Consider the following 72,089-nt stretch of genomic DNA (forward strand, 5'->3'; position numbering starts at 1 on the left):
AGTCTCAACAGCCCTAGAAGGCTGACTGCAAAGATTTGTTTTGTTTAAGCAGATAAGGGAATTATCCTATTGTGATTATTTTATCTTTTGTAGTTAAATAATTTTAACTTTGCCAAGTACAGCTTTTATTCTTCAACTCTTTTGCTATCTTCAACTCTTTTAAACTATGGAACAGTTTTATGCTTGAAATTTCTGAGCTAGGCACAGAAGACTCAAAGGTAATGTTTCTCTTTAGAGGCTCATATTGCAGAAACTGGTGACCCTCAGTTGTTCACCAGTTCAGTGTGATCTGTTAAAGTTCCTTGATCCTCTGTCAACGTGAAACTTTGATGGTGCAGGGCAGTGAGCCCCATGCTATCATGTTAAACAGTAATAGCCGTCTTTCCTTTACTGATTTGTGATTCTTCATTTTAAATTTAAAGCATAAAAACAAATGAATTTTTAGAACGCCTTTTTGACGTAGTGGTTTACTGGGCAAAGTTTGTCTTGCTGCTACCACATTACATTCTAATTCATGATGAAGTAACACAAAAAAAAGGAAAGTAAAAGAAAGGCAAAAGAGCTGCAGTGGTTTTCTTTATAATTTCCAAATTTTGTGGTTTTCTTGTCTCTGACTTCAACTTTTCTAGAAAGTAATACTTGACAGTTGTTTGTAGGCAGCAAAAAAACAGAAGCCATTCTGATTGTCATGAAAGTGAAAGAAGGGAAGTGACTTTCCCCTTACCAACTACAAAGTGTAAGTTAGCAAAATTCAATGCAGCAAAAATTGGGGACGAGAGCCTCTGGCAGAGTGAAATCATGATGCCAGTGTTGAGGTGCACAAAGACAGAAAAATGGCTGCATCTGCCAGAGGTTCTAAGAAAAGCAATTCCTGGGTCAATGGACTGAATTCAGCTTTCGAAGACAAATTACCTGCCTTTCTTTCATATAATTCACATGTGATCAGCACTGTAGAGAAGGGAGAAGTCACACCAATCAATTCCCAAAAGACTGGTAACCAGGCTGCAGTTGCTAGACAACCAACAAAGCTCTCTGGCAGGATAATGCATATTAGCCTTGCCTAAAGACTCCACCTAGTTAATAAATTTACTTAGGCAATGGAAAAATAGCCTTGAGAAACCAGGAATTAATAGAAGAGAATTGGATAATCCCAAAAGATTCTACTTTAATCTGGATGATAATATCAAAAATGATAACACGAACATTTATTGCAGGCGGAATATGGACCATCCACTGTTTTGCGATTTTCTTTTTTGAGACAGGGTCTCACTCTGTCACCCAGGCTGGAGTGCAGTAGTGTGATCCCTGCTCACTGCAGCCTGACTTCCTGGGCTCAAGCAATACTTCTACCCTAGCCTCCTGAGTAACTGGGACCACAAGCAGGCATGACCACACATGGCTAATTTTTTGTAGAGACCAGGTTTCACCATGTTGTCTAGATTGGTCTTGAGCTCCTGGGCTCAAGCAATCCTCCTGCCTTAGCCTCCAAATATGCTGGGATTACAGGTGTCAGCCACTGTGCCAGGTCATTTTATGATGTTTTGAAAATACTATCTCTGTCCTCTCAATAATACTATTTGGATTACACCCTTTTATAAAACTATTGAGAGAGAAATATAAATCTGCAGGATGAACTATTCTGACCACACCAATCATGCAAGGTCAAAACCTTAGGGAGAATCATTATAATGGCTTGACTGGAAGGACCCATTAAAGAAAGGGGGGGGGTAGATGTGAATTTATCAACCAAGGAGAGACAAGAGCATAAAATCGATAGAGCAGAGAGGGTGAGATGACAAAGATTCTGAGATCCATTTTGAATGTCAAACATTTGCTCTTGCTTCATAGAGCAACAAGAGGTGTGGTGTAAGTGAACTGAACTAACTACATTTAAGTTCTAAGGAAAAGTAGACTAAATATATTCCTTTTTTTTTTTTTCTTTCCTGAGGTGGAGTCTCACTCTGTCGCCCAGGCAATGGTGACATCTTGGCTCACTGCAACCTCCGCACCCTGGGTTCAAGCGACTCTCATGCCTCAGCCTCCTAAGTAGCTGGGATCACAGGCACCTGCCACCACGCCCAGCTAATTTTTGTATTTTTAGTAGAGACAGGATTTCACCATGTTGGCCAGGCTGGTCTTGTCTTCTGGCCTCTAGTGATCCACCTCAGCCTCCCAAAATGCTGGGATTACAGGAATGAGCCATCATCTATTGAAAAAAATAAATCATAAAATTTAATTACTAATTTCTTCAAAAATATACTAAAACAACTCTGTTAACCCATCAACTACAAACTCCTGGAAGCCAATTTATTTTTTACTCTTGAGTTTTCTTATGTATTTAAGAATAAAGAAAAAGCAGTGAAGAATTTCCAGGACAACCCAATGATACAGGCTCTGAGTTTTTCCTCCTTCAGGACTCAACTGGTCAGCCTCCCCATTAAACATGTGAACTATAGAGATGTAAGATGTCCCCACCAAACATCTAAACTGTATAGCATCTAAGCAGCCTGAGGCTTTCACCAGTGGCCCAGCACTTTGGGAGGCAGAGGCAGGTGGACCACTTGAGCTCAGGAGTTCAAGACCAGCCTGGCCAACATGGTGAAACCCTGTCTCTACTAAAAATAAAAATAAAATAAAATAAATAGCCAAGTGTGGTGGGGCATGTCTGTAATCCCAGCTACTTGGGAGGCTGAAGAATGAGAATAGCTTGAACCCGAGAGACAGAGGTTACAGTGAGCCAAGATTGTGCCACTGCACTCTAGCCAGGGCGAGCGACAGAACAAGACTCTGTCTCCAAAAATAAAATAAATTAATGAAAGAAAGAGCCTTGTCCATATTAATTGAATCTTGAGTCCCCAGGGAAGCATAACCACATGAACCTGAACAAATATATCCTAGAAGAAGAAAAGCACTAGAGAAGCTCATTCACTAATAACTACCAAACTTTGCTTACTATGTAAACTATAGAGATCTAAGTTGTCCCCAACAAACATCTAAACTATATAGCATCTAAGCAGCCTGAGGCTTTCACCAGTTGCCCAGTCTTCCAGGTAGAAGAATTGTGGGCCAAATAAACATTTTTTTCTTTATAAATTACGCAGCTTCAGGTATTCCTGGACAGTGTAACTGAACCCAGGTGCAGCTGCTCACCCTTTGAAAACCAAACTCAAGAGATGATAGTTGCTGGGATCAGGGAAGCAGGTTCATTAGGAAAGCCAGCAAACTGAGAAGATGGTGGACTAGCATCTTAAAATACCATCTTAAGAGAGTACAAATTTCAGGCTCTTTTTATGTTAAGGGCAGGCAGAAGAGGAAGGTGTCAGGATTTAAAGGAGACCTTCAACAGCAGACATCTGGGCATCAGCGAGGGTCCAAGGAGGTTGGAAAATTCTTTGTTCTTGGTCAGGTCACAATGCTCCTACAGTCTTTAATGAAACATAGTTAGTTGTTTACATCTTTCTTCTTGAATACCAGAGTTAGTTTTTAAAACTACATGACTGTTGTTTTTGCACATTATCTCGGTGCTCTAAAATAATCCCAACCTATGTGCAGGAATGGGCATAGGCCCCATAAACAAAATGGAGTTCGTTATGTTAGGCATTTTGCTGTCTCACTGCTACAACTGCAACACACAATGAATGCTTTTAGAGGGCTGCTTGCCAATGAAAGTCTGGCTTTAACTACAGGCTCGGTCACATTGCTGAGTATGGTTGTCTTTGGCTGTGTATTGTTGTCTACGGTTGGCATTACAATAAATGATATTTTCCCATCATAGTAATAGGAAGATATATTTAAAAAAAAGTTTACAAAGTGAAAATTGTAAGGAACACCTATTACAATGAAGCAGTTCCAAAACAAACAGGAACAAATATGATGGGCTCGCTGAGCACTTTCATACATCGTTGTGCATCTGTATAAGTGTCATATGCTTTGTGAATTTTTGTTTTGCAATCATTTGTATTCATTCATTCATTTATTCATTTTCAAATCCACTTATTCTGTTTCAGGGTCAAGGGGGGCAGGAACCTATCCTCACAGATCAGGTGTAAGGAGGAAACCCCCACTGGACAGGAAGCTATTTAATCACAGGGCACATTCAAACACACACACACACACACACACACACACACACGCACTCACTGAGACTGGAGAAATTTAGACAAACCAATTAACTTAACATGCACATATTTGGGATACAGGAGGAAACTGAAGTACCTGGAGAAAACTCATGCAGGCATGGGGAGAACATGCAAACTCCACACAGAAAAGGCCCTGGTGGGGAGTCAGTTTCTTCTCTCATCAATGTTACAAGGATATGACATCGAATGAAATGATGTTATTGGAGGGTCTTCCTGTGACCCTTCTGTTCAAGAACTGTCTTCGTATTGTTGGTCTTTAAAGGAAGCTGCATTGTGAGCAGAACTTAAGAGATCCCTTGGACTGCATTGGTTCCATGAATAATTTTCCCTGCACTGTGATGACATGCTAGGTTCTAGGGAGAAAATAGAAGTTTGCATCTGGAAGTGGGTTAACCCCTATCTCTCCCTGTACTCTGCAGGCTGCTGTGGTGTCCGTGTTACCCATGCCATGGACACGATGCTGGCCACAGCTCAATAGAACTCTGTGTTCTCAGCATCCACTTCAATCTTCCCTCCTGATAGGAATGATCTGAACAGTTGACTTAATGCTGCTCGTTGGTATTGTTCCATCTCCTGAGTACCTGACACTGATGTCTATGACTTAAACATCTCCGTCCTCCTTCCAAGTTCTCAGGCTACTGCTGGCTCTTTCAGCTTATTCCAGTGCATTACGTGCGCTACAAGTGGTGGAGGAGGAAAGGCAAAATGGTTTAACATGTAAATTAGGACCCTCTAACTCAGGAACAGAAGAGAAATAATGTAATGGTTGGGTCTCCAACCTGAGTCACACAACTGACAGATCCGTGCTAAACTGAACCCCTGCCCTGCTAGCTGAGCAATGGACATGTGCACAATTCACACATATTTCCTTATTACGTCCTTAATTGCGATGTTGTCAGGATGCCTCTCTGGTCTACCCTGTTGACACCTGTGGCAATCACTGCATTCTCTGAAGTTTCTTAATTTACGTCAGTGCTCTCTCTAACTATTGAATCGAGGTGGAATTGATGCAAGCTCATTCCTTATTCAAAGGGAGAGTAAAAATTTTCTCAATTATAAAGTTGAAAGGAATGATCTGATAGGAGGAATAAATTTGTAAAACTGTCAACTTACTCTAAAGAGTTAATGTACCTTCAAACAGGAGAGTTTTCTGGATTTCCCTTGAAGTGCCACAGTCAGATGGGATGGCTCTCACCTCCATGTGACCTGCAGTAAGCAGAGGGAGGGACGAGTCAGGAGGTCCTGGGAGGCTGCACAGGCTGGAAGCAGCGTACACATCCTGACCTTTTCTCTCCCCAGAACTGCCCGTTGTCCAAAGAGGACGTGTCCTGCCTGAAGCGGGGAGAATTTTCCCTCTCTAAGATATGAAAATTAAAGAAATGGGTTCCTTCCAGAATTTGGGTCAGTTGTTTCCAGGAAAGTGCCGCTTTTTAGCTCTGAAGAAAAAGGTGCTGGAAGGAGACAGACTTATACAGAGAACAAACTTGGCCACTGTCTCTGGTCTTGGCAGGTAGGTGGCTCTCTCACAGTGTGAAGTTACCCTTGATACCCACAAAAGCCAAAGAGATCAGGGAACTCAAGGCAAGGGAGAGCAGAGCTCCAGACATGAGAAGAACCTACCCATGACTCTTGGGGCTTCATGAGAAAGACAGGAGACTCTATGTAATGGGGCGTCTGTGGCAACAGTTTTGTTTTTTCATTCTTCGAGGAATAGCGGGCTTTCTAGAAGTCTTCTCTACATCCCTATATGTGGTTGACAGAACTCTGACATTTTTGCTTAGTAGTTTTCCATCCACTGACCACCAAATGCAGAGGCAGGGGCTTGTCGATGATAAGAGAGACCTAGATGGAAGATTGAAAGTGGCAGAAGGAAGGAGGGGCAGAAGTAAATGGAAGAACAAGTCTTAGAGGGGCCAGACTGGGGAGGTCTTAAGCTTCTACAAAAGGCCAATGAAGTTATACATTTTTTTTCCAGCAAAAATCCTGCCTACAAGAAAGGAAGCAAACAGAGGATTCAAATATATAATTTTAAAAGACTTGAGTTTACAGAAAAAAAGTTTACATGGGATATACAAGATCACAAGGAGAAAATCAGAAAGACCTTTAAAAAATGGTAGCCTTGATATCAGCTTTAAATTAAGCTAATAATTGAATACAGAGGTCTTAAAATTACTTTAAACTCACTTATCGGATTTCAGCAAGAACAAACAATCAATATTTCTAATGTTTGAAACTTTCTTTTTTTTTCTCTTTTCTTTTAAAACAAAGACACCTAAGAAGTGCCTCAGAACAAAAACCAAGCCTTTTATGACTTCACCAAGGATGCATGAGACATCTTCAAAGAAATGCCAAGATGCAGTCCTCTCAAAATTCAGAGCCACCTCTAAAGATAGCCACAAGAAAGAAAAATTTAGACGTCTTGAGAGGTAGCAATAGTCAATATGTAAGCTTCCAATGGGAGCCTCCAACTTTTGGATTGGCCCCCTGCACAGACTGAAGAGTGTCCTGACAGGCAGCAAGCCAAGTCAGGTTCTCAGGACACAAAACAACAAAACGACAGCTGTCTTTTGAAGGGATAGGATCAATAACAAATGGGTCCCATAAGTCCAAATTTACACAAGAGAACAATTCCAACAAATGATCTCCTGATGACCTGCATTTGGAAAGGAAGAAATAAAGAGAAATTTTGACCTTTAGTTCTTGACCAGACACTACAAGCAGAAATTCAGAACTGACCTTGGTAAAAATTCTTACCTTTATTAGCAAGTTCTTTATCAGTCTTTTACCAGGACCTCATCAGTACGTGAGTCAGGTGCTTCAGGCATCCCATCTTCATCACCAAAACTATAGGGGCAGAAATAGTGTGATCTCTTTCCTTCCTATCAAAAGGGTCACAGCTGACATGCCTATAACAAAAGACAGGTTAACAAGAGAGAAGCATAACACATGTATTGAATCATAGATTTGTATAACTATGGAAGCCTTCAAAATGAAGACCCAAAGTACAGGAAAAAACTATCCCTTTTTGTGCTTATGTTCCATGAAGAATGGACAGCTGAGTAGAAATGTGATTAGATAAAAAGGGCATCATCTAATGCTAATATTCTGAGTAGGGGAACCCAGCAAGGCCCTTCTGGTCAGATACTTCTTGGTCTCTCCATGCACCATTCTTTCCTCTTGGGTATGTGGCCGAGCTCTTTTTGGAATGGGGGTCTTAATATCTGCAATCAAACAAGGTAGGTTAGAGAATTTCTTTATGGCCCATTCAGTTCTTACACACAAAGGTGAGGGAAAGTTAGAGTCATATTTTCAAATTTTATGGCTGGCTTTGGGGAAAAGGGGCTCCGTCAGGAGATGAGGGGTGACAAACAGCAGAGCAGGAGAAGGCCAGAGAGAAACTTTGCTTCTGAGGCTGCTTCTGAGACCTTCACTTTGGGGTATTATTTCTGAGCCTCAGTAGGAGTGAAAATGAGATCCAGAAAAGCTAGAGAAGAAGTAAGGAACTGTGCTGGGTATCGGAATCAGCAAGTGAATGATATGTATATTTCACTTAGGTTTAAGAAAATAAACTCTTCCAGATTTTCCTGTAAGATACTGTATCCTGACTGAATATACAAATCAGACTTATCTTCAGTATGAAGGGTGACTATTCTCCAGTTTTCTCCTGAATACTCCAAGAATTCTGCTCTTTAGATTATTATGTGTTATGGAGATTAAGGAGAGAGCATTCCCTTTTCCATTTTCTCTTTTTCTTTTTCTATTTCTTTTTTTTCTTTTTGAGACGGAGTCTTGGTCTGTCACCCAGGGGCTGTAGTGCAGAGGCGCCATCTCTATCTCCAGGGTTCAAGTGATTCTCCACCTCAGCCTCCCGAATAGATGGGATTACAGGCACCCAACACCACGCCTGGCCAAATTTTGTATTTTTAGTAGAGACAGAGTTTCACCATATTGTCCAGGCTGGTCTTGAACTCCTGAACTCAAGTGATCCACCCCCCTCGGCTCCCAAAGTGCTGAGATTACAAACATGAGCCACTGCACCCAGTCCCTTTTCTGATATATATGTAGTAATTAAGAAAATGATAACCATATATTTATAAAATAAGAAAAGCACATGTATACATATATGTTTTATATATACACACTATATATATAGTGTGTGTGTGTGTGTGTATATATATATATATTCTAGAGGCTGGTCTGCCTGAGATTTGGGCAGGGACACAGATCCAGACCATATTAATCACCATTCTCTCTTTTTGTCAATCCCTCTGCTTCCTCTGTGGCTTTTCTCTTCCCTCCCTTTAAAGGTAGAAGGTCCTCAGAATCATGCTTAAGTCTTTTTCTCCCTCTACACTCTCTCCACACATGAGCACTTCCATTTCTGGGATTTTGCTTGCCACATATGAAACCACAGCAATTGCATTCCTTATAATTTGAAAACTCATGTATCCAACTGGCAACAGACGGTTTCTACCACATGTTATACCAGTCAACTTACAGAGGATATCTCTATTTTTATTTCCTGACATGTTTCAGTTTACATGCTGCCAAAAGAAATCGTCGTTTGTTCTTTTTTCTCCTTAGAGTACTTAGCATAACTGATATTAAATATTATTACTATTTTTAGTTTGATTCCCTACAAAAATCAAATATGCAAGAGAGTAGAAAATAGATTTATTGTATTTACCTTTACATATTGAGTACAACATGCAACCTGGTTTAGAGAAAGGTCATTTTTACTTACATCTCTCATATAATAATGATGAGTAAATAAATTTTACCCTTTATTCTCTAATCAGGTTGCAGTCAGGATAAGAATTTCATGTTAAAGGATGAACACATACAAGAAGTTCCTATAGTAAAAGTTTAATGAACAACATAAAATAAAGAATTGAGTAGATACAAGGAAAATGTTTTATTACACTAGCCACAGTGTAAACGTGCACCTGACGTTATACGAACAAAAATAATTTAAATCTTATAAATAGTTAAATAAATATTTAAATAGATAAATCAATTTATCAGCATGATCATAGTTATAGCAGGAGTGAGAGTCTTTGAAATGGCAGAATTCATGAAAGTGTGAGCTGGTGTATGAGTCAATAAGAATTGTTTTCATGTTGGACCAGGTGTTATTCCTTCCTCCTTAATCTTTCTTGCAAGTTTGTTGATAAAGAGAAGGATCTCATGATTTCTGCTCTGATAACCTCCCAGGCACAAGGGCTGTATTTCTTCTCTGTCAGATAGAGAGTGATTCTTCGGAAGTATTTCTTCACAGCCAAGGTGGAGTCCGCATTCATCAGGGGAGTTTCTCCCACCCTCTCCTGCTGCATGACACAGGCTTCCAAGTCATTCAGCTGCTGGTAGAGTTCAGCGCAGAATTTGTCTAGGAGGTCCTCATCCCAAGCAGCAGATGAGTCTTTTGTGGTAAAGAGGTTGAAGGTCTGCTGGATCAGCTCATGGAGGACAGAGATGGCTGGAGCCTTCTGGAACTGGTTGCCATCAAACTCCTGCTGGGGAAATCCAAAGTCATGTCTGTCCATCAGACAGGAGGAAGGAGAGATTCTGCTCATTTGTTTCAGGAGCATCATGGTCCTTCTGTTATCCAGGCTGTGGGTCTCAGGCAGATCACAGCCCAGAGAGCAGCTTGACTTGCAGCTGAGCACCACCAGGGCCATCAGTAAAGCAAAGGGCAATGCCATCGTAGATATTGCAGATGCTTCTGGGCTTGCTGAGATGGGTGACTCTGAACCTTGGGCTCTAGGTTTTCTGAAGGCCTTGCTTCGAGCCGATGACTTAAATAGGGAACATACTGATTTCCACTTTCTTAATGCTCCTGGGCCACTTTCCATTTCTGTTTTTGCTTTCCTTCATGCACTCTTTACATGAGTTGAGAGCAGTGTTTCTCAACCATTTGGTTTTTCATTATTGCCTCCCCCATCTTGTTCCCAGAGACTTTTAAAATATTTTTTTCCTAATTGAACCCACTGTGAAAATTTAATAACACAGATATAGTATGTATCTATTTGTGTACTATGTGTATATCTCTATACTCAAAAAGCACAAAGTTTAATCTTTTAATTCAATGCAGGTTTAAAAATAACCAAATGAAAATTTTAAGCTAAAAATTAGATTTAAATTCTATTCAAATTTAACTGAACTTTATAACTAAATTTGCTTATGGGCTTCAATGTAATTTATTTACTGATATAAATTGTAATGTATTAAATTACATAAGCAAATTAACAAATTATAAATATTATCTAATATTTATAGATAGACATTATACATCTAAGTAGTGAATGCTTACAAATTATTTGAAACTGATAAAGCCTTAAAATTTTTTAATATTTTTATTGTTTATTTTTATTATACTTAACTTTAAATTTTGCTGCATGTGAGAAAATTTTTAACTTCACTAGCTGCTAGATACTCACCTAGATATTGTCAAGAGTTTTTTCTTCAATGCTTGACCTAAATATTGATGGGTTGAACAACTTCAGTAGAATTTTTAAAATATAAATTATTTATATTTCATTTCAAAGCCCATAACACAGACAGAAATACTAAGGATCAAACAGAAGCAATAGCTATATGATGGCCAGTGACAAACCATATGTATGCAGAGAACACCTCTCATGATATAACTTTTAGTTCTAATAAATCTTGGGAAGTACTCCAATCACAGCTACCCATTATTCACAGGTTTGTAATGCTGAACTTTTATACCTCCTATGTATCGTCCATGAACTCAAGGTCAGTAAACCCAATGGAGAAAGAAAATAAAACTAAGGAATAAGATTTTGTTAAATAGGGTTGAGCTTTGAAGACCCACAAACCATTTAATTATGTAAGATTTGTTCCCATTCCCAAGAACTAACTTCTACACCCTTGAGAGTAGTGTCATACGCAATGAGAATACACAATTGAAAAAACATTCTCAATTTGATTAAAAAAATTTTTTGGCATGAAAGTTCAAATTTCCAAAGTACCTTCAGAGGTTCTTTGTTGATTCCTAGTAAACCAAAGGAAACCATCTTTGTCCTAAATGCACATAATAGGATGTAAATGTAGTAACATAAATAAGTTGACAGTTTGTTTTCCATAGCATGCCAGACACCAGATACCTTTCTTTCTCATTTCATTTCTGTAGAAAGCAAAAGTTGTCACTTTTTGCATCCTAACGAATGGGGACAAAAAGACAACGCAAGTGGCCGGGTGCAGTGGCTCACACCTGTAATCTCAGCACTTTGACAGGCCAAAGCGGACAGATCACCTGAGGTCGGGAGTTTGAGACCAGCCTGACAAACATGGTGCAGGTTAAGGGGTGGGAAAGTGCAGAAGCAAAATGGTAGAAGGGATGTAGGTCAAAGGTAGCAAATAAGTATCGGCTGGAAGAAAAGTAATTACTCCTGGTCCACAAGTTGTTTTCAGATTTACTGAACCCCGACTTGCAAATATACCAACAGCAAGAATTTATACACAAGAAAGACACATTGTTGAGAGTACAATATTCTCTCTGGAAAACGGGTCAGTGTTCACTGCACCAAACTCTCCACTATTAGATAAGTAAACTGAGAAGGCCTATTTGTTTTCTTCTTATATTTCTAGTAAGAAACAAGAGAATTGATACTTTCAAAGGACACTTCCCTAACTTAATAGAGTTATATAATAAAGATAATGTTAATAAGAGAAATGAAATATCAGGCTGGGCGTGGTGGTTTACGCCTGTAATCCCAGCACTTTGTGAGGCTGAGACGGGCAGATCACCTGAGGTCAGGAGTTCGAGACTAGCCAGACCAACATTTTGAAACACCATCTCTACTAAAAATACAAAATTAGCCTGGTGTGGTGGCGCATGCCTGTAATCCCAGCTGAAGCAGGAGAATTGCTTAAACTGGGGAGGCGGGGGTTGCAGTAGGCCGTGCCATTGCACTCCACTTGCACCCCAGTCCAGGCAACAAGCGTGAAACTCTGTCTCAAAAAAAAAAGACAAAAAAGGAATGAAATATCTAAATTGTGAAAAGTCTTTATTTATTCAGACAGTGTTTTTAGAACTTGCATAATGAATGCTCACTTAACCAAAAAAGAATACCCTCGTTTTCCACATTTACTGAATGCGTACCACGTACCTAGTCCCATTTATTCACTGGAGATATCACTGATGAAAGCACACAATGATAGATTTTACTATTGTCCCCATTTACAAAAGAAAAAAAAAAAAGAAATACCAGAGAGCTATTAAGTTATGAAGCTAAGCTATTAAGTTGTGCAGCTACAGTTTGGATGCAGAAAATTCAGCTCTGAAGTCTTACCTCTTACCTCTTACATGCTCTCTGGGAATATTTCTGGACATAAGAACCGGAGCTGATTTCTAGACCAATCAATGTTTTGCTAGTAGAGTCCTGTGTACATAACAGCAGGGTCTTTCTCTTCAGTTTCCATTTGTCTCCTTCACTGAAATCTCCCATTTGTCCATGCCAACATGTTACATTACAATTAAATTGGGCCCCACTTTACTTACACATTATATTCTAGTTTTGTCTTCTTGAGGATACGCCATCATAAGCACGAACATATTTGTAAAACACGTTGTTCACCCGGTGAATATATTCATCAACCCTGTATATTTCTGTCAATTTAAAATTCTACACAGTACTATTCTTTTAATCAAATATCCACAATACTTTAGATTTACACCTGTATAGCAGAAATTTAAGAAAGAACAAGTCATTGTCAGGCTAGAGACATGAACTAAATCAGAACTAAACCAATGAGCTAAGGCTCCGAGCTCAGGGAGAGCACACCTGGACAGGTTAACTAAAGGGGTTATTAAAGGTGTGGAAATCGAAACACTTCTGGAGAAATGAGGAGAGTCCATGGCATTAGAGGATGAGGACTGAGATGACAAAAGACCCTGAGTCATCTGACTTGCCAACTGGTTGATGCCTTTTACGTTGTAGGCCACCAGAGTGTGCTGCAGTGTTGATTGTACTGCCTTAATTTAAGGATCTGGTGAAGAAAAATTTATGCTGACACTTATGGTATAACAGTAAGGAAGGCTTTATTTAGAAGTATTGCAACAGGTGTTGAAACTATCACGATAGGTGTATTAGTTCTTGCATTACTATATAGAAAAACCTGAGACTGGGTAATTTAGAAAGAAAAGAGGTTTAATTGGCTCACGATTCTGCAGACAATATAGGGAGCATGGCTGGGGAGGCCTCAGGACACTAATAAACATGGCAGAAGGCTAAGGGGAAGCAGGCATGTCCTGCATGACCGGAGCAGGAGGAGAGAAGCAGGGGAGGTGCTGCATAATTTTAAACAACCAGATCTTGCAATAACTCACTCTTACCATGACACTACCAGGGGGTGGTGTTAAACTATGAGTAACCACCCCGTGATCCAATCACCTCCCACCAGGCCCTGCCTCCAACACTGGGGATTACAATTCCATGTGAGATTTGGATGGGGATGCCGACCCAAACCATATCAAGAGGGGAGAGAAACCAACTGGTGCTCAGCTCAAAAATCAGCAAAGACAACCTGGGGTTTATACCCAACAAGCAGAATGAGGGGGTCAGATAGAAAGTCACTAAAAGGAGACATCAAAGGCAGGGGGATCATTGCTAAACTGAACATAATTCTTTCTAAAGGCAAGCCAGGGTAATTATATATTGAGAGTGTGTGAGATGAGGAATTTGATCAGATATCAATGGTAAATCAGCTATCAAGCGTGGAAGGATTCTCATAAAACTGAATTAGTAAGATTCTTGCTACAACTGGACTTGGCAAACCTAAGAATGGACCCAAAGGCACGACCTAGTCAGCAGGAGAGTTTGTAGGAGACTGACTAAAGTTTGGTGAAGGACAGAGTCTTTGTCAGAACCTTAAGGGGTAAGAGACAGAACTATCTGCTAAACAGTTACAAAGGAGATTAAATTTTATGTCTTTTGAAAACAATACCATTTAATGAAAGATTTTAATCAATGAAACATATATTTTTAAAATTTTAATCAGTAATGTTAGGAATTTTGGAAGCCTATTCATTTTTAACTTGTATTTCAAAATAATTCTTGACCTATACAGAGGTGCAAAGATTGTACAGCGAGTTCTCTTCCCTTCACTCAGCTTCTCCTAATGTTAACAACTTACATAGCCATGAAACAATGATCAAAACTAAGAAATTAAAACTGGTGCATTAATATTTGCTAAACTAACCAAGGATAGGTAAATCTCTAACTGAATACAGAAACCCATAGGACCTAGGTATCCTGACTTCCTATGCAAAGTATGGAGAGTAAAACTGGAGGCTAGAATCAGGGCTAAAAATATATCTTCTAACTTTAGCACAAAGATGTTTCTCATCTGATTAATAAATATCCATTTGGATTGATATTTCTAAAGTTTACTGGGAATATTAAACTTCTAATGCAAAAATCAAGAGGGTAGAGTGATATCATTTTAGGTTATATGGAAAATACATAAATGAAAACATAAGTGGAAGTAAAAATTTAGAGAAATGCTCAGAAAAATGAAAACTATTTATGCCCCGTGAAAGCCATGCATAGAAAGATGATCTTCAGAGAACCTATGGTCCAAGGTTCACTCAGACCCCAGCTCAGCCAAGTCAGCAGCACTCTCATTTCCCAATCGTCCTCCTCCTCCCTTTACTGGTGTCCCTGGTGGTGCGCAGCTGTGGCCCTGTTGGATCCCCGGGCTGTGACCTGCCTCCAAACCATGGCCTGTTACTCAGGAAGACCTTAGAGATTCTGGGCCAAATGAGGAGAATCTCCCCTTTCTTATGTCTCAAGGACAGAAGAGTCTTGAGATTCCCCCAGGAGATGGTGGATGGCAGCCAGTTGCAGAAGGTCCATACCGTGTCTGTCCTCCATGAGATGCTGCAGCAGATCTTCAACTTCTTCCCCACAGAGCACTCCTCTGCTGCCTGGAACATGACCCTCCTGGACCAGCTCCACACTGGACTTCATCAGCAGCTGGAATACCTGGAGACCTGCTTGGTGAAGGTGATGGTAGAGGAAGAATTTGCTGGGGTGTTTGGGAGCCCTACACTGGGCTTGAGGAAGGTACTTCCGGGGAATCTGTGTCTACCTGAAATAGAAGAAATATGGTAACTGTGCCTAGGAAGTTGCCAAAGTGGAAATCATGAGATCCTTCTCCACCTCAACAAATTTGCTAGAAAAATAGAGAAGTAAGATTAAAGACCTGGGCTCATCTTGAAATGATTCTCATTGACTGATCTGCCATATCACACTTGTACGTGTGACTTTGGATATTAAAACAGCTCATTTCTGCTTTAGTCAGAATTAACTGAATTAGTTTTAGCGAATACTTTAGTAATAGCATAAAGCAAGTGTATGTAAAAAATATTCAGCTCCTGGAGCATCCGTACCTCAGAGATGACTACCCTGATGCTATTTACATATCTTCCTTCTGTTTTACATGCCTTATTTTTATGATATTTATAAAATTTACATGTTCATCTTTACATTGTATTAAAATTTACAAACATTCACTTTTTCATGTCATTAACTTTGTATTTTGTTTTATTAAATTATTATCAAAGAAAACTCTGTAAATGTTTCTATCCTAAAAATAAAATCTACATTCTATTTTTGTAAACCAAATTGAAGAAAATATGAAAAAATGTATCAACTCATTCATTCCATTCCTATTATATGTGTGAACTGAATAAATGGCAAACTGTGACATTTCCTTAAAGAAATACAGGTGAATAAGGCAAACACAGTTTCTCTCAGTCTAAGAGGGAAAGAGACATAAAAACAGGACTAATATTTATATTATTTCAAATGTGTTAAATGCTACAAAGAGAAGTAAAGAAAAGTGATTTTCTCACACCAGAAGGAGAAATGGGAGTGAAGATAAAGACCCTGTCATTACTTGAACAGGAATTTACTGGGAAAATGTTGATCAGTCTAGAATTTAGGTTCTTATGGTCAGAAACATTCCCAGAAAGCACATAAAAGCTCTGGACTCAGGGTCAGACTTTCTGGGATCCAACAGTGGCTCCACAATTCAATAGCTTTCTGTGTTTCCATTTTTTTCTTCTGTAAATGGGGATAATAATAGAATTTCTCACTATCTGCTTCAGTCACTGATATTTCCAGTGACATAATGAAGCTGGGCTCATAGTAGATGTTCAATAAATGTGAAAAATGAGCATATTCCTCACTGGATAAAGTGAGGATTGACTTGTAACTGCTAAGAACATGGCTGACAATAAACACCGTCTGCAATTTACCTATTTTATTCTTCTCATTAACATTATCCTAATTGTCTAACTCTATTAAGTGGGGAGACATATTCTTTGAAATAATCTGTTCCTGACTTTTATTACAAACATGATGAAAAAATTATTCATATTTTGAACATATTTATTTACTAGGGGAGAATTTTGTGCAGTTAACATACCATTATCCAGAAAAAAAAAATTGTACTCTCAGAAATTGGTCATTCTTGTGTATAAACATTTGTGAGTGCTTTGTGTGTCTCCTTCGACTCTCTGTGAAGGCTGGATTCAATAAAGCTGAAAATACCTCCTGAGCCAGAAATGATTACGTTTTTCAAGCACAGAATTGCTTGCTACCTCCAATCTACATCCCTTCTACTATTTTGCTTCGTCTTTTCTTCATCCCTTAATCTCACTCTTTTTCCAAAGGGATGTTTCCCTTTGTACATACTTTTTAAATTATGGTAAAATATACGTAATATAAAATTTACCATTTTAACTGTTTTTAAGCATACAGTTCAGTAGTATGTTCATTTTGTTGTGCAACTAACTTCTGGGACTTTTCTATCTTGCAAAACTGAAACTCTGTACCCATTAAACAATAACTCCCCATTTTTTTCTCCCTTCTGTGAGCCCCTGGCAACCACCATCCTACCTTTTGTTTATATGAATTGTTCTATTCTAGATATCTCACATATGTGGAATCATACAGTACAGTAGGCCCTCCATATCCATGGATCAGCATCCATACATTCGACCAACCTCAGGTCAAAAATATTGAATAAACCATAAAAATAACAATACAAGAAAAACAATACAAATAAAAATACTGTATAATATATATTTGCATAGCATTTTATTTTATTAGATATTATTAATAATCCAGAGATTATTTAAAGTATACAGGAGGATATTCATAGGTTATATGTGAATACTATGCCAATTTATATAGTGAACTTGAGCATCGTGGATTTTGGTATCTGAAGGAGGTCCTGCAACCAATCTCCTTGCAGATACTGAGGGAAGACTGTATTTGTCTTTTTGTGACTGGCTTATTTCATTTGGCATAAAGTCGTCAAGGTCCCTTCATGCTGTAGCATGTGTTAGAATGAAGCTGAATAATACTTCATTGCATGGATATGCCACATTTTGCTGAATAATATAACAAGGCAGAACAATATTCCATTGTATAAGGCCGAATACTAATCCATTGTAAGCATAATGGAATATACATAAGGCTGAACAATATTCCATTATATGTATATCCCATATTTTGTTTAACCATTCATTCATCCATCAATGAACACTTGGGCTGCTTTTACCTTTTGGCTACTGTGAGTAATGCTGCTATAAACATAGTGTATAAATATATCTTCAAAATCCTGCTTCTAATTATTTTTTATATATACTCAGAAGTGTAATTGCTGAATTATATGGTACTTCTATTTTTGACTTTCTGAGGAACCATAATACTGCTTCCCATAGTGCTGAGCTGTACCGCTTTATAATCGCACCAACACTGCACAAGGGTTTCCATTTTTCCTCATCCTTGCCAACATCTTTTTTTTACAATAAACATCCTGATAGGTGTGAGTGATATCTTCTTGTTGTTTTAATTTGCATTTCCCTAATGGTTGGTTATGTTGAGAACCTTTTCACCTGTGTCTTAGTCCATTGGAGATGCTATGACAAAATGCCAAAAACTGGATGGCTTATAAACAACAGAAATTTATTTCTCACATTCCTGGAAGGAAGCTGGGAAGTCCAAGATCAGTGTACCAGCAAATTTGATGTCTGGCAAGGGCCCCTTTCCTGTTTTAATAGATAGCACCTGCTTATGTTATCATATGGTGGAAGGAAAGCTAGCTCTCTGGGTTCTCTTTTATAAGAGCACTAATCCCATTCAGCCACAGAGGGATCCACCGTGATGACTTAATCATATCCCAGAAGTTCCCATCTCTTAATACCATCACCTTAGGAGTTAAGATTCTAATATATGAATTTTGGAGGGCCACAAACATTCAGATCATAGTAATGTTCATGTTGGCTCTTTACGTGTATTTTTTGGAGAAATGCCTATTCAAGTTATTTGCCCATTCTTTAAATTAAACTTATTAATTGTTGAGTTGAAGGAGTTACTTATATGGTTTGGATATTAACCCTTTATCAGATCTACTATTTGCAAATATTTTCCTGCATTCCATAGGTGGCCTTTTAAATCTGTTAATTATGTTCTTTGATGCATAGAAATTTTACATTTTAATGTGGTCCAGTTAATCTATTTTTACTTTATTCACCTGTGCTTCTGGTGTCATATCCAAGAATTCATTGTCAAATCCATTGTCATGAAACTTGCCATGTAAGTTTCCTCAATTGATTTTACAGTTTTATATCTTATATTTGGATCATTATCCATTTTGAGTTCATTTTTGCTTACAGTGTAGTGTAAGAGATCCAATTTCATTCTTTTGCATGTGAATATTCAGTTTTCCCAAACCATTTGTCAAAGGGATTTTTTTCCATTGTGTAGTCTTGGCACACTTGTCAAAGATTATTTGACCATGCAGGTTAGAGTTTACTTCTGGGCTCCCATTCCATTCCATTAGTCTATATGTCTGTTTTTATTCAAGTGCCATGCTGCCTTAATTATTGTAGCGTCATAATATGTTTCAAAATTAGGAAACATGAGGCCTCTTGCTTTGTTTTTCTTTCTCAAGATTGTTTTGGCAATCCAGAGACCATGACGTTTAGGATATATATTTTTCTATGTCTGTTAAAAATGCCTCTGTGATTTTGATAGAGATTGCATTGAATCTGTATATCACTTTGGAGGGTATGAAGATTTTAACAATATTAAGTCTTCCAACCCATGATGGATACAAGTAAATGTCTTTCCACTTATTTTAGTCATCTTTAATTTTTTCAGCAGTATTTGGTAGTTTCCAGTGTACATGTCTTTCACATCCTGGGTTAAGTTTATTCCTAAATATTTTATGTTTTTTGATGCTATTGTAAATGAGAGCATTTTCTTAATTTCCTATTAAGATTATCCACTGTTAGTATATAGAAATGCTGCTGATTTTTATTGATTTTGTATACTGCAACTTTGCTCAATTCATTTATAAGTTCTCTGTGTGTGTGTGTGTGTGTGTGTGTGTGTGTGTGTGTGTAATCTTTAGGTTTTTCTACATATAAGAATATGTCATCTGCCAACAGAGATAATTTCACTTTTTCCTTTACAATTTGGATGCTTGTTATTTCTTTTTGTTGCCTAAATACTCTGGCTAGGATTTGAAATATTAGTTGTAAGAGCACATTTTTGCCTTTTTCCTGAACTTAGAAGAAAAACATGTAGTTTTTCACAGTTGAGTATGATGTTTACTATAGAATTTTCATATAATAGGCCATATCATGTTGAGGTAATTTCCTTCTAATCCTAGTTTGTTGTGTGTCTTTTTTAATCATGAAAGGATATTGAATTTTATCAAATGGTTTTTCAGCATCAACTGAGGTGATCATGGTTTTTCCTCCATTCTGTTCATGTAGTTTACTACATTGATTTATTTCTATGTGTTGAACCATTCTTACATTCCAGGAATAAATTGCGTGTAGCCATGTTCTATAATCGTTTTAATGTGCTGTTAAATTTGATTTGCAAGTATTATGCTGAGGGTTTTTGCATCAATATTCATCAGAGATATTGGTTTGTAGTAGTTTTCATATCATGTCCTTCACTGAATTTTATGTCAAGTTAATGCAAGATTCATAAAATTAGTTTGGAAGTGTTCCCTCCTCTTCAATCTTATGGAATAGTTTGAGAAAGATCCTGTTAATTTTTTGAATTTTTGGTAGAATTTTCTAGTGAAGCCATCTGGCCCAGGGCTTGTCTTTTTTCAGGGGTTTTTAATTATTTATTCAATCTCCTTATAGGTCTATTGCAAATTTTTATTTCTTTATGATTCAGTCTTGGTAAGTTGTACATTTCTAGGAATTCAACCATTTTTTCTAGGTTATACAATTTGCTGAAGTATAATTGTTCATAGTTTTATGATCTTTTTTTCCTGTGGCGTCAGCTGTAGTGTCCCCTCTTATATTCCTGATTTTGTGATATGAGTATTCTCTTTTTTAAAAAGTAATCTAGTAAGAGTTTGTTGATTTTGCTGAACTTTTCAAAAAACTAACCCTCAGTTTTACTGATTTTTTTTTTTTATAATTGCTCGTCTATTCTCTGTTTTATTTATCTTTGCTCCAGCTTTATTATTCCCTTCCTTCTGCTAGATTAGGGGTTTATTTATTTATTTGCACTTCTTTTCTTAGTTACTTAAGGTGCACAATAAGGTTGTTGTATTAGTCTGTTTTCATGCTGCTGATAAAGACATACCCGAGACTGGGAAATTTACAAAAGAAAGAGGTTTATTGGACTTTCAGTTCCAAATGGCTGGGGAAGCCTCACAATCATGGTGGAAGGCAAGGAAAAGCAAGTCACATCTTACACGAATGGCAGCAGGCAAAGAGAGAGATTGTGCAGAGAAACTCCCATTTTTAAAACTATCAGATCCCATGAGACTCGATCACTATCAGATCACATCTTGTGAGGACCATTTAAAACTATCAAATCTTGTGAGACCCATTCATCTATCAGATCAGATCTTGTGAGACTCATTTAAAACTATCAGATCTTGGGAGACCCATTCACTATCACGAGAACAGCATGGGCAAGACCAGCCCCCATAATTTGATTATCTCCCACCAGGTCCCTCCCACAACATGTGGGAACTATGGGAGCTACAAGATGAGATTTGGGTGGGGACACAGAATTAAACTATATCAGTTGTTGATTTGAACTCTCTTCTTCTTTATAAGTTTTTATGGCTGGAAATTTCTCACTTAGCACTGCTTTCACTTCATTGCATAAGTTTTGGTATATTTTGTTTTTTTAGTTTCATTTATTGTTTTCTAATTTCTATTGTGTTCCTTCTTAAATTTTTCTCATTTAGACATACATATGTTTTATTTTTTTCTCTGTGCATTTGTATGTGAAATCAGACCACTTTTACTTTCTAGGAAAGTGAAATGAGATAGAAAGACATCTGGTGTTGTGAGGACTATATAGAAACATTGTACATTTCAGTTCTTTTTGTCATATTTACATACTTTTATTGACATAAAATGAAGATGAAAACCCAGGAGTAGCAAAACAAATTTGCATAGCAAAATATCACAATAAAAGGGAATATACATTAAGTCCCCAACACAATCCAGGGAAACAAACAAAAATGTTCCAGCAGGGCATGGTGGCTCAAGCCTGTAATCCCAGCACTTTGGGAGGCCAAGGCAGGCACCGCACTTGAGTTCAGGAGTTTGAGAACAGCCTGGCCAACATGGTGAAACCCTATCTCTACCAAAATTAGCCAGGTGTGGTAGCAAACGCCTGTATTAGCTACTTGAGAGGCTGAGTCACGATAATTGCTTGAACTCAGGAGGCAGACGTTGCTGTAAGCTGAGCTCTTGCCACTGCACTCCAGCCTGGGAGACACAGCAAGAATCCATCTTTAAAAAAAAAAAAAAAAAAGGTTCCTTTTCCAGTGTTGAATAGACTAAGAATAACAGCTTAAGCAGGATTATCCTGCATTCAAAAGCTATGATGATTAGGTTAAACTCTAAAATCCAATTAAAATGTGTTGACTGGATTATTGTATAAAAGTTATTAATTTTTGCAAAATACATTTTTAGAAAGAAAGTTCATTTACTGTGGAAACTCCTGTACCCATTTCAGAACTCTGAGCATTTTAATGATAAAAAGAGTTTAAGTTAATTAATGACATAAATAGTTTAAGTAAATTGTTAAAAATAATAAATACTAAAATGCATTTGGTTTATTTAAAAAAACTGATCCTATCTGATCTCTATCCTCATATAGACATGTTGATTTTATACTGTTGTCATCTAAATATCATCAAATGATTTAAAGCCTAGATTTCTGGGTGATGGAACAATGAAGTCCCAACAATTTATAGTTCACACACACATTCTGGGAAGTTGGCCTTACTTAACAATGGCAGGAAAGGTAGAAGATTGATGACTTGGGGATTACAGGGATACTACCCACAAAATGTAGTGTGATTTGTTGTCTGCTTGCTGTAAGCTGTGTGAATCAGGGAGAGTTTGAGTTTGGACATTTGGCTCGATATTGTGACACCAGGCTGGTTAATTTCTATTATAAAATGTAGAGGGCAATTTAAAGATGAGGTCATAATATAGTTTAATATAGTGCTATGCAAAGGCTGAAAATTATGTTTCTCTTGCATTTGAATTCCCAGTGCAATATATACCTTAAAGGAATTAGATATCCAGTGGGTTTGGCAATACATTCTAAAATCATTATTGACACTTAGTAAGAGTAGAGTAGAAATATTAGCCATTGTCTATTATAATCCTAACAAATACAGCCATGATGAAACAAAATAGCTTGGTCATCCATGAATGCCTTTTAGTATAAAGAGAAAGTCTGATAAATTGCTTCAGCAAAAATTATTTCTTGAATAAGTACAGTAGGCCTGGTACTGAGGATAAGGCAGTTAATAGGACAGAGTCCAGTTACTAAAGAGATGATTTGCCAAAGATGATCCCACACTTACCATTTTAAGAAAGGGAATCTAGAGGAATGAGGCAACTTAACTTGCTATGAAAAAAAAAAATCCCAACGCTTAGGATTGGAGTTGTAAGTTAATGCTTAACATGATAATATTTATCCAGTTATGAATTTAGGACAAAGATGGTTTCTTTTTGTTTAATAGAATTGACTTGGTTTAGAAACTATAAACATTTTTTCATGTGTCTGTTGGCTGTATGAATGTCTTCTTTTGAGAACTGTCTGTTCATATCCTTTGCCCACTTTTCGATGGGGTTGTTTGTTTTTTTCTTGTAAATTTGTTTGAGTTCTTTGTAGGTTCTGGATATTAGCCCTTTGTCAGATGAGTAGATTGCAAAAATTTTCTCCCATTCTGTAGGTTGCCTGTTCACTCTGATGGTAGTTTCTTTTGCTGTGCAGAAGCTCTTTAGTGTAATTAGATCCCATTTGTCAATTTTGGCTTTTGTTGCCGTTGCTTTTGGTGTTTTAGACATGAAGTCCTTGCCCATGCCTATGTCCTGAATGGTATTACCTAGGTTTTCTTCTAGGGTTTTTATGGTATTAGGTCTAACATTTAAGTCTCTAATCCATCTTGAATTAATTTTCGTGTAAGGAATAAGGAAAGGATCCAGTTTTAGCTTTCTACTTATGGCTAGCCAATTTTCCCAGCACCATTTATTAAATAGGGAATCCTTTCCCCATTTCTTGTTTTTCTCAGGTTTGTCAAAGATCAGATGGCTGTAGATGTGTGCAGACACATGAAAAAATGCTCATCATCACTGGCCATCAGAGAAATGCAAATCAAAACCACAATGAGATACCATCTCACACCAGTTAGAATGGCAATCATTAAAAAGTCAGGAAACAACAGATGCTGCAGAGGATGTGGAGAAATAGGAACACTTTTACACTGTTGGTGGGATTGTAAACTAGTTCAACCATTATGGAAAACAGTATGGCGATTCCTCAAGGATCTAGAACTAGAAGTACCATATGACCCAGCCATCCCATTACTGGGTATATACCCAAAAGATTATAAATCATGCTCCTATGAAGACACATGCACATGTATGTTTATAGCGGCACTATTCACAATAGCAAAGACTTGGAATCAACCCAAATGTCCATCAGTGACAGACTGGATTAAGAAAATGTGGCACATATACACCATGGAATACTATGCAGCCATAAAAAAAGATGAGTTTGTGTCCTTTGTAGGGACATGGATGCAGCTGGAAACCATCATTCTCAGCAAACTATCGCAAGAACAGAAAACCAAACACCGCATGTTCTCACTCATAGGTGGGAATTGAACATGAGATCACTTGGACTCGGGAAGGGGAACATCACACACCGGGGCCTATCAAGGGGAGGGGGCAGGGGGGAGGGATTGCATTGGGAGTTATACCTGATGTAAATGACGAGTTGATGGGTGCTGATGAGTTGATGGGTGCAGCACGCCAACATGGCACAGGTATACATATGTAACAAACCTGCACGTTATCCACATGTACCCTAGAATTTAAAGTATAAAAGAAAAAAAAAAGATATATCTTCCTATTTACTAAAATTCACTATCAGAAGTATGTTTTCTAGATTTATGCTTTAAAGTAAGCTTAGATTAATGAAAACACTTTGGCACAGATGATTGTTTTCTATGAAGCCTATAATAAACTAATTGATATATAACTGGCAAAAAAAAAAAAAGAAACTATAAATATATGTTGAGGAATTTGAACTTTAATGCAAAAATAGAAAACAAAATGAAATTGATGATATATTCAAGTTGTGTATTTCCACTGGAGATGGCATTGCCCCTAAGGTTGTAGAAATTAATTCTTCGGGGTGTGAACAACTCTCAGAGATTACAATAGTTTGTGGTTCTCCAAAGCTCAATTCTTACGTAATGTTATTCTCTAGTGTTCATTTTCCTTACTGAATTTTCTTGTGTATCACACAAGACATACTGACATTGAATTCAGTAGAAACAGACAAAATACATGCACAATCAGTGTTATAAATCTATGGTGAATAGATGGCTTACTGGAGGACTTTCTTTCCATCATTTGCTGTGATTGCCTTTCTTCCAGATGATGCTTATGTTTGAGCTTCAGGGATTCTGAGTATTAGGTAGATTTTGAGAATTAAATACAAATAATGTATACGTTATTATTTAATTCTACTAAATATTTTCAACACATCAACAGTTAATGTCAAATGCTGAAAAGAAGAAAATGTTGACAATCTCTGGATGAATATGTAGCAGCTAGTGAAATTAAAAATTAGTTTATTTTTTGAAGCAAAATTACAAGTTAGGTATACGAAAAATAAAACTTAAGAAAATAATTTCATTTTTTACCTTTAAGAAATTTATGAACATGGCCGGGTACGATGGCTCAAGCCTGTAATCCCAGCACTTTGGGAGGCTGAGATGGGTGGATCACGAGGTCAGGAGATCGAGACCATCCTGGCTAACACGGTGAAACTCCGTCTCTACTAAAAAATACAAAAAAAAAATAGCCGGGCGAGGTGGCAGGCACCTGTAGTCTCAGCTACTCGGGAGGCTGAGGCAGAAGAATGGCGTGAACCCAGGAGGCAGAGCTTGCAGTTAAGTGAGATCTGGCCACTGCACTCCAGCCTGGGCAACAGAGCAAGACTCTGTCTCAAAAAAAAAAAAAAAAGAAATTTATGAACATATGTCATCATGTTGGTATTATTATGTATATTACTACATTCTTAATTCACAAATTTGAGGCAATTTATATAAGTAAATAGAGCGAATTAAAAGTTGCTGCTCAGAGTTAAGTTAAATGTCAAATTTTTTAAAATTTAACTTTTAGTTAAATTATTTTACCATTCCTAACGGATCAAGAAATAGTAAGAGTAAACTTTATCCTTTTTCTTTTACTGTACAAAGTAGATATACATACAGTACATAAGGATATATACAGTATATTTGTTATTAAAATTTCATAACATTTAAAATTTAATAAAATGTAATAAAAATTTAATTTCAATTAAGAAGAAAAATTCTTAAAAGACACTGGAGGCAGGCAAGAGAAGGGAGTGTCAATGATGACCACACACACACACACACACATATACACACACACACACAAAACTGGTTGAAAAACTACTCTATACCCATTTAGAGAGTACATAAAGGAAAGCAAAATCAGAAGTAGAAAGTAAATTCTGAAAATGGAAACTAGTATGTTCCCTATTTAAGACCTACACATAAAGCAAGGTCTTCAGAGAACCTAGAGCTGAAGGTTCAGTCACCCATCTCAACAAGTCCAACAGCATCTGCAACATCTACCATGGCCTTGCCTTTTGCTTTACTCATGGCCCTGGTGGTGCTCAGCTGCAAGTCAAGTTGCTCTCTGGGCTGTGATCTGCCTCAGACCCACAGCCTGGGTCACAGGAGGACCATGATGCTCCTGGTACAAATGAGAAGAATCTCTCTTTTCTCCTGTCTGAAGGACAGACACGACTTCAGATTTCCCCAGGAGGAGTTTGATGGCAACCAGTTCCAGAAGGCTCAAGCTATCTCTGTCCTCCATGAGGTGATTCAGCAGACCTACAACCTCTTCAGCACAAAGGACTCATCTGCTGCTTGGGATGAAATGCTTCTAGACAAACTCTACACTGAACTTTACCAGCAGCTGAATGACCTGGAAGCCTGTGTGATGCAGGAGGCGTGGGTGGGAGAGACTCCCCTGATGAATGAGGACTCCATCCTGGCTGTGAGAAAATACTTCCAAAGAATCACTCTCTACCTGACAGAGAAGAAATACAGCCCTTGTGCATGGGAGGTTGTCAGAGCAGAAATCATGAGATCCTTCTCTTCATCAAGAAACTTGCAAGAAAGATTAAGGAGGAAGGAATAAGACCTGATCCAAAACAGAAACGACTCCCATTGACGACTATAACAGCTCACACTTTCAAGATCTGCCATTTTAAAGACTCTTGTTTCTGCTATAACCATACCATGAGTTGAATCAAATGTGTCAAATATTTTCAAGTGTGTAAATTAAGCAACATCGTGTTCGGTTGCACAGGAATTAGTCCGTTACAGATGACTAAGCTGATGGATCTATTTATCTATTTATTAAATGAATATTTATTTGACTATTTATAATATTTAATTTTTTGCCCATATAAAGACATAAAATGTATACCTTTATAATGTTGAAAACATAAAATATATTTTTATGTTTAGTCAATGTATTATTTTGTTTAGTTTATTAAATATTTACTATAGAAAACTTCTTGGATTTGTTTATTCTCTAAGGAGAAACACCAAGTTGATTCTCCAACATGATTTAAAAATGTATGGTTCATTTGGGTTGATTCCAAGTCTTTGCTATTGTGAATAGTGCTGCAATACACATACGTGTGCATGTGTCTTTATAGCAGCATAATTTATAATCCTTTGGGTATATACCCAGTAATGGGATGGCTGGGTCATATGGTACATCTAGTTCTAGATCCTTGAGGAATCGCCATACTGTTTTCCATAATGGTTGAACTAGTTTACAATCCCACCAACAGTGTAAAAGTGTTCCTATTTCTCCACATCCTCTCCAGCACCTGTTGTTTCCTGACTTTTTAATGATCGCCATTCTAACTGGTGTGAGATGGTATCTCATTGTGGTTTTGATTTGCATTTCTCTGATGGCCAGTGATGATGAGCATTTTTTCATGTGTCTGTTGGCTGTATGAATGTCTTCTTTTGAGAAATGTCTGTTCATATCCTTTGCCCACTTTTTGATGTGGTTGTTTTTTTCTTGTAAATTTGTTTGAGTTCTTTGTAGGTTCTGGATATTAGCCCTTTGTCAGATGAGTAGATTGCAAAAATTTTCTCCCATTCTGTAGGTTGCCTGTTCACTCTGATGGTAGTTTCTTTTGCTGTGCAGAAGCTCTTTAATTTAATGAGATCCCATTTGTCAATTTTGGCTTTTGTTGCCGTTGCTTTTGGTGTTTTAGACATGAAGTCTTTGCCCATGCCTATGTCCTGAATGGTACTACCTAGGTTTTCCTCTAGGATTTTTATGGTATTAGGTCTAACATTTAAGTCTCTAATCCATCTTGAATTAATTTTCGTATAAGGAATAAGGAAAGGATCCAGTTTCAGCTTTCTACTTATGGCTAGCCAATTTTCCCAGCACCATTTATTAAATAGGGAATCCTTTCCCCATTTCTTGTTTCTCTCAGGTTTGTCAAAGATCAGTTGTCCATCAGTGACAGATTGGATTAAGAAAATGTGGCACATATACACCATGGAATACTATGCAGCCATCAAAAAGGATGAGTTTGCGTCCTTTGTAGGGACATGGATGCAGCTGGAAACCATCATTCTTAGCAAACTATCACAAGAACAGAAAACCAAACACCGCATGTTCTCACTCATAGGTGGGAACTGAACAATAAGATCACTTGGACTCAGGAAGGGGAACATCACACACAGGGGCCTATCATGGGGAGTGGGGAGGGGGGAGGGATTGCATTGGGAGTTATACCTGATGTAAATGATGAGTTGATGGGTGCAGCACACCAACATGGCACAAGTATACATATGTAACAAACCTGCACGTTATGCACATGTACCCTACAACTTAAAGTATAATAATAATAAATTAATTAAAAAAAAATGTATGGTTCAATTCATTGACTCATTGTTATTATACTCAAGGTATAAGTACAGTACAAATTTACATTCTATAAGCCAGCTTGTATGTTGACTTCAGGTTATAGAGATGAAGATACACTTACACTTCTTGCTGTCTGTCATCTTTCTTTGTGTAGGGAAAAAAACCTAAAAACAACAATTGTAATTAAATCTGTTAGATAAATGATATAAGAAGACCGAAAAACGGTATTTTTTTTTTCAGCAAAAGCTGAAATAAGGCATATGAGGAAACAAAAACAAAAGCAGCAGATGTCTTCTACAGTTGACTGGTAGACACATAAGTGCAAACGTTCACTGGCAATTTGATATTTCAGTCTGCAATTTTCAAGCAATGCCATGACCTGAAACTCCAGGAACAGCAGTGGTCATGTGAGAAGAGTTTACAGAATGACAAAAGAGACTGAAAATTTCCTCTGAAACCTTCAACTTTAAAGGGAGGAAACAACCACAATAGAAACAGATTTGGAATGGCCAAATACTAGAAGGAAAAGACAGAATGGTGATAAGAGTAAATTTAAAGGACTAAAACTGCTTAGAAGAATTGATATATTCATGCAAAATGTAGAGTAGATTGAAACTGCCTGGTACATTGGGCATTGGTGGTCTTAGTGGAAGCTGATTGGTAGAATCAATCAGTTGACTGATAGAATTAATCAGTAGAAACCATACAGGAGCAGGTAGAAGAATAAATAAGAGAAGAGAAGGTAATGACAATATATACAGAAAACAATTTTGAGAAGTTTGCCTTCTTGCTGATGGCTGATGTGAGACCTAGATTCTTGTCTTCCTAGTTTTAAGAATTTAAACAAGAGACACACAGCAGTAGATATGCAGCATGGAGTAATTTATTGCAAAAAAATAGAAAAAGAATATTTTGAAAGCTAGGTGTAGAATAGACTACACCCTGAGACAGAGAGGATTCAGGGTAGGCTGCTAATAAAGATCAGAAAGTAGACTAGTACTAGGGAGACTCCTTTTATGGGAATCTTCCATGATTATCCATAAGGAGGTGGGAAGAGGCGTTACTAGTAAGCATGTTCTTGGTGGTCCTCTGGGTGCACACGTGCAGTAGCTCTATATGCTTGTTGTAACATTGTATGTCTCATTAGCATCTTAAATCTTCCATCCACGGGTTTATTCTTTACTATTATAATGAGCAAAGGGTCACTCTGAGGACAGGTAAAATCAAAATGTGCATGATCTCTACAGGGGAACTACAGCCTTGCTTGAATGAGTTCAATTACAATATTAATGCTGAAGCTTATTGTGTTGATGGTATGGTCACCAAGGTTGTGACATCCTGATGACATGGTTACTTCCCTAACTCCCTATCCTGCCTCATCATGAAATTAAGGAGAGAAGTAAAGTAGGATCTGGAAAAGGATATGAATTAATTTTTATCTGCATAGCTTGCCATTTTTAGAAATATGTATGTCTATAGATAGATTTCATGGATTTGATGTATTGAAAAATCATACTAGTATATTTAATATTTATTTTAAATTATGACATATCAAATTATTTATAATGATAAATTATAATCATAATGTTATTTTGGTTAATACTATCATGACTGTCAGTAAACTGCTCTATGGGTTGAAATCATCTACCACAGTAGAAAAACAGATGGAATTGGTGACCTTAGTGAAGTTGACTTGGTAGAATTTACAAGCAGAAACCATATTAGAGTAGGTGGAAAGGGAAATATGAGAGAAAAACTCCTATTACAATTTTTTGGCCTGGGGAGTCACTTTCCTTCTTTCATGTTTACCATATTCAGATTTGCATTTGTTTTCTCTTTTCTTCAACATATCCAAATGCAATGACAATTTATAAAAACATTAATTTAAGGAAAGAATAAAAGGATGTGTTGAAAATGATAGAAAATAATGATATGAGCTCTTTATGTTTCCATTTGTACTTCTCTATGTTGTTATTTACCTGAAGATAAAATAGAAAGTAATTCAGAAGTAGCCATACAGCATTTGACCAGAGAAATACTAAAATAAAAAAAGAATGTATGAATTGTTTAAACTCTAAAACCAGTAAAGAAAAGCAGACTAATTTCATCTAGCAGCATTGCTGGACCTCACTGCCTTAAATTTTTACCTTGAGACAGAGAATAACAAACCATGAAGTTCAGTAGAAATGCACTGACTGACTGATCTAGGGACATTTAGTAGTTGCTACAATGTAATCTTACTTTTCCTTTCTATATTTAATTTTATTTTATTTTAGGTTCTCAGATACATGTGCAGAACGTGCAGGTTTGTCACATAAGTAAACGTGTGCCATGGTGGTTTGCTGGACCTATCAACCCATAACCTAGGTATTAAGTGTCATATGCATTAGCTATTTATCCTGATGCTCTCCCTCCCCATGCCTTCCAATGTTGTTCCCCTTCCTGTGTCCATGTCTTCTCATTGTTCAGCTCCCATATATGAGTGAGAAAATGTGATGTTTAATGTTCTGTTCCTGTTAGTTTGCTGAGCATAATGGCTTCCAGCTCCATCCATGTCCTCGAAAAGGACATGATCTCATTCCTTTTCATGGCTACATAGTGTATATGTACCACATTTCTTTATCCAATCCATAATTGAAGGGCATTTGAGTTGATTCTATGTATTTGCTATTGTGAACAGTGCTGCAATAAACATACACATGCATGTATCTTTATAACAGAATAACTTATATTCCTTTGGGTATATATCCAGTAATGAGATTGCTGGGTCAAATGGTACTTCTGGTTCTAGATCCTTGAGGAATCACCACACTGTTTTCCACAAAGATTGAATGAATTTACATTCCCACCAACAGTGTAAAAGCGTTCCCATTTCTCCACAGCTTCACCAGCATCTGTTATTTCTTGACTTTTTAATGTCGCCATTCTGACTGGGGTGAGATGGTATCTCATTATGGTTTTAATTTGTATTTCTCTAATGATTAGTGATGTTGAGCTTTTGGATTTTCATGTGTTTTTTGGCCATATAAATGACTTCTGGGAGATGTGTCTGTTCATATCCTTTGCCCTTTTTTTTTTTTTTTTTTCCTTTGAAATTGGTTTAAGTCCCTTGCGGATTCTGGGTATTAGACCTTTGTCAGATTGACAGATTGCAAAAAATTTCTCCCATTACATAGGTTGTCTGTTTACTCAAATGACAGTAAACATCTTGACAGTGCAGATGTTCTTTAGTTTAATTAGGTCCCATATGTCAATTTTTGCTTTGGTTGCAATTGCTTTTGATGTTTTTGCCATGAAATCTTTTCCCATGCCTATGTACTGAATAGTATTGCCTAGATTTTCTTCTAGGGTTTTTTTTTTTTTTTAAGTTTTCACTATTGTAAATAGTGCTGCAATAAACATACGTGTGCATGTGTCTTTATAGTAGAATGATTTATAATCCTTTGGGTATATACCCAGTAATGGGATTGCTGGATCAAATGGTACTTCTGATTTTAGATCTTTGAGGAATCACCACACTGTCTTCCACAGCAGTTGAACTAATTTATACTCCTACCAACAGTGTAAAAGCATTCCTATTTCTCCACATCCTCCCCAGCATCTAGGGTTTTTATAGTTTTGGGTTTTATATTTAACTCTTTAATCCATCTTGAGTTAGTTTTTGGATAAGGTGTAAGGAAGGGTCCAGTTTTCAGTTTTCTCATATGGCTAGCCAGTTCTCTCATTTCTTGAAGAGGAAATCCTCTCCCCATTGTTTTTGTCAGGTTTGTTGAAGATCAAATGGTTGTAGATGTCTGGTCTTATTTCTGAGATCTCTATTCTGTTCCATTGGTCTATGTGTCATTTTTTGGTACAAGTACCATGCTGTTTTGGTTACTGTAGCCTTGCAGTACAGCTTGAAGTCACGTAGCATGATGCCTCTACCTTTTTCCTTTTTGCGTAGGATTGTCTTGGCTGTCTGGGTTCTTTTTGGTTCCATATAAATTTTAAAGTAGATTTTTTTTCTAATTCTGTGAAGAATGTCAATGGTAGCTCAATGGGAACAGCATTGAATCTATAAATTTTACTTTGAGCAGTATGGCCATTTTCATGATATTGATTCTTCCTACCATGAGCATGGAATGTTTTTCCATTTGTTTGTGTCCCCTCTTATTTCCTTGACCAGTGGTTTGTGGTTCTCCTTGAAAAGGTCCTCCACATCCCTTGCTAGCTGTATTCCTAGGTATTTTAATCTCTTTGTAGTGATTGTGAATGGGAGTTCATTCATGATTTGCTCTCTGCTTGTCTACTTTTAGTGTATATGAATGCTTGTAATTTTTGCACATCGATTTTGTATCCTAAGACTTTGCTGAAGTTGCTTATCAGCTTAAGGAGCTTTTGGGCTGAGACAATACAGGATTATGTCATCTGCAAACAGTCAATTTCACTTCCTCTCTTCCTATTTAAATATCATTTATTTATCTTGCCTGCTTGCCCTGGCCAGAACTTTCAATACGATGCTGAATAAGAGTGATGAGAGAGAGCATTCTTTTCTTATGCTGGTTTTCAAAGGGAATGCTTCCAGCTTTTACGCATTCAGTATGATATTAGCTTTGGGTTTGTCAGAAATGGCTCTTATTATTTTGAGATATGTTCCATCAATACACAGTTCATTGAGAGTTATTAACATGAAGGGATGCTGAATTTTATAAAAGGCCTTTCCTGCATCTATTGAGATAATCATGTGGTTTTTGTCATCAGTTCTGTTTACATGATGGATTACATTTATTGATTTGCATATGTTGAACCAGCATTGCATCCCAGGGATGAAGCTGACTTGATCATGGTGGATAAGCTTTTTTATGTGCTGCTGGATTTGGTTTGCCAGTATTTTATTGAGGATCTTCTCGTCGATGTTCATCAGGGATATTGGTCTGAAGTTTTCTTTTGTTGTGTCTCTGCCGGGTTTTCGTATCGAGATAATGCTGGCCTCATAAAATGAGTTAGGGAGCTGGTACCATTCCTTCTGAAACTATTCCAAAGTGCCATTCCTTCTGAAAGTATCTTTTTTTTTTTTTTTTGGAATTTGGAGTGGTGAGAGAGGGCATCTTTGTCTTATGCTGGTTTTCAAAGAGAATGCTTCCAGCTTTTGCCCATTCAGTATGATGTTAGCTTTGGGTTTGTCAGAAATGGTTCTTATTATTTTGAGATATGTTCCATGAATACATAGTTTATTAAGAGTTTTTAACATGAAGGTCTACTTTTTTGGAATAGTTTCAGAAGGAATGGTACCAGCTCCTCTTTGTACCTCTAGTAGAATTTAGCTGTAAATCCATCTGGTAATAGGCTTTCTTTTCAGTTGATAGGCTATTTATTACTGCCTCCACTTCAGAATATGTTATTGGTCTATTCAGGGATTCGACTTCTTTCTGGTTTAGTCTTGGGAGGGTGTATGTGTCCAGAAACTTATCCATTACTTCTAGATATTTTAGTTTATATGCATAGAGGTGTTTATAGAATTCTCTGATGGTTGTTTGAATTTCTGTGGGGTCAGTGGTGATATCCCCTTTATCATTTTTTATTGTGTCTATTTGATTCTCCTCCCTTTTCTTCTTTGTTAGTCTAGCTAGCGGTCTATTTTATTAAATTTTTTCAAAAAACCAGCTCCTAGATTCATTGATTTTTGAAGGTTTTGTTGTGTCTCTATATCCTTTAGTTTCCTCTGATTTTAGTTGTTTCATGTCTTCTGCTAGCTTTTGGATTTGTTTGCTATTGCTTCTCTAGATCTTTTAGTTGTGATGTTAGAATGTCGATTTGAGATCTTTCCAGCTTTCTAATGTGTGCATTTAGTGCTATAAATTTTCCTCTAACCACTGCTTTAGCTGCATTCCAGAGATTCTGGGATGTTGTCTTTGTTCTCATTGGTTTCAAAGACACATAACCATCAGTTTCTCCAAGGTTGAAATGAAGGAAAAAATGTTAAAGGCAGCCACAGAGAAAGGCCGGGTGACCTACAAAGGGAAGCTCATCAGACTAACAGTCAACCTCTCAGCAGAAACCCTATAGGCCAGAAGAGAGGGGGGGCAATATTAAACATTCCTAAAGAAAAGAATTTCCAACCCAGAATTTCATATCTGGCCAAACTAAGCTCATAAGTGAAGGAGAAGTAAAATCTTTTTCAGACAAGCAAATGTTGAGGGAATTCATAACCACCAGGCCTGTCTTGCAAGAGCTCCTGAAGGAAACACTAAATATGGAAAGGAAAAAATGCTACCAGCCACAACAAAAACATACTGAAGTACAAAGACCAAGGACACTATGAAGAAACTGCATCAACTAATCTGCATAATAATCAGTTAGCACCATGATGGTAGGATCAAATTCACACATAAAAATAGTAAACTTAAATGTAAATGGACTAGATGCCCCAATTAAAAGACACAGACTGGCAAACTGGATAGAGTCAAGACCTATCAGTGTGCTGTTCAAGAGACCCATCTCACCTGCAAAGACAAGGCTCAAAATAAAGGGATGGAGGAAAATTTACCAAGAAAATGGAAAACAGAAGAAAGCAGGCGTTGCAATCCTAGTTTCTGACAAAACAGACTTTAAACCAACAAAGATAAAAAAAAAAAAAAAAGGGCAAAGAAGGGCATTACCTAATGGTAAAGGGATCAACTCGACAAGAGGAACTAAGAATTTTAAATATACATGCACCCAATACAGGAGCACCCAGATTAATAAAACTAGTTTTTAGAGACCTACACGGAGACTTAGACTCCCACACAGTAATAGTGGGAGACTTTAACAGCCCACTGTCAATATTAGACAGATCATCGAGACAGACAATTAACAAAGATACTCAGAACTTGAACTCAGTTCTGGATCAGGTAGACCTGATAGATGTCTACATAACTCTCCACCCCAAATCAACAGAATATACATTCTTCTCAGTGCCACGTGGCACTGCCTCTAAAACTGACCACAAAATTGGAAGCAAAACACTCCTCAGCAAATGAAAAAAAACTGAAATCATAACAGTCTCTCAGACCACAGTGGAATCAAATTAGAACTCAAGATTAAGAAACTAACTCAAACCCACACAATTACATGGAAATTAAACCACCTGCTCCCGAAAGACTCCTGGGTAAATAAATAAATTAAGGCAGAAATCAAGAAGTTCTTTGAAACCAATGAGAACAATGTAATCTGATGGAAGCAAAATCATCATAATATCCCCTGTGGCCAGCTTAAAAACTTAAAGCATAAAAAGTATTCAGCAATTTAATGAATTGAATTCAACATAGATATAATCCATATTTGTAAAAATAATTTTTTTTTTTTGCTATTCAACATAAAAATTTTGGAAAGGATAATTTACCCAAACCCTGCCCACATGCACACACACTGAACATACATTTTTGCTCCTATCATCTGGAGGCTATGAAAATATTGACATGTTAGTACCAGATCAAAAAGAGGAGATCACTGCTGACAACCTACTTCAATCACAGCAAAACTCTGTTGTCTTGGCCAATTGACTGTTTGAAGGACAAAAGCAATCACTTTCCAATAAAGATGTGCCAAAATTTCTAAATTGTGATGAGCAGACTCCTGCCAGCACATTTAGAGTGAGTTAGGGAGGGTTAAATTGGAAGATAGGTGGCTGTGTGCACATTAAGCCAGAGAGTCAGATTAAAGATGTGGTCTCTAACTTGAGAGGTGAGGAGGTGCTGGGGAAAGAATAAAAATGTTGTGGTTCTTGGGATTAGGATTGATATACACACAAATGACTTTAAAACATAAGATAGCCAGTGGTTTAGGCAACAATCTAAAGACTAATTAATAACAAAATGTTGGCTAGGAAAGATGATTCATGTCTGTAATCCCAGCACTTTGGGAAGCCAAGGAAGGAGGATCATTTGAGGTCAGGATTTCAACACCAGCCTGAGTGACAGGGCAAGACCCCATCTCTAAAATAAAATAAAAGTAGCTGGGCATGGTGGCTATACCTGTAGTCCTAGTTGCTTGGAAGGCTGAGGCAGGAGGAACCCTTGAGCCCAGGAGTTGGGGGTTGCAGTGAGCTATGATCACTCCAAAGCACTCCAGCCTAGGTGACAGAGACCCCATCTCTTAAAAAAAAAAAAAGAAAAGAAACTGTGTATAGAGACCATATAGAGACTTTTAAAACCCAAATAACCTCCCCACATGGCAAAAACTACCTTTTAAGGAATATGACCCAAATTAATTTTTTTCTGCAAATGTTTCTGTTGCTCATGTCAAGTGGTTGAATGAAATCAAAGCTGCTATAACAACAGCTGGGGGGAAAAGAATGCTGCATATACGAAGAAATCTAGACTGCAAAATGCAGAGGATTCTAAGCTAAATGACAAGATGATCCAGTAACATTCTTTTTGGGAAGTATAAATGCTTGGTAAATACAAAGGTTTGGAGGTCACTCTAGCTAGAATTCATTATAAACTATACTTAACTAATCCTCTAGTTGTTCATGGAATCTGCTATACTTTCCAGTGGTGGAAGTTCTGAAGCCCAGAGGAATTCAAATGCAGAAGCACTCACGTGCAGTTGGTTGTGATACGAGCAGGATAAGGGTGGAGAGGACAGCATCTTCACTCAATACATGTCTAGCACTCAATAATTCATTTAATAATGTTTTTTATCTGTGATCTCTTGGGACCTAGATTATATGCCTACAAAAGGTAAAGCTTTTTGAGATACATAACATTTGTAGTTTTTAAGTAAAATATAAAGAAAAGCTGAAATCCCTATGTGAACCCCTTGTGAGAAACATATTGGATTTTAAAACTTCAAGAAACATACATTTTACCGAACTAGTCATTGTGTCCAAAAGTAGAGGGTTAACAAAAGACCCAGAACAGCCAAAGCCATCTTGATCAAAAAGAACAAAACTGGAGGAATCACATTACCTGACTTCAAATTATACTACAGAACTATAGTAACCAAAACAGCACGGTACTGGAATAAAAACAGAAACATAGAATGATAGAACAGAAATAATCCATACACCTACAGTGAACTCATTTTCAATAAAGATGCCAAGAATATACATTGGAGGAAAGACAGTCTCTTCAATAAATGGTGCTGGGAAAACTGGATATCCATGTGCAGAAGAATAAACCTAGATCCCTATCTCTCACCATATACAAAAATCAAAACAGCTTAAATATAAGACCTCAAATTATGAAACTACTAAAAGAAAACATTGGGGAATTCTCTAGGACAAGGGGTCTCCAATCCCCGGGTCATGAACCAGTACCAGTCTGTGGTCTGTTAGGAATCAGGCTGCACACCAGGAGATGAATGGTAGGTGAGCTAGCCTTACCTGCTGAGCTCTGCAGTGGCTTGAGATTCTCACAGGGGCATGAACCCTATTGTGAACTGTGCATGCGAGGGATCTAAGTTGTGTACTCCTTATGAGAATCTAATGCCTGATGATTTGAGGTGGAGCAGTTTCATCCACCACCACCCTGTCCATGGGAAAACTGTCCCAGATAAGAACTGAGTGATCTACTCTGACCATAAAGGTGGTGCAGAATCTGAGGAGGAAGAGGCTGTGGGCTCACCTTCCTCTTCCTGTCCTGTCCACCCTCCACCATGCTCAATAACCCTTTGTGACTGTTCCATAGCTCTGGAATGCTGGACTGGGGCTCCAGACTAAAGTGTACATTCTCTGTGTCCAGTTGCTGAGACAGCAGCATGCTTGAGATGATGGAGAAGTATAGCTGTTTTCTCCTGCATATAAGTGAGGCCTGGAGAATTAGTTCTCTCTTTTCTATTTTTGTATGGAATTGCTATTTTCTTTCTGTCATGTTCCTGAATTCAGTGGAATCCATAACTACCACTGTTCGTAGAAAGCAGAGACATCAATTAGGCATGGTAAAGAAAAGCGCCTGAATATCACTTTCATTATTCTGAATTAAATATCGGAAAAGAGATACACCAGGAATGAGAGTACTGGGAAAAGATGAGAACATCATTAGTCTTAGAGAACAGGGTAGGCAGGTCAGGGGAGAGAACAGAGCCTAGGGCTTCTAACTAAAGGTCACAAATAATTTATCTGAGTGTGAGAGAGGTCTTCAAAGTAAAATCCCAAACACTGTGATTCAGGGTTATGAATTGGCTGATGAAGGGAGTTCAGCACACTCAAACAGGACAGCCCTTCAATATCGTTTCATCAGCCACTTCCCCATCCCATCTCAGGTGACCCTGGGGACAAATTTCTCCCTTGTATAGAGCCAACATGGAAAGCAATGGCGAGCCCCTGAAAAACTTTGATCTGATATGTTCGCATAGATAGATATAGATAAACATAGATATAGATAGGTGAATATAGATTAGATATCAGGTTAATAATAGCTATTTAGATAGTGTGTATGTATATACATATACATACATATATATATACACATATATATATATATATATATATATATATATAGAGAGAGAGAGAGAGAGAGAGAGAGAGAGAGAGAGAGGGGCTTGGATCCCGAAAATCTTAAGATATCCCAGGAATTTTTTGTAGCACAATTATATTTTAAAAAGCAACTCATTTTTGAAAGCATAACACACAGAATGAAAGTATACATGTCTTACACACACAGTGACATAGTTCCTCACATACTGAATATATGTGAAAGTAGCAGCATGTCAGAAACAGTTTACTCAGGACTTAGAAGCCTCTCTAGTGCTCTGTGCCAGTCAGTACCTAAGTAAGACCAACCCTTCTGCCTCTGCCCTGCGAGTAGACATTATCACTTCTAATAGCATGATTATTTTTGCTCGATATGGTTTCATCCATTTCATGTGTATTTATTGATCTGATTGTTACAATAATCCTATGAGATCAATACTATTATTCTTCCCATATTACAGATGAGGAAACTAGGGAGCATAATGTTCATGGTACTTGCCATGGTCATATTGCTATTAAATAGCTGAGCTAGAATCCAAACCAGGAACTCTGGCTCCAAAGTCAAACCCTTTAGTCACTAAATTGTGCTGTCTAAAATATCATGGCAAGCTCGATCAACAGTCTGAATCAAGACAATTAGATGTGTTTAGAGAAATAACCACTAACTACCACACAGCACTTTGTAGATTGTTCTGCACATACCCTTTGACTTCCTCCTACTTACGGCTCAGACCCTGTAAGCAGGCGTCAACCTCTGAGGGAAAAAGACTTGCCCAAAAGCCACCACTAAAAAGGAGAAGATTTGAGCTGAGAACAGATTGGGGTCTATTATTTTCTTCACCATTTCACAAAGGACAGGAGACAACAGACCAAGAGGATTTCATGAGTAATCCTTTTCTCCAGTGAGGCCAGCTAGGCACTCTGGACATGGTTGGTGCTAAACTTGTAAGTCCTAGTCAGGCCCTGTCTCTTGACTGAAGATTTATATGTTACTCAACCCCTCAGAATCCTTGGGGTACCCAAGTTCTTCACTGCACTTATGCAGGTGACAGGAGGTCTATCTGTGACCCAGAGAGATGCTGTAGGAAGATAAGGCAATAATGAGGAAATGAGTGAAGCATAGAGTGAGTAAGGCAGACGCTGTGATTTTGGGTCTCCACCAGGGTAACTTGTGAAGAAGAGAAATAAAGAAGAGAAAGAAAGAACCTAACCTTGGGGAAACATGATATCCACTGAGTACATGAAGTTTTCCATCAGCACACCTAGACTCAAATCCTATCTCTGCCAATCACTTGTGCACTCTACGTGGGTCACCTCTTCTCTCAGCGTCCTGCTTTCTTCATTGATAAAGTAAGCTTAATAGTATTACTATTCACACTGTAACAGGTGGATTAAATCATGTAACATATTATTTGTTTTATAGATGGCACATACGTATTTTATAGATAGCACATAATCAACAGATTTTTTCTTTCTTTCCCTGTTCTTTCTTAACACTGATGAAAGAAAAGAAAAACAATGTTTTCTTTTAATGCCTTCTTAGTATTGAGTGCTCTCATCAATTCTGCATTCATGACAAACAACAAAGTCTAACTTAGATACATTAAACACAGAGAAAAGAACACTGAACATACAGGCAGAACCAGCTATGAATCCTATCTCTGCCCCTCACCATTCACTAAATGGATGTCTTAAAGACATCACTTACCAATTCTGATCTGCAGATCACTCCTCATATCATCTCTGCTAAGAGAGAAAATTATAAAATGCTACCAAAGTATGAGTGAGTTTTATGACTAGGTAGTAAAGAATAGGAAACCAGTGAATCAATAAACTCACAGTGTGGTGGTTTACAGACATTATCTGCATGGCAGCTGAATATACTTCCCTAGAAGTATCCCCATCTGGTCAGAGATGGCCTTTACTGCGATGGCCATCCTTGTCTAGTCTTACTTAGGTTTCAGTATTTTTGCAGAACTAGCATCCCTGGTGTACGAAAAATGTGATAAATGAGCTCTCTGTGCAGTCATCTACACCCTCTCTGAAGAGCATCTGGATTTTATTTATCCACATTAATAAAGAGAGCCCATTTGTTTGATGGAAAGAAGTAGGATTTCAAACTCATTTTCCTTAAGTTTTGCATGGTCTCAATCATCTGGCAATAGGAGAAATGTAAAGGAAAATAACAGTTATGTGTAAACAAAATTGACAAAGTTGCATCATAGGGAATATAGCTAACATCTGCATAAAAGGTTTATATATACTTTTAAGAGGGGCGTATAAAACCATAATTCATAAGAATAATAAAAAGTACAATTAATGCCATAAAATGAAACCCAAATAGAATTAAGAACAGCAAGTGAAGCAAATGGAAAAACACTGTAGCCCCCTAGTACTCAAAAACTATTAAACAATTATTCTTGAAATTTTAGCTTATTAAATAAGCAGTTAGACAATATACCCGATTAAATAAAGTATTAATTTTATATGCTTTGTGCCACTATATCCATTCCCTGAAGTCAATCCTAGTTTGTAAAAAGGTTACAAAATTATATCCAATAATACAAACACACATTTTTCTCCAGGTACTACCTTCTTTCTCTTCTTCCATTCACAGATAAACTTCTAAAAGAAGTTTCCATCCACTTTGTCTCCAACCTCTCCTCCTATTTACTCTAGTCAATATATTCCAATCTGGATTTTGACAAATTAATTCTGGCAAACCACCCCTTTCTTTTCCTAAATGTAAAACGTCATGTTTTAAACACGTTTCTTCCCTTAAACACCCTCTTATCACAATTTTCTCCTGGTTGTCCTCCTATTTTGCTCCTGGATGTCCTCCTATCATTTCATTGAAATGCCCTTTTCAGGTTCCTCACTCTGTTCACTACATTAAGATGTAAAGGTCCTCAAGATTCAGGTTTTGGTCTTCTGATTCACTACACAATTTCTGCCACACCTCATCCATCCTTGGGCTTTCAGGAAAAAAGTATAGCCCAGCTCCCAAATGAACATCTCTAGCCATGCACTCTGTAAATTCCAGAACTGTGCATCCAATTTTCAAGGCTTAAAATCCTCCAGTTTCTGGTGATAAAAACCACTTTACTTTTGCCTATGGTGTCAGTTTATGATACAGTTGAAATTAATTGGTTGATTAATAATTTTCTTTCTCTCTCGGCAAAAAGTTTCAAGAGGGCTGAAGCTGTGTTTCCTTTATTCACTTTTCTATCCTGAAAACAGTCACATATCAAGTGTTCCATACAGTGTGAATGGAATGAATGAACTCAACTTCACTTGAGGCTGCAAAATCAAACTTGGCATTGATTTATTGAGTAAGGCCAGGTATGGTGGCTTATGCCAGTAATCCCAGCAGTGTGGGAGGCTGAGATGGGAGGATTGCTTGAGGCTAGGAGTTCGAGGCTGTAGTGAGCTATGATCCTGCCACTGCACTCCAGCTTAGGTGACACAGCAAGACCTTGTGTGTGTGTGTGTGTGTGTGTGTGTGTGTGTTTAACAAACAAATGCAAAAAGATCTGAAAGTAAAACTTGAAATAATAAAGAGAATAATTTTCAAAATATAAAGTGAGGAGCTGGGCGTGGTGGCTCACGCCTGAAATCCCAGCACTTTGGGAGGCTGAGGCGGATGGATCACGAGGTGAGGAGTTTGAGAGCAGCCTGGCCAGCATGGTGAAACTCCATCTTTACTAAAAATATAAAAAATTAGCCAGGCACAGTGGCGCACACCTGTAGTCCCAGTTACTCAGGAGGCTAAGACAGGAGAACTGCTTGAACCTGGGAGGCGAAGGTTGCAGTGAGCCGAGATGGCATGACTGTACTCCAGCCTGGGTGACAGAGCGAGACTCCATCAAAACAAAACAAAACAAACAAACAAACAAAAATATATAAACTGAACACTTTTTAATGTAATTAGCACAGTGTTAAAGGTGAACATTTCATATAAGCAAAAATACTGAATACAATAAATGTAGTAGACCCAATAACTAAGTACATAGGTAAATTAATAATATCATCCATGGTGAGCTAATGCCCCTAAGGACTGGATGCTTTATCATATAGACATTACCAACAAGTATTGTGACAAATTTGATTCAATCATTTCATTATGCAGGCAAAAAAGACAGTCTTTTAAAATAACTAAACATATGGGAATACAATGAAGAGTCTCTATACAGTAATAATTTCATTATTATTACTGTATAGGAACAAGTCTGTTCCTAAGCTATTAATCTTACTTGCAAGTTTGATGAAAAAGAGAAGGATCTCATGATTTCTTGCTCCAACTTCCCAGGTACAGAGGCTCTATTCTTTCTTTTCCAGATAGAGACTGATTCCTTGGAAGTAGCTCTTCACAGCATTATGGAGTTGTCATGCCCCAAGAGAGCCCTTCCACCCCTAACTCATGCAACAAGTAGGGCTCCAGGACTTCCCAATGCTGATAAAATTTCAGTGAATAATTTCTCCAGGCCAGTTTCATTCCAACCAACCTCTTGTGTTGAATAGGTTGACAATCTGCTGGAGCACCTTGTGGAGGTCAGTGGTAGTCTAAGCCTTCTGAATTTTGCTGCCATCCATCGGAAACAATAGAAAACATTCAAAACAGATGAACTGTCCATCAATCGGGCACTGGTTAAATAACTTATAACAACTCTGAGGGCAACAATAGAATTGTTTAAAAATATAAATAAGCTCTCCAGCCTGGGCGACACAGCGAGACTCCGTCTCAAAAAAAAAAAAAAAAAAAAAAAAAAAAAAAAATATATATATATATATATATATATAAATAAGCTCTCTATAGTAATTCAGGAAGATCTTGAAGTGAAAAAAGAAAAATGCAGAACAGTGTACATGGTATGCTATCTTTTACATAAAAATGAGGAGAGTGTAATAAAAACATGACTATTCTTACTTTGCACACACTTAAAGAACTAGAAGGACTTAAAAGACATAAACTTCAAAATTTGGAAAATGGAAGAAACTGTGTCAAAGTATACATTGATTTGTATGTCAAAATTTAAATTTACCACTAATTAAAGAAATGTAAATTAATAAAATACTTAAAAAGGGAAAAGTCAGCAGAAGGGAAAGGCACAAACATTGCTCATGATAATATTTTGGAAATACTGTCTTGGATCAGCATTTTACTAAATATTATCCATAACAGGGCTAAAATTTTGCTACCAGATTCTGTAAATTTACTACAGATTCTATAAAACAATGGAGGATAAGAAGGTACATATTCAGGAACAAACAATGGGCAAAGGAAACTATAGTATGTTATTGAAAAATTATGTAGCCATTTTTAAAATTATGGAAAACAAAGGCATTTCAAGCCAAAAATTTAGACTATACCATTTATATAATAAAGTAACAATCTAGTAGAGACAAATATTTTGCCTTTGAAATTATAACAAATTTGAAAATACGAACCAAAATTGTAACTAAGGTATCTATTACATAATGTGGGATAACAATTATTGTTTTGTAGAGGAAAAAAAAAATTAAGCATCCAGGTTTCCTCTCAATTTATACAAAAGCCGCGTTTCACTGTTATTCAAAAAAACAGAAACTAGGAATTGCAAAGTTTTAAAAAATGTATGCATTTGGGGAACGTAAGAGCTCAGATATGTGAAAAACTTACATCAAACATGCAGCATAATATACGTGCACACATTCTGTCCTATTTTGTCCCACATACAAGGCAGATCTAAGGAGCCGGGCTCGCGCCCACTCCAGACAGCTCGTCTTCCTCAACCCCCGCCCTCCCCGCCTCCCGCACACTTCCTCCCCCTTCCCCACCCCCACACGCCCGCCCACTGACGAGCTCTGGAGGCCGCGCAGCCGCAGTAGCCGCTACGGCCGCTCCCACCCCGCGGGATCCTGGGAGTAAGCTTTTCCGGAAGGAGCGGCTCGGCGTCGGGGCTAGGCCGGTATTCTAGGCCCAAGCCCAGTCCCAGGCCTGTGTTCCAGGTCCTTGCTCAAAGACAGGTCGGTGGCCGCTGCGACACTCTAGGTACAGCGGAGGGCGCAGCGGGCCGTTCGCTGAGGTTCCCGGACCCGCCGCCGAGCGGGCCGTGGAGCCACAGTACGTGGCGGCGCCTTTTCGTTGCCCGAAGCGGAACTGCAGAAGGAGCGGCAGCGCAGGCCGGACGAGGTGAACCGGGTCATTTAACCGCCTTCAGGTGATGAATCATCTGTCTAATAATCAGATTTGAGGTCCACAGCCCTTTGTGGTCCTGCTACAGGGCGATTTTCAGTGGATGACTGACTGGCGTGGCCTGAGGGGTGCCGCAGTGGCTGCCTTCCCTTGATAAGGAAACGAGCTTTCTGTTCTTTGTGGACACCTCGTTGCCTGTAAAACATTCCGGTTATAACTTCTTTCTCCGGCTTGCATCTCTGTGCAAGAGGAAAGCTTTCACATGAAAGTGTCCCTTGGTAACGGCGAAATGGGCGTCTCTGCCCATTTGCAGCCTTGTAAGGCAGGAACCACACGCTTTTTTACCAGCAATACACACAGTTCGGTGGTACTGCAAGGCTTTGATCAGCTTAGAATAGAAGGATTGCTTTGTGATGTGACTCTGGTACCAGGTGATGGAGATGAAATCTTCCCTGTTCACAGAGCTATGATGGCGTCTGCTAGTGATTATTTCAAAGCTATGTTCACAGGTGGAATGAAAGAACAAGATCTGATGTGCATTAAGCTTCATGGGGTGAACAAGGTTGGTCTGAAGAAAATCATTGATTTTATTTATACTGCAAAACTTTCTCTTAATATGGACAATCTTCAGGACACACTTGAAGCTGCTAGTTTTTTACAAATATTACCCGTTTTGGATTTCTGTAAAGTATTTCTTATATCAGGAGTCTCTTTAGATAACTGTGTTGAGGTTGGACGAATTGCTAACACCTACAATCTCATAGAAGTGGATAAATATGTTAATAATTTCATCCTGAAGAACTTTCCTGCTTTATTGAGTACTGGGGAGTTTCTAAAACTCCCTTTTGAACGGCTTGCCTTTGTGCTTTCCAGTAATAGTCTTAAGCACTGTACCGAACTCGAACTCTTTAAGGCAGCCTGTCGCTGGCTAAGGTTGGAAGACCCTCGGATGGATTATGCTGCAAAATTAATGAAGAATATTCGATTCCCACTGATGACACCACAGGATCTCATCAATTACGTGCAGACAGTAGATTTCATGAGAACAGACAATACCTGCGTGAATTTGCTTTTGGAAGCCAGCAATTACCAAATGATGCCATATATGCAGCCAGTGATGCAGTCAGATAGAACTGCCATTCGATCTGACTCCACTCACTTGGTTACATTAGGAGGAGTTTTGAGGCAGCAGCTGGTTGTCAGTAAAGAATTACGAATGTATGATGAAAGGGCACAAGAATGGAGATCTTTAGCCCCGATGGATGCTCCCCGTTACCAGCATGGTATTGCTGTCATTGGAAACTTTCTTTATGTAGTTGGTGGTCAAAGTAATTATGATACAAAAGGAAAAACTGCTGTTGATACAGTTTTCAGATTTGATCCTCGGTATAATAAATGGATGCAGGTTGCATCATTAAATGAAAAGCGTACATTCTTTCACTTGAGTGCCCTCAAAGGACATTTGTATGCAGTTGGTGGGCGCAGTGCAGCTGGTGAACTGGCCACAGTAGAATGTTACAACCCAAGAATGAATGAGTGGAGCTATGTTGCAAAAATGAGTGAACCCCACTATGGCCATGCTGGAACAGTATATGGAGGCTTAATGTATATTTCAGGAGGAATTACCCATGACACTTTCCAAAATGAGCTTATGTGTTTTGACCCAGATACAGATAAGTGGATGCAAAAGGCTCCAATGACTACAGTCAGAGGTCTGCATTGCATGTGTACGGTTGGAGATAAGCTCTATGTCATTGGCGGCAATCACTTCAGAGGAACAAGTGATTATGATGATGTTCTAAGCTGTGAATACTATTCACCAACCCTTGACCAGTGGACCCCAATTGCCGCCATGTTAAGAGGCCAAAGTGATGTTGGAGTTGCGGTCTTTGAAAATAAAATCTACGTTGTTGGTGGATATTCTTGGAATAATCGTTGTATGGTAGAAATTGTCCAGAAATATGACCCAGAAAAAGATGAGTGGCATAAAGTTTTTGATCTTCCAGAGTCACTTGGTGGCATTCGAGCTTGTACACTCACAGTTTTTCCACCTGAAGAAAACCCTGGGTCACCTTCTAGAGAATCACCTCTTTCAGCACCTTCAGATCATTCTTAGGTCTAAGGTGTAACACCTTTGCAGTACATCATGGGTGATCTAATACTTCTTCAGTTGTATCTTCTTACAGTGATTGGTACAGTTATTAGATATAAAGGTAACTGATGTTATTCGTCTTGTTTGGCTTTTAGTATGTTTATCAAGTGACTAACAAATGCATTCTGAAGATGTATTTAACATAGCTAGCTGTTTTAACAAATGAGAAAAAAAGATGTAGAAAAATGTTTAGATGTCTTTTTGTGATGTTATATAAAATTGTAGATGACTGTGGTAAATGTGTAATTATGTCCATTATGCTTCAAAGTCGAGTTTTCATCTTTGACTCCAAAATGTCAGAGGGAGGTCACTGTAACCTAAAATTAACGAAAGGTTGCCCAGTATTAATACTAGTTACCTCCCTCTTTTCATAGTTTTTGATATGTCTGTCAACTTACTCGATTGTGTGGTTGCATTCAGAATATTTGAAGTTTCTTACGCAGACAGAAATAATAAAAATACTAATTAGGAAAAAACAGTATAGCACCAAACCAGTATTTGGTATCTCTCTCTAGAGTGAGCAAGAGAGGGAGAAAGGAGAAAAAAATACACAATACAAACATACATGCCTACGCACATACATACATATGTATACACACACATAATTTAAAAATTGGCACTTCAACGATGCTGAAATTGTTTTTAAATTGAAGATTCTTTCTTCCACAAAGCAGCCGTTTCTATTCAAATGGGAATTCAATACCAGAGAATAAATGTTTATTATAGTCATACTGAATTTAGATGAGGGCTACAGCATACTAAATCAACAACCAAATTTGTCATGTGACTAAACCATTACTTCATATGAAGCTTACGTTAGTTTTTTCTACTTGTATAGTTTCTTTTTTTTTTTTTTTTTTTTTTTTTTTGAGACGGAGTCTCGCTCTGTCGCCCAGGCTGGAGTGCAGTGGCCGGATCTCAGCTCACTGCAAGCTCCGCCTCCCGGGTTCACGCCATTCTCCGGCCTCAGCCTCCCGAGTAGCTGGGACTACAGGCGCCCGCCACCTCGCCCGGCTAGTTTTTTGTATTTCTTAATAGAGACGGGGTTTCACCGTGTTAGCCAGGATGGTTTCGATCTCCTGACCTCGTGATCCGCCCGTCTCGGCCTCCCAAAGTGCTGGGATTACAGGCTTGAGCCACCGCGCCCGGCCTACTTGTATAGTTTCTGTAGAGTACTTTTACACAGATTGGTAAAGTTCAGGTTTCAGAGAATTGTTTTTGTGCAGAAAATTTAGGTTCTTTTTTCCACCTTTTTTGGTCAGTAAAACTTAATGAAAAAAGCAAAGAAAAAAATATTCTGAACAAAGCTATAGAGTTTTAAGTTCAGCCTCCCAACTTAGTCATCCTAACATGATTATTTTGCGATTTGGGGTGATTGCCCTGGTGCTGTTCCAGTCCATGTGCATCCTGAGCTGTGTGAGCTGCCTCAAGGCTATGATCTGAGCAAGCAGGAGATACATTTTCTTCTGCATCAAGTGAGGAAAAATGTGCTTTTGGCCATGTCTCAAGGACAGGACCAACTTCAGATTCCCTAAGAAGCCAGCTACAGAGCCTCTGGAACATTATGGTCTTATGAGCAGTACTAATAGCAACCTCCAGCCTCTTCAATACCAAGGGTATCCCTACTGGTTGAGAACCACATGATAGTTTTTAATGGGACTTTTATCAGCAAATGGAGTTACAGGAATTCTCTGTAATGATTCTGAAGAGGTACTTGTCTGGAATAATTGTCTACCTGAAGAAAAAATTTTATATATACATATGTGTATGTACACACACACACAAACACCCCTATACCTGGAAGATTGTCAGAGTGTAAATCAGGAACAACTTTATTGACAATCCCATAATAAAACTCAGGAACCAAGGCAAAATGAATTGGCTTCTAGGGGTCTGAACCTTACTGCCCATACAAGTGTTGATTCATTTTAATGCTTTTTATGATTTCTGCATTGGCAGAAATGTTCATATTTTATATTTTTTTTTAATGTATCAGTTTTTTATTACTAAAAATAGCACATTTGAGTACATTTGAAAAATATAGAAATTAGAAATTAACTTTATTGAATAAGCAAGAAGTGCATCCTAATCCTTTCTTGATTATTAATGAGGTTGAATATTTGTGTACTATGGATAGCTGTGTTTCTTTGATCAAATATTCCTGTCCTTTTGCCCTTCTGTTACCTGTTGGAGTTGCTTTGTTTTTCGTATCAAGTTATAGGATCTCTTTATATAATAAATGTAATTTAACTTGCATTTGCTTGCATTTATTTCTTCCCTCAATCTATTGTAGTTTTACAATGGCAACGCTGTTAATTTTTGAGATCAAATTTGTCTTTTTCTTTTTTTTTTTTTTGACACAGGGTCTCACTCTGTTGTCCAGTTTGGAGTGCAGTGGCACGACCTGTGCTCACTGAAACCTCTGCCTCCCATGTTCAGGTGGTTCTCCTGCCTCAGCCTCCCGAGTAGCTGGGATTACAGGCATGTACCACCACGCCCGGCTAATGTTGTATTTTTAGTAGAGATGGGGTTAGGGGATAAATTTGATATGGTTTATTTTTAATGTAGTATTTCAGTGCTTATTCTGACCTACCAAAGTGGTACTGCTCTGCTTCTATTTTGTACAAGCTTTTCCTTTTATTGAAACAAAATACTTTTTATTACGTCTTATGTCTGACCCTGGTGCTTCCTATTGAAATAAGTATTGCTTTACCAGGTAAACTGCTCTATCTATATCCCCCACCTCCAGCTTCACACACCCTGCCTCTCATTCGTTTACTTTCCCATATTCTGCAGTTGACAGTTCTCTTGGTATCATGCAGGTAACTGACTAATGCTATGCTAATACAGGTTGAGCAGCCCTAATCCAAAAATCCAAAATGCTCCAAAATTTAAAACTTTTTGAGGGCTAACAGGATGCCTGCCACAAGTAGAAAATTCCACACCAGACCTCATGTGACAGGTTATACTCAAAACACAGTGAAGACTTCTTTGTTTCATGCACAACATTATTAAGCATATTATATATAATTACCTTCAGACTATGTGTATAAAACATATGTGATATATAACTGAAGTTTTAAGTAATATTGTTTAGACTTGGGTCCCTCCCCCAGGATACATCATGTACATGCAAATATTCCAAAATCCAAAACACTTCTAGTCCCAAGCATTTCAGATAAGGGATATTCAACTTGTACTGCTCATTAAACCTGGAGTTCGTTATAGAGAGAAATTTTAGGTGGTTGAAATGATTAAGTAGAGAGAGATTTATTTTCATAAGCTGGTAATTTTTTAAAGAAAGTTCAGACTGGAAAAATATTTAGAGGATAAAAACTAAAAGCACATAAAGCACTCTTAACATTTCTTGTTTTAGTTTTTCTGGTAAGTATTCAAAAATTAACATTTGCTAGCTTTTTTGGTATGTCTGTTATAGAAAGTACAGGAAAATAAAAGCAAACAAAAAGTAATTATCAGTGATTCCACATGCTGAAGATAATTTCTATTAATACTGAGTATATTATATATATATATACACATACATATGTGCAGGCATTTGTCAAATATTTTTCAAATATGCCAGACCTTAGGCTAAAAGCTGGATAATGAAAACAAATCCACCTTCCAAAGACACAGACTCCTATTATGACTTTATCTTATTTTTTAAAAGCTGTATAAAAAAATTGTAAGGTGGCCGGGCGCAGTGGCTCAAGCCTGTAATCCCAGCACTTTGGGAGGCCGAGACGGGCGGATCACGAGGTCAGGAGATCAAGACCATCCTGGCTAACACGGTGAAACCCCATCTCTACTAAAAAATACAAAAAAAAAAACTAGCCGGGCGAGGTGGCGGGCGCCTGTAGTCCCAGCTACTCGGGAGGCTGAGGCAGGAGAATGGCGTAAACCCGGGAGGCGGAGCTTGCAGTGAGCTGAGATCCAGCCACTGCACTCCAGCCTGGGCGACAGAGCCAGACTCCCTCTCAAAAAAAAAAAAAAAAAAAAAATTGTAAGGTGTTTTTTTTCTAATTATCAAATGCACATGTATTTAGAAAAACAGATTCCATTTTTACTCAGATAAATCCAGACTTAAATTTCTTTCCCAATTGCTAGAAGTAATATTTATGTAGTTGGCCTGCAATGCAAACACATTTCACTCATGTTCAGATTTTTGTAATCAAAGTTATTTTGTTCTCACTATAAGGCAGTAAACTCCTACAGGACATTTTAAAACTACATAAATGTACCATAAAGAGAATTAAAATCAATGTGCCATCCCCAGCTCAACTGATTATAAACAATTGCTGAAAGATCGTGGGGTAAGCTTAACTCTCTAAAACTTCAGCTTTGTCATACATCTATCAGGTTGGGTGTGGTCAATAATAATTATATTTATATCAGATTTGTAAGGAAATAATATAAAGCGATTAGCATAAGATATGCACAGAAGCAGTCAGTGAATGATAGTTGTTACTAGCAAAGTTGGGATTTTATAATTTTTGGCTTTTGCTTCATCTTAATGATTTTCAGACTATTTGAAAGTGTTCAGTGTCTATACTAAATATTTCATTCCATGAACATGCCATATTATTCCGTTTCCTTATGTGTAGATATTTAAATGTCTACCATAAATTTTCACCATAATAAAGCAAGATGTAATATTCTTACATAAAACTTTGCCCATATCTACTATCCTATGATAAATGTTAAGTAAAATCTGAATCATATAGTGTTAACTTTTTTAGGGCCTTAAAACGTATTTCCAGGATTATACCAATATGCATTTTTAGCGGAACTGTGTTCAGTAACTATTTCAAAGGAAATCTTTACAGTTCTAGTTATTTTACTGTTTGGATTTACATATCTTTAATTACTAGTTACAATTTCTTGTTTATTGAGCATGTGTATTTTTCATACATAAATCATTTGCTCCTGTCTTTTGCTTTAATTGTCCTCTTTGCTATAAATACTTTTTTATACTCTATACTTTTTTATTCAAGTTAATGTGATCAAATATGTTCGTCTCTTTTGTATGTTGACCTTTTGGTGGTATTTTTGTTTTTTTAATTTGGGGTGTGTGTGTAGTGGTGGTGGTTATTACATAGTACTGATGTGGTATTACTTGTTCTTGATCCTATAGCTCTATAGCTTTGTGATTACTAGTTCTTGACATGTTAGGGTGGCATCTACTGCTTGTCTCCTGTTCAAGTAGCTTTTCTTTTTAGTTAAAATGAGGATGAGTTTTTCCTTAAAATTAATAAAATTTCATTTTTATATTAAGATTAATCATTCTTTTTTTTTTTTTTTTTTTTTTTTGAGGTGGAGTCTCACTATGTTGACCAGGCTGGTCTTGAACTCCTAGCCTCCAGTCATCCTCCTATTTCGGCCTCCCAAAGGGCTAGAATTACAGGCGTGAGCCACTGCACCTGGCTATATTAAAATTCATCTTTATTCTCTTATTTACAGAAAGGATTTGCCCACTTGTTTTCTGTGAGCCAAAAAGACAGTTTTTTTCCTTTGTAACATAGCAGAATTAGTGGGGTTTTTTTGGTCATTTTTTAATGCTTTCTTGAATAATTTTTTTTTATCATTAGGTAGTATAATTATCCCAGTATTTTATGTTGTTATTATTGATACAACTTTCTACCAGACTTTTGGCATAAAATCTAATGTATTTTTTCAAATTATCCAATTTTTCCATAACCACTTTTTGAGTATCAGCAATTCAGTAGAATTGCTGAATTTTTATGCTTTTAAAAAAATCATATAAAATCTTATAGGCAATCAATTTAGAGTATTTTTCTTCACTTCCAATGATCTTTTTTCAAGTTGAGTCTTTGAAATATACGTGTGTGTGTGTGTGTGTGTGTGTGTGTGTTTGTATTTCTGCTTTGAATGGAATTTTGTTATGTTCTGAACTCTTGGTAGAAGTAGGAAATACGTGGTTTTAGCATAATGGTTTTCTGTCTACCGACACTCATTGATTCTTCAGTTTTTTGGGTCAATTCTCATATTTTCACCTGAAGTAACCATTATCTGCATATTATAAAAGCCAATTTCATATTATTTGTTTAATATGAAACATTAAAGTATGGTTCATACTTCCAGCAAAATTATAGTAGTGACCAAGGAATTGTGTCTTATGTGTAATTTTAATAGGGGTAATTCTAGTTTTAGAATTCCTTTGTTACAGGGAAATATCCTTGATCTTGTTTATGAAGTTCCTCATTAATTAGGAGTCTTAAAAAATTAGGGTTGTATATCTTCATTACAAAATGATTTCTGTACCAGCTGATCCAAATTTTTCTTAGTACCATTGATGGGTTGAAGGAAAGGCTATTTCTTGGCTATGTGAACAGTGTGTCATTACCCATTTCTTCATTTATTTAGTAAAATTTGTTGAGATGACAATTTAATTTTTCTCATGTCAAATACTGAAGAAGAGTCTGTTTTTTAATTGTTTTCAACTTGGGTTAGAAAGCACTTTTATATATCGATGAGTGCATTGTCAATTGGTATACAGTTTAGAATGTAATTTGGCAAAAGTAGTAAAATGATCTTTCAAGTTTCATGCCTTTTGGACAGTAAGCATATTTCTAGAATTAATAAGTGACAGAAAATAAGCCAGAAATAGTCATCTCAGCATGATACTACTATTTGCTTCCTAGTATGACCACACTAGACCTTCCATTAAAATGTTTTTAAATGGATTTTTAAAGATTCTTCCCACCTTAATTTTGATACTTTTATCTACATCCTCTAGTATTCAATTGTTGAGCATATATTTGAATGACTGGATGATGATTAGAATAAAAGACTTAGATATCCATTAAGGATGACTGAACACGTAACAGAACTGTTGAATTGTGCACATGAGCCAGATGCACTAGTACACAGAGTAGGTAGTTCCTCTGTAAAAGTCTCAGAGTGGCTGCTTTCCAGGGGCTAATGTTATTTTGCCATCTACTGGTTGAAATTAAGTCTTTGTTTAGCTAGATTACAGAAAATATATCTCCTTTATCAAAACAACAGTAATAACAAAACCCTGAAATTTTTATAGCACATGTGGAAGTTCAAAGTTGGCAGCTTATATAAATTACATAAGTGAATATTAAAAACCTGTGGTAATTTTTTGGTGTATGGTAGATCAAAGAGAAGAATTTTTTTATATTACTTAAAAATACAGATTTAAATAGCTATGACCTTTATTTTATTTATAAATTCATATACATTGAATTTTAAAATCTGCAACATTTCATCTGGATTCTAAGCATTCATACCCACTACTTGCTTTTTCCTTTGAGTGGATTCCCTATACCATTTTTATTTTTAGTTTTTAGCAGACAGCCTCATCACAAAGACATGTGTAGAATAAATCTTTTCAACAGCAGAAAGGATGTAATATGCATTATATCCAGTTATAAGTAAATATGACAACCTCATTTAAGAAATTTTTATATTGGTTTGCTCGTGTGGGTATGAGGATCAAATCATGACTGCCATAGCCACATAATTTTCACCCGGCCAGCCAGAGACAAATATACATATGCATATACATGTGTTTGATGTAAAATAGCTTTTGGACCAGCTGATCCAAATTTTTCTTAGAGCCATCCATGGGCTCAAAGAAAGCCTATTTCTTGACTATGTGAACAGTAAGAATGGCATCAACTACCCATTTCCTTATTCTCCATGTTATTGTCTCAGAACAAAATATTCTTATACACCAAGCATTTTTCCCTCAAGATGGATGTATATAACAGGTGATCTCTTAATAGTGCCTCCTGAAGGATATCAAGAGTGCACATATCTTTTCTACATAAAACTGAAGGAGCAAGATTCAATTTCATGCAATCTTAGCTCAAGATGTGTATAAAGCTGTTGACAGCAACCAAGTAACCTAAACTTCAGAAGTTTCGTTGTCTAGAGCGCCTTCTCCAATTGTAAGTCCAAAAAGTAAGTCTAGCTCTTTACTGGTCCATCTTCAAAAAGGCTATTACAATACAGCCTTACAATCTCTTATAATGGAAGTTTATCATTCTTTGCTTATTTCACCCAAGTGCCAGTCAACAGAGTACATGTTTGTGTGTGTTGGGGATGGGAGGCAGGTCTAACTTCTACTGATTCAAACAGCTTTGTCTTACTTAAGGAGTATACTTTATCACTTAGAAGTCAAAAAATTCTTCCAGCCAGGAATTAGTGATCCATTAGAACTTATTTCTAATTCATGTTAAATCATGAACCAAAACATACTCAATATAAAAACCTAATTTGAGTCAGTGTAATATTTATTTCTTCATACTTCATTTCTACATACAAAGCAGTGTTTACTTCAATTATTTATTACTCTCTCCATCCTTCTCCAGATAAGAAAATCACAGATTTCACAAAACCTTTCATATATGTATATACATATACTTGAAGGCATCAGTTAACTCAAAGATTAAGGAAAAAGTTTTTGTTTTGCTTTTGTTGTTGTTTTTGTTGTTGTTGTTGCTGTTTGTTTTTTGAGATGGAGTTTCACTCTTGTCACCCAGGCTGGAGTGTAGTGGCGTGATCTCGGCTCACTACAATCTCTGCCTCCCCGGTTCAAGCGATTCTCCTGCCTCAGCCTCTGGAGTAGCTGGCATTACAGGCGCCTGCCACCACCCCTGGCTAATTTTTGTATTTTTAGTAGAGACGGAGTTTCACCATGTTAGCCAGGCTGGTCTCGAACTACTGACCTCAGATGATCCACCCGCCTGGACCTCCCACAGTGCTGGGATTACAGGCGTGAGCCGCCACCCCCAGCCAGAAAAAGTTTTCTAATTTTCAAGGCCTGACTCTACATTAATAATCCCTCCCATGCCCTGGACTAGCTGTACTTTATCCTGCAAGGGGAATAAGTTATGGATTCCATTGGTATGTCTATTTTGTTCACTTCTTGGGCTGCAATATCGACCCTTCCCATTCACCGTTACCACTTACCTAGTAGATAGTCTAGCCACTTACAACAGGTTCATGACTACCATTTGGGAATGCCTCTATGAGACCAAGGAGATCCATTGAAACTCAGCCCCCAAATCCAATGTCACTTTCCTTTTGACATCTGTAGTTTCAACATCTATCATAACCATGCCTACTCATTATCTGTAAAACACTCTTTCTACATTAAGGGATACTCTCACATTATGAATTCTAGTTGTGATTGTTTTAAAATATATTCACAGATTTTCTCATATTCTTTTCTTTCCTCCTTTGACTTATGTGTTGGATGCAGTGATTCCTATCTAATGAATACAATGAAACAATAGTGTTTAAATTATAGACTAGGTCATAAAAAATTGTGCACTTCCTCCATGTTTATCTCTTATCACTTCCTCCAGTACAGGCCAACTGCCATGTTGTGAGCACATACCACATAGCTCCATGGAGAGGCCCACGTGACTGTGATGAAGAGCTGAGACTCCCTATCAGTGGCCACGTGAGTGACCCATGTTAGAAACAGATCCGCCAGCCCAAATAGAGCCTTCAGACAACTGCGGCCCCAGCTGGCATCTTGACAGCAACACATGAGAGATTCTAAGCCCACCGAAGCTGCTCTTGAATTATTGATTCACAAAAACTGTTAGGTAATAAATGTGTGTTGTTTTAAACCACTGAGTTTTTGATTAATTAATTATGCATCAATGGAAAACCAAATCACCAATGCAGGCAAAATAATGTACATTTCAAGCCTCCCTTGTAGATAGGACATGGGCACCAAGAAAAACTTGCCAATCTGGAGCACCTGCATGAGCTTTTGATCCTAAAGTGTCCACAAGAAGATATACGCTCTGCATGGTGTTTCTGTATTTGTTGGCTGAGTTGTTGACTTTCTATGGTGGAAAGTTCAGGTTTTAGGAAAATAAACGGCATCAGAGAATGGAAGTTCTTTCTAGTTCTTACTAGAGCAGCATCATCAGCAGTGGGTTTTTATATCTGGACAGTTCTCTGGTTTAATTTTTGATATTTTTGTCTGGAGGCTTAGTCTACAGCTTGTTTCTATGGCATCCCAAAAATTCAGCAAGCATCTTAACACCTCTGTTTAGTCATCAGTCTTACATTCAGCTTTACTCTTTACTACAACCTAATAAATACCTTCCAAACCTGTTACCTATCTCATTGGGTACAATAACTCTGCCCTAATGGGTTCACTTCCCACCTTTCTAACCAGTATGTGCAAGCAAACCCCAACCCAGTTTTCAAAGGGCAGCTGTAAGAGTTTTCTAATATGTATTTGTTGACATCTATTCACTGCTTAAAACATCTCGATATTTCTAATTATCATTTCTGTGAATCATACTCCCATATTTGCTTGCAAAGCCTTTTACAATGCAACACCTGCTTCCTATTCTAACTTCTGCTTTCTCCCTCCCTCCCTTCTACCTCTACATATTTCTAAACCTTCTTCACTGTTTGCTCCTGCATGCACCCTCTGGCCACTACATATTCACATCTGCTGTTCCCTGTTTCTGACCCTTTGAACATCCCACATTTACTTGGTTAACTCCCACAGGTCCTTGAGATGCCAGCTTAGTGGTTACTTCTCCTGGATGCTTTCCGTGATGGAATCAAGTCCTACATGCTTCCAGAATCTGGTACTTTCCCTGTCACAGTCATTAGCATTACTTTAATCAAATGCTCACTTGCCCACATCCCACCAGACTGGAAACTCTGTCATTCCCTGAAAGCAGAGAATGTGTCTACTTTTTTTCATTGTAACTGGCACCATCCACACAGCCAGCAAATAAAAGTTATTTGCTACTTATTTGAAGTTTCAAGGTGGATGATTCTATATTTCACTTTAGTTTCTAGTTCATGCAACTGCTGAAACTGAATCAACAGTCATCAGATATGACTTCTCTAAGAAAGCATAAGTAAAACTGAATTCACTTCAGCTGGTATAATCTATTATAGTGAATTGTTCATCTCCTTCATGGCCCTAGGATTCCTACCTACCTACTTATTGTTTAGAACTGTCTTCTCAGGAAGAGTGCTCCACTAAAGAAAGTCAAGTCTTTATTTAACTTACCAATACATTCACAATGACAAGTAAATTGCCTGGAGCAGAGATATTTAAAACGATTTATGAATAAATGGAATTAATGTTCCTTTTGGATTTGAAAGCAGATTAAAGGTTTAAGGGCACTTTGTATCTCTTTGAGGGTTTGAGTAAGACCTGACTTTTACTGTAAAGATTTAAGTACCCTCTCCATCCCCATCAAACAAAAGAAATCAGAAGGCAAAGCTGACCATATTTATAAACAATAAATTTTGAAAATACAGCAATTATCATTGGATACATTTTAATTATTACGAGCTAAAAATGTAATTTCTCCCTATTCAAAAGTACAATTTTGCCAGGTGCAGTGGCTCATGCCTGCAACCCCAACATTTGGGAAGCTAAGGTGAGTGGATAACTTGAGGTCAGGAATTTGAGACCAGCCTGGCCAACATGGCAAAAACCCATCTCTACTAAAAATACAAAAATTAGCTGGGCATGGTGGTGCATGCCTGTAATCCCAGCTACTTGGAAAGCTGAGGCATGAGAATCACTTGAACTTGGGAGGCGGAGGTTGCAGTGAGCCGAGATTCTGCCACTGCACTCCAGCCTGGGTGACAGAGTGAGACTGTCAAAAACAAACAAACAAAAAAGTACAATTTCTTCTTATTGTTGAAACACAATCTTACAAAAATGACTCAATACATTGAAAAATGAAGCAGAAAGTCTTTGAAAGAATATTTACAAGCTTGAAGCCACATTATCAGTAGATGAGACCCAATTGACTGATATTGGGTCTAAATATAAGTTTCCTTTCCAACCTCCTGGGATTTCCGATGAGCCTATTAACACAGAAAAGGCATTTATTGATTTTCCTTTCTTAATTTGCAGTCTGACATGTCCCAGGCACAACAGATGTGTTCTTTCTTTCTCACATAGAGACTGATTCCTTGTGAATACTCCTTCACAGCCAGGCTAGAATTCTCCTGCTCAAGGTCTCTTTGATTTCCTATACCCAAACAGGTCTCCAGAAATTCTAGCTACTGATCAAGCCCAGTAAAGAATTTCAGTTCTTTGTGCTGAAAACACTGGAGATCTGCTGGATCATCTGCAGGATCATCTCATGAAGAACATTGGTGGCCTGAGCCTTTTGGAATTTGGTGCCATGCAGCTGCTCTAGGGGAAAATTGAAAACATTCTTGTTCTTCAGACAGGAAGAAAAGAAAGAATCTCCCAGTTTGGTGCAGAACTTTGAAGGTCACCTATTTATGGCAGCCCATGGCTCTGGGCTAGGCCACAGCTAAGGGTGCAGAGAGAACTGCAGAATATCATCTTCAGTGTCACTAGGGAAGAGTTTGGCAGGGTCATTGGTGGGATGCAGCTGGCTAGGTCATTTGAGTCTTTACCCGCCTGTCTCAGCACTTCCTTGTTGTGAGATTCTTACATAACCAGATTAGGATTTTCAGTTTTTGTACTTATCTCAACTTTATTTCCACTTTGTTCACCTTCTCTTCTATTTACGGGTCTCAGATAATGTCATGACCTCAACACTTCTTTTGTATTATGACAATGGAAATTAAACACACTCAGAAAATGGCAGAACTCTCAATCTAATAGGATATACCCATCCAAATGAGAGACTCAATGTTGAAATAAAAGCCTATCTGAGTCTCAATCTATGTCTCTTTTAAAATTCTAATAATGGTACTTAGAGGTCTCATCTTGGACATTTTTACTTCTTAAACTGCACTGAAATACATGTTTCCTCACTTCTCTGCATTTCCCTTTTAATGAACTAATACACTGGATTTGATTTCTTCCACCTTTCTTTACAAGAGCCACAGCTCATAATCTGTAGATAACGGTGGCATAAAACTTGAAAACCCAGGGTTAAGTCATCCAGTTGTCTTTATTCTGTCACTAAAAATGTCTTACTGCATATATGTGACAGACAATAGGCTTGGTAATTTGGATTAAGAGATAAGTAAAACAGGATGATAACTACCCTCCATGGATTCAAAGAATGGCATTTAAGACATGATTGTGATTAATTAAACACTAGCATGCTCAGTGCAGCCAAGAGGACGAACTAAAAGCTACTAAAGAGGGAAATTGGGAGGCAGCAGAAACTACCACTTTCTGACAAAATCTGTGGCTCCTAGGAGCTTAAACAATATCAGGTTTTCGTTTCCTCTTCTGCAAAATTGAGACAATTTTAATAGTTGTCACATAGGAAATTGAAAAGATTAAATAAAGTTTGCAAATTACTGGCTGAGACTCTGAACATGGTAAATGATAGTTACCTTTAATTTCAATGTAATAAATAACATAATCCTGTGTATAGTCCACATTTCACCAAATCCAGACAAGAGAAGTTTTGATTGCAGCTCCCCTAACATTCCTGAGGTCTAACACATTGATGTCCCAAACTCTAGGAAAGGGGACTGTCTGTAAAACTGTGAAGGAGTAGAGCCCAGGTTTCCATTGTCAGAGTAGTGCCTTGCACAGAAGAAAAATTGTACAGCCCCTGTGAAACTTGTTCCAGGGAACCAGTGTCTCAGCAAGTTGTGACAGAAAACAACTGCTCTGTGAATAGTATAAATAAATAAAATAATCCCTTTACTCAGATTCAGTTAGTTTCAAATCACCATTGATGATTATTTTTAGGCCCAAGTAAAAAATATTTTGTAAACCATTTTCCCAGTCTTTACAACTCTTTAATTCAACCCTAAAAGAAAAAGGTGATTTGAAACTAACTGAATATAGTATTATATAGTTACCTATAGATATATACAGAATATACACTTACATATTTATACATATTTAAATACATATAAATAAGTAAATATTGTAATCAGTATATATGTTATAATTCCATATAAGGTATATATTGAAGTATATACATTAAAATATACAAATGTATACATATTTTTGTACATTATATTTACATATGGATTTTTAAATGTACAAAAACATATATAAGATATATAAATATATATTCTTTTTTTTTTTTTGAGGCAAAGTCTCACTCTTTTGTTCAGGCTGGAGTGCAGTGGTCCTGTCATACCTCACTACATCCTCAAACTCCTGGGCCCAAGTGATCCTCCCACCTTGTCATCCCAAACAGCTGAGACTACAGGTGTGAACTACCACACCTGGCTAATGTTTTGTTTTTTGGTAGAGATGGTGTCTCCTGTTGACCAGGCTGGTAAATCCTGGCTGCAAGCAATCCTCCTGCCTTGGTCATCTAAAGTGCGGGCATTATAGATTTGAGCCACCACACCAGGCCTATATATTCTTTATGTATATTTAAAAACATATGCTTAAATTATGTATACTTTTGTATTTAATAATATATAAATTTAATATATTTTAATATATTAAGTATAATTTAATAAGCATATATTAAATTATATGATATTGTCAAAGTGTATATAGTACTTAAAGCTGTATATACTTAAGTATACATAATTATATTTACACATATTAAATACAAAATACATAATCTAAAAATGTAATATATATTTAATATAAGTATATAAACTTATGTTACATAAAATTTAAGTGTATATAAGCATATATATACACACATGTATTTCTGGAGGGAGGGGGATTGGAAATGGGACTATCTTGATTTTCAGCCATGGAAAAACACAATACTAAATTGAAAAAGCAAAAGAGAATATAGTCATGTATAAAGAATGAAAAGATTTCCAGGCAAAAAATTTGGCCAAGGACTCAAATTGCAAAATCTTGGTTTATCTACCTGAAGTGGCATTCTATACTACATTCCATATTTTGGAAATCAAACTGAAATGGACACTACTATCACATGTAAAATGGATGGTGATAACAAGGTCATTCATATTTTCTGTGTGTGATGAGAACATAGAAATAATTACAGGATAAGGATAGGTAACTATCACGTCTAAGACACACCAAAAAATGAAAGGCTGAAGTCAAACTTTGCTCCAATTCTATGCTCACTTTTGCCAAATTACTTCCCACCTGTGCAAACACTTTTTTTTCCAACCCTTTTTCTTTAGTTCTATCCAGGTATTACCCATCATGTCAGCTCTGTTTCTCAAAGCAAGTGGGTAAAATTAACACAGCAGTAAACTCTGCTGGCCTACAACATAAAAGGTATCAAACAGCAGGCAAGTCAAGTGACTCAGAGCCTTTTCACATCTCAGTCCTCCTACTCTAATGCGCTGGACTCTCCTCGCTTCTCCAGAAGCACTGCCATTTTCTCCTTTAGTCCCTCTAGTGAGCCCTTCTAGATGTGGTCTCCCTGAGCTCTGAGACTTAGCTTATTGGTTTCATTCTTATTTAGCTCATGTCTCTAGCCTTGTCATGACTTAGTCTTACTTAGGTTTGTGCCAAACAGAAATCTAAAGCCTTATGGATATTTGAACAAAAGGGTAGACATATGCTGAGCTTTTCAAGGAGCTACTTATTAATATATTACTAGGGTGAACAGAGTTTTACAAGTACATTTAAGTTTATGAAGATACGTTCTCAAGAAGACAAAACTAGTATATAACATATGTAAGTAAACTGAGGCCTTTCTTAATCATAATGCAGCATACCAGGCATAAGCAAATGAAGGAGAGGAAAAGGAGATGAAAAGAAGGACAATGCCATGCTTTAGGCGGGACTGTACTTAGAAAATATTGATCAGACTCTAGAAATCAGCTTTAGTTTTTATGGCCAGAAATATTCCACAAAGCATGTAAGAGCTGAGGATTGAGAGTCTAATTTTCTGGATTCCAGCTGTAGCTCCACAACTCAATAGCTCCCTGTGCTTCTGGGTTTTTCTTTTGTAAATGGGGAAAATAGTGCAACCTATCACTATCTGCTTTGGTTACTGATACCTCTAGCGACTAAATAGGGCTGGGTACATAGTAAATATTCAATAAATATGAAAAATGAGGGTATTCCTTATTAGATAAAATTAGGGTAGATTTTGTCAGTGCTAAGAACAATATCTGATTGATAAGAAACACTAAACAATTTAGCTACTTACTATTCTTTTTATTAATGTTATTTTTAGTATCTTTATTAAGTTTAAGGAAGTTTCCTTTGACATCATCTATTCCCTTTCTTCTTATTAATATTAAAGCCATGACAAGAAAAATGTTGATCTTCTGAGTTTATTTACCAGTGCAAAAATTAATTATTAGGGGTGCAAACAAATGGTAGATATTACAATGGCTTATGACCCTTCAAAGCTCCCCTCTAACAAAACCTTATCTCTTAGTACTTATGTTCTTTCATTGGATTTTCTTGTGTATCACATGAAGATCATTGACACCAGGGGAGAACTTGATGCAATTACACTTGTCCATTCTTCAGAGAGAATATTGTGCTTTCACAAATTTGCCTTTTTTGTGTACAACGTCTTGTGTGTGGTGTGTCTACCACAACTGTCAGTTAAGGCTGAATTCACCAAAACACCCACTGGACCAGTAATGATTACTTCTCTTCAAGCCCATTTCCATATGCTACCTTTGATCTACATCCTTTTTATAATTTTGCTCCTGCTCCTTCCCATCCCTTAATGTCCATCTTGCCTGGGCTGAATGTAGCTAAGTTACATTTTGTCATTTTTTTCTCTAGTGGGATATTGTTGTCATTCTTACATTTTTATCATATTTACTTATACATTTGTTTTCTTTTCGTCCCAATTAATTGGGATGCAAAAAGCAACAACTTTTGATTCCTATAAAAAAGGAAGTGAGAAAGATATATGGTGTCTTACATGTTATATAGAACAACTGTACTGTCCATTTATACTATTTACATACCATTATTGATATTTAGAAAAAAGATGAGATTTTTAAAAACTCAATTAGGATTGAAATGTCTCAATGGAAATTTGAGACTTTAATGTCAATAAATTTTTTTTAATTAATTGAAGTTTTCTCGATTGTATACTGTCATTAGGGATGAAATTGCTCCCAAAGCTGCAAAAATCAATTCCTGGGGTTGTGAAAAAGTCATATATATTACAATGGCTTATGACACTTCAAAGCTTACCTCTAGCAAATCATGACTCTTTATTATTTATTTTCTTTCATTTGGGTTTTCTTGTGTATCTCATGAACAGCATTGACATTGAGTTCAGGGAAGATACACAAAATGAATGCAAGACCAGAGCTACCAACCTATGTGGAATAGATGGCTGCCATTAGTGGACTTTCTCTCCATTATTTGTTCAATCCCAAAGTTATACCACGAGATGTGTCCTCCATTGGCATATGGGATGCTATTGGCTGTCTTACTGATGTAGGTTATGTTTGATCCTCAGTGCTTCTGAATGTGTGATAGACTTTGAGAATAAAATTATTTAATTCTACTAAAGTTATTCAACACATCAATACTTAAGTCAAGGGCTGAAAAAAATTTGATTATACCTAGATGAATATCTAGCAGCCAGTCAAGTTTTAAATTATTTTCTGTATGAAGTAGAATTAAAAGTTACATACACTACAAATAAATATTGACAAAATCATTTAATTATAAATAATTTTTAGCAGTTTTGAAATAATTTAAAGTGTTATATTGGTGTTATATATTTTTATAGATTGCAACTTTGTATATATAAATTATTCAATAATACTTATATCAGTAAATAAATTATACTAAAGGTTACTCAGAAAATTAAATTTTAAGGATTCAAGTCAAATGTCAGTAGCTTTAAAATTCAAATTTTAGCTTAAAATTTTTTATTTAGTTATTCATAATTCTACATTAAATTAAAAACCATATTTTCTACTTTTTCAAATGTATAAAATGCAGATATAAATGCAACATATAAATACATATACAATATATATGTGTTATTATCATGAGGGAATCAATTAGGTAAATCTAGCCCTTGTGCCTGGGAGGTTGTCAGAGCAGACATCATGAGATCCTTCTCTTCATCAAGGCTCTGGAGGTAAGGAAAGGGAAGGCAATAGTGAAAAAAAAATGGCTGAGAAACACTAGTCTAAGCCCACATAGAGAGTGCATAAAGGAAAGCAAAAACAGGAGTAAAAAGTAAGAGAGGGGAATTCAGAAAATGGAAACTAATATATTCCCTATTTAAGGTTATGCACAAAGCAAGGTCTTCAGAGAACCTAGAGCCCAAGGTGCAGAGTCACCCATGTCAACAAGCCCAGCAGCATCTGCAACATCTGTGATGGCCTTGCCCTTTTCTTTACTGATGGCCCTGGTGATGCTCAGCTGCAAGTCAAGCTGGTCTCTGGGCTGTGATCTGCCTCAGACCCACAGCCTGGATAACAGGAGGACTATAGTCCTCCTGGCACAAATGAGGAGAATCTCTCCTTTCTCCTGTCTGAACAACAGACATGACTTTGAATTTCTTCAGGAGGAGTTTGATGGCAACCAGTTCTAAAAGGCTCCAGCCATCTCTGTCCTCCATGAGCTGATCCAGCAGACCTTCAATCTCCTCAGCACAAAGGACTCATCTGCTGCTTGGGATGAGACACTCCTAGACAAATTCTACACAGAACTTTACCAGCAGCTGAATGATCTGCAAACCTGTGTAATGCAGGAGGTGGAAGTAGGAGAGACTGCCCTGATGAATGAGGACTCCATCCTGACTGTGAGGAAATACTTCCAAAGAGTCACTCTCCATGTGACAGAGAAGGAATACAGCCCTTGTGCCTGGGAGGTTGTCAGAGCAGACACCATGAGATCCTTCTCTTCATCAAGAAACTTGCAAGAAAGATTAAGGAGGAAGAAAAGACTCATTTATGTTATAACACAAGATGAATTGAATCAAATATTTCAAATGTTTTCACGAGTGTTAATCAACATCCTGTTCAGCTATACAGGTACTAAAGACTTACAGATGGCCATGCAGATGTATTTGCTTATTTAACTACTTATACAACTTAAATTATTCTTGCTCACATAGCATGTGCACCTTTATATTGTGAATTATGTAACAGGAATATGGTTTTTATATTTACTTAATGTATTTTACCTTGTTTAATAAATGTTTACTATAGAAAATTCTCTTATTTGTTTATTCTTTAAATGAAACCCTAAGCCTGATTTTGCAACCTGATAAAAGTATAGGTGGCACAATTCATTTACTCGCCATTATTATATTCAAGTTATAAGTAAAAATGGACTCTGTCTAAGCCAGATTATATGCTGCCTCAGGATATCTAGGAGAACATAACAAATACAGTTTTTGCTTTCTGATGTCTTTGATTTTTGTAGGGAAAAATCCCTACAAATAGTAATTTTACTTAATATCAGTTATGTTAAATACTATAACAAAAAGAAGGATCAATGAATTTCTCTCAGCAGAAAGTAGACTGAGGCATGTAAGGCAATAGAAACTAATGCAGAGATATCCTCTATAAGTTGACTGGTAGAAATCTATGTGCAAATGTGCACTGTCAGTTTGTTATGTGAATTTGCAATTTACAAGAAATGCAACTGGGAGAGGTTCATAGGTGGTAACTGAAAGCACAGAAATGGAGGTGATCATGTGGGGAGAGAGTGTAAAGGGAGAAAAGTACTTAAATTTGGTTCTGAGAGCCTTCAACCCTTAAAGGAAGGGGAGAGAAGAGCCACAAAGAAAACAAGTGGAATGGCCATATGAGACTATGGACAATGAGAGAGAAAGGTGATGAAGCGTATTTAAGAAAATAAACATGCTTAGAAGAGTAGTCACTGGATTCATGAAGGGTGTGGATTGAAACTACCCACTGCAATGGAAAAATAGATGGCACTGGCAATTGCAGTGACAGCTGTTTTGGTAGATTTAATCAGCAGAAACCATAATGAAGAAGGTAGAAGTGTAAATAAGAGAAGGTAGGGAGAGAAGAAGGAAATAGGATGAAATCTTGAAAAAACGTAGGTTATTTTTTCTGTACATAGGTTTTCCTTTTCTGCAATATTTTTTCTGGATAAATTTCATAGAATTGATGTAGTGACAAATTATATGATATGCTATATATACTTATTATAAATCATGACATTCAATAACTTATAATTTATTATTATTTTAATACTACATTGAATATCAAAGCTGCTCAGTTTTTGTTAATTTGTTGGGCTAGAATATATGACTAATTCAATGAAAATATTACATTAATACTGTTAATATAATAGTTACTGGAATTATTGGCTTTATTAATTAAGTTACTTACATCATTGATTTACTAGTTTTACTGCTGCTCTCTGGTGGATGTAGATACGATAAGAATTCTTTTATATTGGTAATTGGTAATTTTATCAGATTTTATGAATATTGGAGTCTTATATTGATCCCAAAATAACCAAATTACTATAAACATTACTGATAAACTTCCTTCACAAAAGTAAGAAATTGCATCAAAGAATCTCTTTCCCAATATACAGTGAAGAAAAAAAATTGGTCAAAACCAGTTGAAAATACAGCATGAACCATAGAAATTCAGACAGCAAGAAAAAGTTCTGTGTAATTCATGAGTAAAAGGAAATTTAACAATTTGCACAGAGATCCTGAATACAAAACTGACAAAATCACCTGTAATTTACATGAAAGAATTTGACATTAAAATTTCATTCTGCTTAGACGTAAGTGTGATGTTGATGAAGGCGTCTAATCTCTTTGAGCCTTAGTTTTCTCATAAATAGAACTATTTAGATACTTGTGAATATTAAAGGAACCCATGCAGTTTAAAGTACCTACCATAGTACCTCCCATTGAGTAAGGAGTTAAAATATGGGAGGTATTTCCCTATTTTTCTTCATTCAGCGGTAAATAAGAATATTATTTGTGTTTCTGTAAAATTCTTAGGAACTATGTCCTACCTTTTAATAACTGACCTCCCAGAAAGGCCGCCTAAAAAACTAGATTCTGTTATCTGTAGAGAGGCTGAAAAATGTTTACTCCTCATTTCAAAGAAATGTCCTATTTATATGCAGTCAGGGAATGGTGGCTTGTATAAATACATGACACAGGAGAATAAGCATGTAGATCGAAGTGCAGAAGACACATGATGTTTATTTACTGATTCAGGCACCTGACACATTCCCTCCCTGGCTCTCAGCATTCCAGGATGCACTCTTATATCACTAGGGATTCCTTCCTCTCCAGGGTGGATTCCCCATGGGACCCAGGTCATTCACTCCCTTCATTTTCCTGCCCATTCACACAGCTGCTTTCAGTTCTATTGTGCTTTTGACCTCATGGGTTCCCAAATGAGCAAAATGCCACAAATGCTAAGCAGAAGTGAAATAAAATTTCTAGGTTTTGCAGAAACATCTATAAGAGAGGTTTTTCTGAATTTCCGTTGACTATAATGTAATAGTAGCTTAGCAAAAAGGAAAGAGAAAAGACAATCCAGTTTATGTGTGTGCTCCTGAAAACCTCTCAGGGGAAGATGGTCAAAGGTGACAAGGGCAGCCACCAAGACTAGAAGGCTGATTTATTCAGAAACCCTATCACTTCTGGGGATTTATCTTTATGTGGAAAAAGGCTACTTCTTGGCAAGAACAGATTCAAATATTGTCATAAGCTTGTTTCCTACCCTTGTTTGTTTCCTTACAAAGACTGACTCTCCAGCTTCAGGCAGGGCAGGGAATCCTTAGGATTGGCAGTTAGAGAAACAGAGAGGGTTGTACCCCTGCCTAGAGTCTATGGTGCAAAGCAGTCTACCCTCCTTGGAATCACCCCTTCTACATACTTTGGGACTCCAAGGGATAGGCAGAGCTGCCAATCTTGGCATGGAACTCAATGGTCATTGTAAAAATCTCATGTTAATAGGGCGCATTAAACTCTCAACAGTACAATCTTAGTTTCACAGATTCATTCCTAATATCAGACTTCAAATATTAACAAATAGTAGAATACTTTCACTGTTGCTTTGAATAATGATTTTGACATCTCTTTTACTTAGTAGTAAAAACACTGCCTAAGTAGCAAAAAACAGAAGTTTCAGGAAAGCTGAGGAATATGAAAGAATAGTGTCATTTTACCTGAGAGCTAGTATAACTTATTTATTCAAATATATCAAATTTGGTATAATTTTAGAGGCATTCTTATAATAGGCACCATATTTTTACGAAGGTATTTCACCAGGAAGTGCATGAATTGCTAAGATAGCAGGGAGGGAGGGCCTGCAACTGCAGAGGGGACTCGAATGTTTTCCTTAGGCTGTACACTCAACATTTGAATTTGCTGCTTTCCAAATGGGAGTTGACCCGAGCCTTAGATAAAGTTCAACACATTTTGTCCTTTGTAGACTTCTTCTGTCCTCCAGAGGGGAGGATGAAGAAATTTAGGAGGTGGACATGGCATAGCTTTCCACGCTGTATATGTGAGGGTTCTCCAGAGAACAGAACAAAGAGGATGGAGAGAGAGAGATTTATTTTAAGAAATTGGATCACATAATTGTGCAATCTTGGCAGATTCAAATCTGTAGGGTAGTCTGGCAGGGTGGAGACCATGGACAAAGTGGCAATTGGAGTCCAAAGGTAGTCTGCTGGCAGAATACCCTCTTCTTCAGAGGAGGTATATCTTTCCCTATTAAGGCCTTCAACTGATTGGAGGAAGCCCACCCACATTATGGAGGATAGTCTGCTTTACTCAAAGTCTACTAATTTAAATGTTAATCTGATCTAAAACATATCTTCACAGAAACACCTAGAAGAATGTTTGGCCAAACATCTGGGTTCCCTGGCCTAGGCAAGTTGACATATAAAATTAACCATCATACTGCCCCTTTCTAACTGATGTCCTAACACTTTTCAAATATTATTCCTCTTCCATTCTTCGACAGTGGTTTGTGTGTTTTATATATTTTACATAGTTTTCCTACCTTTTCTGTTTCTAGGTGAGCAAATCCTAAGATCAGGGTCCACTCCATCATCTTACTAGGAAAAGTCTCTTAGCCATGCTCTGTTTCATAGGAAGAAGTCAGAAATATTTGTACATTAAAAATAACCACATATTTTTGTAGTTTAGCTATTTTTCATGAGCTTACAATAACAGCCCAGGCCCCCTCTTCTTTATTTAAAATCTAATCTTATTTTCAAGTCTCCATTCCATCAAAATTTTATTATTATCTGTGGCATAGAATGAGATTTTACATTGACTTCTGCCTTTATTCCCAATTCATCATTTTAGAACCACTTATGGAAAACTCCTTTCTGCCACATTAGCATTATATATATATATATATATTCCCAAATCTAAGTACTACACATAATTTCAAAGACTATATACTTTAAAAGTTGGTTTATCTAATTTTCCCCTATATCACACTGTTTCCAGCATTACTATTAAAGACTCATTTCATTTTCTAGTAGGGATAGTTATGCCAAGAATTCTTCTTCTATACTTTTACATTATTATAATGTATTATTCCTGATTAAATTCATATTTTATCTACCATGTAAAGCATAAACTTCACAAAAAATCACTGGCCCTTGAGGATGAACAAGTAACCAAATTGCAATGAATACAGTATTCTGGGACAATATCTTCATACAATGGAAGAGTAAAAGTGGATCAAGGAATTTCTTTTCCCCAATATCTAAGGTAGAGAATAGGTGAGCACCAGCAAAAAATACAACAGCATGCACCTGCACCAATAAAATAAAGACAAGGGATCAAGACAGATGTTTAATTCTGGAGTCAAAGCACGTTTTAAAACTTAATAGAATTCTAAAATATGAATTGTCCATAATATGCAATTCAGGACTCTACATTGTATCTTGATTCTGCCACCAATTATGTATAATTTTGGGAAATTCACTTAACTTCTCTGAGCCTCAGTCCCCTTAAGTAAATATAGGGTAGAAATATTCATACAGTTGTATTAAACAAACTAAAACATTTTAAAGCACTTAAGAGTATTTGCCACTGAGCGAGGGCTCAAATATGGTTATTTTCTATTTTTTATATAGATATAAATATCAGAATACTGAACTCTCCCACCTCCTTTCAGTAACATGACAGTCTAAACAACTGCATTCTAGGAAGTGTTCCTAGAAGACTGAAAAATAGTCACCCTTCAGATGGAAGATTAGTCTGAATTGTATATTCAGTCAGGAAAACGCAACTTGTAGAAATATCTGAAAGATAAGTTAATCTCCTAAACTGAAGTAAAATAGACCTGCACATAGTACCCATTTTTCAAGTCCGATATCTGACATACTTCCCCCTTTCCTCCCTGTTTGTCTGGATCCCATTCTTCACTCCCATATCACGTTAGTTTCCGTCCTCTTCCTTTAGAAATCCCCAGTGTTCTCTCCTCTTCACTCCTCATTAACCTGCACTGCCTATTCATATAGCTGATTTCAGTCCTCTTGTGGGTTTTGTCCTTCAATTTCCCCTTAAGAGTACAAAGCCACTAATTAAAAGCAGAAGTTGAATGAAAGTTCTAGGTTTTTCAGAAACTCTTATATATAAAAAACCTCTTTTTATTTTCGTCTGATGACTATTTCCAGAAATGAGGGAATGCCCCTGTTACAACAATGTAACAGCAGCTGTAGGAAAATAAAAGGCAGGTTCCGTTTTACTTGGGGGCTATTACAACATTAACAGAAGCAGGCAGCCACCTACTGGCCATGACAGAACAAGACAGCAGCCAGGTCTGTG

General features: G+C 37.2%; 3 protein-coding genes and 2 pseudogenes across 15 annotated transcripts; 4 read left to right on the top strand and 1 right to left on the bottom strand.

Moving 5' to 3' along the window:
- Positions 1-9,199: 9,199 nt before the first annotated feature.
- Positions 9,200-9,951, bottom strand: LOC694631 (interferon alpha-1/13). Its single transcript, XM_001082177.5, has one exon. The coding sequence runs from the start codon at positions 9,839-9,841 to the stop codon at positions 9,272-9,274; it is 570 nt and encodes a 189-aa protein (XP_001082177.4). The 5' UTR covers positions 9,842-9,951; the 3' UTR covers positions 9,200-9,271.
- Positions 9,952-13,616: 3,665 nt separating this feature from the next.
- On the top strand, positions 13,617-15,383 carry LOC106993748 (interferon omega-1-like; annotated as a pseudogene).
- A 10,981-nt stretch (positions 15,384-26,364) lies between these two features.
- LOC106995851 (interferon alpha-6) lies at positions 26,365-26,934 on the top strand. Its single transcript, XM_015129025.3, has one exon. It carries the CDS (start codon positions 26,365-26,367, stop codon positions 26,932-26,934), a length of 570 nt encoding a protein of 189 aa, XP_014984511.2.
- Positions 26,935-44,996: 18,062 nt separating this feature from the next.
- KLHL9 (kelch like family member 9) lies at positions 44,997-60,747 on the top strand. Of its 12 annotated transcripts, XM_077965359.1 has the most exons (5): positions 45,023-47,518; positions 49,821-49,938; positions 56,817-56,914; positions 57,989-58,070; positions 59,498-60,149. In XM_077965359.1, the coding sequence occupies exon 1, from the start codon at positions 45,568-45,570 to the stop codon at positions 47,419-47,421; it is 1,854 nt and encodes a 617-aa protein (XP_077821485.1). In that variant the 5' UTR covers positions 45,023-45,567; the 3' UTR covers positions 47,422-47,518; positions 49,821-49,938; positions 56,817-56,914; positions 57,989-58,070; positions 59,498-60,149.
- A 4,740-nt stretch (positions 60,748-65,487) lies between these two features.
- On the top strand, positions 65,488-66,499 carry LOC100426081 (interferon alpha-6-like; annotated as a pseudogene). The gene has a single exon (XR_013404819.1). The product of XR_013404819.1 is annotated as an interferon alpha-6-like (transcript).
- The last annotated feature ends 5,590 nt before the right edge of the window (positions 66,500-72,089 follow it).

Source organism: Macaca mulatta, chromosome 15, assembly GCF_049350105.2.
Source record: "Macaca mulatta isolate MMU2019108-1 chromosome 15, T2T-MMU8v2.0, whole genome shotgun sequence".
NCBI lineage: Eukaryota > Metazoa > Chordata > Mammalia > Primates > Cercopithecidae > Macaca > Macaca mulatta.

Excerpts from the sequence above, each read along its gene's own strand:
- KLHL9 (XM_077965365.1), top strand. The coding sequence starts at position 45,568 with ATGAAAGTGTCCCTTGGTAACGGCGAAATGGGCGTCTCTGCCCATTTG.
- LOC694631 (XM_001082177.5), bottom strand. The coding sequence starts at position 9,841 with ATGGCATTGCCCTTTGCTTTACTGATGGCCCTGGTGGTGCTCAGCTGC.
- LOC106995851 (XM_015129025.3), top strand. The coding sequence starts at position 26,365 with ATGGCCTTGCCTTTTGCTTTACTCATGGCCCTGGTGGTGCTCAGCTGC.